The sequence below is a fragment of the Amblyomma mixtum genome, chromosome 7 (genome assembly GCF_055824585.1).
Source record: "Amblyomma mixtum isolate Tamu chromosome 7, ASM5582458v1, whole genome shotgun sequence".
Classification (NCBI taxonomy): Eukaryota; Metazoa; Arthropoda; class Arachnida; order Ixodida; family Ixodidae; genus Amblyomma; species Amblyomma mixtum.
The window spans coordinates 93,004,854-93,076,942 of NC_143018.1; the positions used below are offsets into that span (position 1 = coordinate 93,004,854).

The following is a 72,089-nucleotide window of genomic DNA, read 5'->3' on the forward strand; positions in this document are numbered from 1 at the left end:
TATGAATGAAGCCAAGAGCCTGTCAAACCAAGGAAAGCATAGCAAGGTATTATTTTTATTGCTTAATGTTACTGTTGCATTGAGAGAAGGAAAGCTGTCAAGCAATCATTTTATATTAGAGACAATGTGACAGACAACGCGCTGATGATGGAAGCCAAATTAACAGCCTCCATTTGATGTGTGGTACTCTACAAAGTGGGCTAAAGCAGCAGGTGCCTCCCCTTCTATTTTTATACGTACATATGTACCGATTCCGTCAAGTGTAGCCAAACATTCAAGACATGGGTTTGGCTTTCAGGAGAGGCATCTATAGTTTTTTTTTCTACGGTGTTATGTTCTCTCCTAGCTAAAAAGATTCTATATTTCTTTTGCTCTCCGAGGCTAACCATTACAACAATCAACTTAATAGTAGCAATACTGTCCAGTTCTATGAGGGCTGTTCAATGCCTTTGCATACGTACACACTAAATATAAAGCTTCTTGAGTTCCTGCACCACAGCAACACAAACAGCATTTCGATTGACGGTCAACTCGATGTGTGTGCTCAAAAGGGAAAATATTGGTGCAAACTATGTGAGGTTAAAACAACGGGAGGCTTTTTAATTCCGTACAAATGATGTTGACAGGATCAAATGCTTTAGTTCGAACTGATGGGAGTCCACTTTATGCACTATACAAACAATTTTTTTCATCATCATCTATTTATATCCTTAGAAAAACCACACCTCAGCTGTGCTAATATATGCCACCTTAGCTGCAGAGCAGGTCCGCTGCAGTTGCATTCTGCTGCTGAGCACAAGTTTGAAAGTTTGACATTTTGCCACGACAGCCGCACTTCAATTGAGGCAAAGATGACAATATGGCCATGAAGAAAGATTTCAGTGCACACTGAAGACGTAGGCAGCCTTTGTGTTTTCTTCTCTGCATCTCTGAGTGTTTCATCACTTCAGCTGTTGTGAATATTCTTTGCTATAATGTATATCAAAATTCATATAATTTAAAGAGTTATATATGTTCGCCATAAGTGCTCATTAACGCATTTCGATTGATTAAAAACAATGCTAACTTCATGCACTAATTACACTTCGGCAAAAGAAGACCGAAAACGCATGCCCATTTTCAGGTTTGCAGCACGCTTTATCGACCTCTGGTTCAAGTTATCACCCTCCAATGAAAAATATTGGCACGTCGTTCGCGTCATCAGAGCTAAAGCTTTCTGCGAGCATGCAGCACTTGCTCTTGGTTTGAACGCCGATTTAATGCACTAAAATGAGGTGAAACAGGGACAAGTGGCCTCCCGTAATGCCAGTGGAGCAATTGGTAGCGGCCTACCTGACTTGTTTTGAAGCGTGACACCGTCAAACATTTCAGGGATAAGATAGACTGGTGATAAATTTAATGAAACGAAGGCAAAAAGGTCAGCCAGAAAGAGTGGTATGTGGCCAGCTACTCTGCCACTCTGCAACATTTTGGAGACACAGATTCATTCGAACAAACACCCAGGGGAAACGTGAACAGTTGCACGCCTAGTCGGATGTCACGAAAACGCACCTTAGGCTGCGGAGTCCGCCGCGTACGCGCTTTGAAGTTTGCGCCGCTCGTGACGTTCTCTGTGCACTTGCCTGAAATTTTCTTTACGAGTGGATTTTTCCTCCTTTCTCTCCTATTATGAATAAATGGATGGAAGATAGGAGCATATCCTTTGAAACGGGGTGGTGGCACTTGCCAGTTACAGCCTTTCATCCCGAGATTCGTGTATTTTTTTTGCGAGTCCCTGAGGCTACACTTCACATCGTCATTGCCATCATCCACGGACCGATTCCCGCATGGATTCCCATCATCTCATCGCTCTCTTTCATAGAGTTTCTTACTATTACCTAGAGGGAAAGCTGGCAAGCCGTCTATGGGAGTTTGCATGGCGACCCCTCGAGACCACTTCAGCCACCATGGGCGCTCAAAGCATCATGGGGCGGTGAGCTACTTGTTGCGGAACTGTAACTTTTGGCCAAAAAATAATAAAAAAATAAAGCTGTTTGATAGCTACAAACGTCCTAACATTCAATATCTTGTCTAATGATTGCAACAAACGAGCAGAAAAGCATTTAAAGGCAAAGTTTGCCTAAAATAAGAGATGACTAGCTTTCCTATTGGCCAAGTGATGAACACTAAAAAAACTAATATTTCGTAATTAACAGGCGCACTTTTAAAAGTAAATATGTTTTAAAAAAAAATGTTGTTGTTTAGATACTTTAAGAGGTTTTTTAATGGCATTTCGGAAGAGTAAAACCTTTTATTGGCGTCGTGTGTCGTCGCGTCTTCACTACTATGGCTTTTGCACACTGCGTTCGCGGGAAAGTCGTCTGCGCACACACGAACTACGTTTTCGGAATGAAACGCCTTAGTACTGCCACTCTGTGTTCGTGAAAAACTACGACTGTGCCGCAACAAGTAGCTCACCGCCCCATGATGCTTTGAGCGTCCATGTTGGCTGAAGTGCAGCGCCGCCAGCTTTCCCTCTAGGTAGTAGTAAGAAACTCTATGGCCGAACAGCTCTGTGATTCAGGAACGCGCTGACACCACGCTGAAGAGCGAGGCAGCGGAGAGGCGGCAGGTATGCCTTTAAAAAATAGCATGTCAGGCACGTAGCTAGAAGCAATATAAACAGGAGCGCGTGGCCGCCGCACTGCGCGCTCGCTTCGGCGAGCGCGGCTTCGGCCGCTTATCTGATTTTTTCAGCAGCGTCCGCTCCGGCGGACGCAGTTGTTGCTGCGACGCGCGTCTTTTCTTGCCTTTTTCTCTCTCCTCTGATCTCTTACCTCTCCTCTATCTGCACGTTGGCAGCGGTGGTGGCTTGGCTAGAGCCAGTAGCAGGCCCGTGCAAAATTTCCTTTTCATCCTTCTCTCAGTCACAACAACAACAACACTGCGCGGACTGCTGTCGCCGAGATGCGGTGAGATCGGCGGCAAAGGTGCATGTCCAGTAAAGCATGGTCAGCTGCTCTTTCCGCACATACCCAGCCCTGGTGCCGTCCTTTCTCATCGGTTCGGCGGTACCGCTGGTAGCGCTTTGCGAAGCTTGACATGCAACGTCACGAGCGCGCGGCATGTTTGACCAATCCCCATAAAGGAGAGAAACGCGCACGAACTTCGAAGCGACGGACTGTGCAACTTACGGTACGTTTTCTTGTGTGTGTGATTCTGCCATCGCACGGCAGTGGCGCACCGCTGCACCACTGCGCCAGGAGTGGTACTACGGTCAACTTTAAGAGCTGGCCGTAAATCAAAATGCTGTTTGTGTTGCTCTTGTGCAGGAAGTCAAAAAGCTTTATATGTATTGTATGTGTACTTCATAGAACTCAACAATATTGCTTTCATTGTATGGTTGTTGCAATGGTTAGAGTCTGAGAGAAAAAAAAAATTATAATCTTGTTAGCTAGGAGGGAACACAACACTGTAGTAAAAATTACGAGGAACTTTAGCGGCTAAAGTGGTGAAAGGCGAAAGCTTGAGTGCTGAATTATGCTACGCGATTGTTCACTCCACATTCTGTTCGTGCATTAATTAACTGCCAATTAATGGCGCTTATTCTTTGCCTTTAGGAGTGGAACGCGACAGCGTGGTGTAGCGCTGCCAGGGAGTCCACGGAACGCCACCACCCGTTCGGCGCGATGCGTTGCCCTTTGAACGAAACGCTTTTTGAGGAAAGGAAATGGCGCTGTAATTCTCGTCATCTCGGTGGACACCTGAACCGCGCCGTACAGGGAAGTGGGAGTGAAAGAAGAACGAGGTTACGAAGAGAATGAAAATTGTATTTGAGGAAAGGAAATTACGCAGTAACTGTCTCACATATCTCGGTGGACAGTCGAAAATTGTATTTGAGGAAAGGAAATTGCGCTGTAACTGTCTTACATATTTCGGTGGACACCGGTCAAAATTCCTGCCAAGTGAGTCACGACCATTTCAACCAATCTGAAACGCCCACAAGTTTGCTAACACTTGGTCAAGACAGTATGAGCCATTAAAGGCTTTCGCCTTAAAAAATACTATATATGCCTCCCTTGAAAGCAGAACCCATGTCCTGAACATATGGCTGCAATTGACGGAATCAGTATGTATAAAAATAGAAGGGTAGGCGCCTGCTGTTTTTTTTTCTCAGTTTGTAGGACACATATCACACGGAGGTTGTCATTCATATATATCCTTATGAGCCTCTCATTACCTGTATTCTGCTCAGGTCATTTTCTCTCTAGATGTTAATTTTTTTTTTTTCAGTTGACTAATTTTTTACATGAAATAGCTTAGCTGATAAAAGCAACAGAACTCTTAGAAGTGTGGCTTCCTGGGTGAGCTGGTAAATCACGTTTAATGAATGAAACTAGTGAAAACAGACAGGAAAGAGGAGAAGACGGGGGCACGATGGAGCTGGTTTTGCAACAAGTGCACGAGTTGTACGCTCAACACCCTCCCTTCTACATCTCCTGTGTTATGTACATCATGCTACTTTTCATGTCCATCATGTTACCCCATGTTACTTTTAGGTGATCGAGCACTGGTTGACATCTCATGTATTTTTAGGTTTCTCAAGGAAGCCAGCATTTTAAACAAACTCTAAGCATAGAAAGCTTCACCTTTAACAAAAACTCTAACCTTGTGTTTGGCGCATCATAGCCTCAGTTGCTTTTGCGCCATTAAAATCAATATAACTAACTAACTGGTTTCACCCATTAAAAAAAGATGAGTTTTTTAAATTTTTTTTCTGTATTTTTTAAGAAAAGCATACATGTTTAAATGTTTCGCTCAAGCCAGTTGTCATTTAGAAGAACATTTTAGCTAATTTAGCATCTTAATGCATGCAAAGCTTCCAGATGCTATGTTCAATTCCCATTCGACAGCATCAGTGCTCATTGACAGATCTTCAGTCTTTTAAACTCTCCCACCTAAAGCTAAGGTTGAAAGACTGTCCTGGTGGTTAGTCATAAAAAGAAAGTTAGATTCAGCACTGTTTAGGCAGCCAGTTTAGAGGCTGCTTTTAGAGGTATGTGACTCGAGGCCTTTAGCTCAGTGCAAAATTCCTTACAGAAATGCAGTCCATTGGTGTGGCGCATTGGCGATGATGTCGATTGCTGAGGTATGGATTTAAGGTTTAAATGCGGACTATGGCAACGGCATTGTGTTGTGGTTGAAATGCGAAGACATCCGTGTCGTGTGCGTCGTAAATGGACATGAAGAGCCCAATCCGGAGTCCTGTGCGGCCGTAGAACGTTAAATCTTATGTCCCATCCCATGATACAAACATGATCAGAGCTTTGTGTGGAGTTTGAAGGGGTACTCAGATAAGTTTTTTTTTTTTTCTGAGTAGAAAGCGGTTGCCTGGCTCTTTGTGGATATATGCTGATGCTTGTTTGACTACTAAAGATGCATTTATTGCTTATAATATTGAATTAAGATATGAGGCATATTTTTGTTTGTTGCTCAATTCTGGCTCATAGCATCAAGATCGAAAAGGACACTGTGATCGCTGTCTCGAAGTGAGCTGCATTGTAGACTAGCCTGAGAAATTCGGGATGAAAAATAATTAATCTTATCGCAGTTTGCTCGTGAGAATAGCGAGGGCTGGCAATACCCCATGAAGGTGTATTTTCAGTGAAAGTAGACTCTTGGTCATTATACTGAAATAATCTGCTGTATAGGCTATCATCAGTATTCCCACAGTTTTCTTTACATGCACTTTCGTAGGGGCCTAAAGAATTTCGAATTGCATCTGGTGAGCAGTGAAGATTGGCTGCCTTCTATGACTCTCGAGAAAGCAGTGAATAAGTGGAGTGCACTCATTCACTGCTGCCTACACCTGCCTACAACCTGCCTACTGGATTTTTTGCGAACTTCCCACTGCGACAGGTGGCAGTTCGATTGGCTGCAAGAGGTTGCTCGGGAAACGTAACCTGCACCACTGCGTCAGAGGTGCCGTGAGGTCTCCCAGCGATCTGTGAATTGAAAAGATGACCGCGTATCTGGATATGAACCCACTAATGCTATGACATCATACCCTTACGGCAGAACTCAAGTGTCCGCTCCAGTTTCTTTTTTCATCTACTTGTACACATCACCACTGCATTGCTAAGGATTCAGTGTGCTTCGTGTTCAGAAATTTCGTGTGCTGTAAGGGCATCTCAGAAACCATGTGTGCATCGTACACACTTGATGCTGCCAAGCCAGGCAGTTTTGGCTTTGATCAGCACGAGCTGATTCAATGATGTGTTTCTATTAATGTGCTGGCATTACTGGCCGTGGTGAGCGATTTCAGCAGTGTGTGTGTGGCAGCTCTTCTGCATTGCATAAACAAAAAATCAGAGAAAAAGGTTAGACGAGTCGGATTCGAACCCAGGAATTTTTTGTGAGAAGCGAGTGTGAAACCTCACAGCCATGACAAGTGCCGTGTTACCTTGTGGATAGAGGTGAACATCGTGTGTGTGGCAAGGGGCAGCAGTGGCGGTGGAATTTTCCTTGACGTCATCCTAGGTGGCATGAACGAAGAAAAGGTGGATGACGTATACAAACTCTGCCGTCATTGACGCCATGGAAAGCTACCATGCGCTCGCCTGGGTGTCGCCAACTCACATCGGCCGTGTGCCAAACATGAACCAGGCAAAATAGAAGACAAATAAAATATAAAGGCAACTAAAAGAAGTTGCTTGCAATGGCCAGTAAAAGGTGTTTTCAGTGGTTTAAAAAATGGCTAAGCGGTTCTTAGTGTGGTCACCTGCTTCTTCACGCATTCAAACTTTGCTCTGGCAGAGCGTGACCTATCAATGGGCACTGAAGGTGACTTCATTTGGTTTTTGTTCCATATAAAACTTGATTGTACGGATTCTTCTGCCTGTGCTAATGTTTTTCTGGCACCGAAAGATGCATTGATTGCTGAAAAAAATGCGTTAAAAGTTTATCCCTCCACCCAATTGAAACACGCGAAGTCTGCATTGAAAAGCACTCTTTTACCGCTGTGTTGAAGTACATGGCAGTGTAGTTTAGGGTTTCAAATCAGCGGCCAAAAATTTCTGGCGGTGCCTCATAGTTTATTTCCAAAATGGGCCAGTGATGCTGACATCTCCTTTTCTAGCTTATGAAAGCTTCATTTCCTGTGAAAGTAGCGCTCTCCTCGTTACAGTGCAGTTATTTGATGATGGAGGCTAACTTTAATTTTTTCACAATGCCCCTTTGAGGGAGGTGGTGGAAAGAACAGTGTTGGTATCACTTCATGCCACTAAGCATAGGCTACATCTTAATGCTGACTCCGTTCGAAAAGGGGTTTGATGTTTGCTATTGTGCAAAAAGCATCCCTGTCAAAACATGCATCTAAAAGAGGTTCCATACAGTTATGCTAGACATTAACCAAGCTAATAGTTCTAATAGTCACAGCTAGAATCTCCTTCCTTCAGTCAACAAACTTACATAACCCTTAGAGCATTTAAGGTCAGCTACTCCTCTCTTTGCGCTCATTTTTTTTCCTTTTCAGGCATTGGAGCTCACCTGAAGATGCCAAGGATAAAAAGTTTTAGTGCTTTACACCAACTCCGGTGCATCTTCACCAGCCAGTTATAGGTGGGAAGCCAGAGTGAATAAAGGAGTGTGTCTGGTGATCTTAGCATCCGGTGTGTGGTCAGAGTACCGCAGTTCAGCTGTCATCCTTTTATGCCAAGGGTAATAATACAGCTATGTACTGAACTGCGACAGGTAGCCAGGCTCCGGACTCGTATCTCTGTTGGGCCATATGTACGAGCGTGCTTAGAACTGTAGGTTGCCTTTCCAGGCACACAATACAGGACAGCTAAGCCTTTTCTGGCTTTTGATAATGATGGATATTTCTCTTCTTCAGATTTTACTCTGCAGGAGATTCCTTGGAATGGGCCCGCATTTTTTGTCCTTTTTGATCTTGTTTGTTTTGTAGCCACGTCCATTTTAATAAATGTGCTGGGTCTTGTTGGTTTAGTGGTGGATAAGCATCTAAGGCTCATTGTCATAAATGGCTGCCTTGTGTGGTTCCTTGTAATTATCATCATGATTTCTGCACTCTGCAACTATATATTTCCTCTTAGAGCTTTCCTGGTATTTTCTGACACGTTTAATCTCTACATGTGCCATCCTTGTGTTTGTTACTCATCTCATGTAGCATTCATAAGCGTGACTAATGTGAGCAAGTGGTTTGCGGTAGCTTGTCCACTGCATTTGCGAGTGGAAGAAGACACTTTATTTTCTTTTTTTTCTAATTATGCAGCTCATTGTAAATCTGAAGTGTTATTAAGGTTAGCTATCTCTTCAGTGCTCCGTGTGTTTGGTTACGAGATATTTGTTTTGCAAATTTAGGCAATTTTCAAGTGAATGCAGTCTTTGCTGAGAGCACAGGTTTCTAAGACTTTCAACAAGTGCTAGATTGATCCTCTATTTTCGTATGTTTGAACTAGTGTCGGAACACCTTATAAGTTTATAAAGAACACTTCATTGTGTTTCGATGAAGGCAAAATGCTAAAGGCACTCATGTGCTGTGTGATTCCAGCGCCTCTTTCTCTATTTCTTCTTTCACTCCCACCTTCCTCCCTTTCCTTACGGCGCGGTTCAGGTGTCCACAGAAATATGCCAGACAAATACTGCGCCGTTTACTTTCTCCAAAAACCAATTGACCCATTTACCAGTAAGATGAGATTCCTCAGTACAAATGCATATTGCTACAGCAAAAAAGTGAGGAGATAACCCCGTAGATTTATAAAGTGTGCTGACACTAGTTCAAACTCACGAAAATAGAGGATCAATCCAGTACTCGTTGAAGGCCTCACGAATCTCTGCTTTCTGCAAAGACAACATTCACTCGAAAATTGCCTAAATTTGCAAACCAAATATTGCACAACCAAACACAAAGAGCGCAGAAGGGATGGCAAACTTTGGTAACTCCTCAGATTTACAATGAGCTGCATAACTAGAAACAAAAAAAAGGAAATAAAGTGTCTTTCTCTTCTCTAACTGTGCGAAGAAGTGTGAAAAAAAAATGGTTTGGTCTGGTTTGGTTTATGGGGTTTAAAGTCACAAGAAGGCATGCAATGAAGTCATGGGAAGAGGTGATTTATTTTCTCTTTGTTTTTCAGGTTGAAAGCAGACCTCATATTTCCGGCAGAGTTCAAGTGTCCTCTCCGAAAGTTTTTGAATAATTTCCAGCCAAGCCATTGTTAATCACCTATATCGTATTTGTTGAATAGTTTGACGGAATGCAATGTTTATCTTTGCTGTGTCCGTCCTGACTGCCTTGCTTTTCTTCATGCCTTGGAGTACAACGAACGATTACCTCAATGTCTGTTGTGTTCACTTCTCTCAATAATTACAATGAAGCTGTAGTTTTACTGAAAATCTCTTAATGTCCATAACGGGTGTTATTTCCATAACATCGCACAATTCGTTCTACGTCTAGCTTCTAAGTGACATTGAGTCTGGAGCTTTATTGCGCAAGCCTCCACCAAATACTTGCAGCCTCAGCACTTTGTGGTGACCAGCTCATTTGGTTCTGTGCTGTCTCACTTGCATGCTGTAATTTTGTGCATCTACAATTATCTTCGATTTAAATGACAGTTTGAAGTAGCTGTTTTATTGCTGTGTTTATAGATGAGGTTACAGTCAGCTCTGCAGAGCACAATTCTCATACTCACTCATGTGCAGTGTATTGCTTTGCTGGGGAGAAGCCACTCAGTGTACTCGTACTGCGACTCGCCTCAAATGGCCCACTTTTTTGAGCCAGCTTGAAACAAAGCTGTTTGGAAACTGCTGGGACACTTTCCAGGTAGCCCTTCTGCAGTAAATGTCATTGTTTTCAGAACTCACTTACGTTAATATTTGAACACGAAGACAGTTCCTTTGGATGGCACCACTGATTTGTGCTCGAAGCAATCAGAGCAGGAGTTAAGACTTGTTATTACACCTGGATGATAACAGCAGCAAGATGACGTAACCATTTATGATTACCTCCATCAAAGATTACGTTGAATTTGGGAATCCAGTGATTTCTCGTTCTTCAATACTTTTGTAACTCTTCACAGTATACATAGCAAAGTGAAAGGCTGTTTTCCATATGCGAGCAGTGTGCAGTCTTAATCATGTTTAATGATAGGCAGTATGAAAGCTGCCTCTCTTTGTGATACATATATTTATATTAATTTGCAATGGGAAGGTGGTTGACATGCATTCTTTTTCAGTGGTTTTCTGGCTTTCTTGCGCCATGCATAACATTTGTTATTCTTGCCTGTGTTTCGAGTGCCTTTCCTGAATCAAAGCGAATCTAAATTCTTCAGCGAACACTCTAGGTGTCCCTTCCTTTTTTTTGCAGCTGTATTCGCTAATTGTACCATGCAGCCTAGGCTTCTCACACACTCTTGTGTGTGTGTTGCAAAAGCCTAAACAAACACCATTTCGAAGAAAGATGTTGGGGAGCTCTGCCTGGAGTTGATGCATTTTTTCTTATCATTCTGGTTGTTTTTCAGGTGAAACGCCCCTTCTGACATTTCTGATCACATGCAAGTCAATTCTGCAACAGTTACCAACACATTCTTGCCTGCCTTCTGGCCATGCTTCAACATATTGTATCAAAGACTGTGTGAACATTCACTGTAACATACCCTGCATGTCTGCAGGCTGTTGCCACAAAATTGTGCTTGCTATCTGTTCAACAAGCACATACATACTTTTACTTTTTTGTTCACAGAAGTCCCTCTGCAGGCATATCTTGGTTCTTCTGTCCTTGCAACATTCGAACTGCACCTTAAAGTATTCCTGAGCTGCGCTGAAGTGCATCTTCACACATTGTCATTGAGGTGTTTGTATATGCCAAAGACAGAATGTGTAAAGAGATGACCAGTGAGTTCAGGTTAACAGGTAACTACAGGGGACTCAGAATTGTGGGATGCATTTAGAGCAAGTTTGACTGTGTCATTGCATCGTCTCATGGCCCAGCACCCCACTATTGTTATGCTGCTGTTGGTATACCCGTTTCATCTTTGTAGGGGCACTTGTCCAACAGTGTCATCATGATCAGTCCGGATTTTATTTAGATGATGTGAGTTGTGGTGCTCATGATTGAGTCAAGACTGTGCAGCTGTGTGCCAAGCTGTGGGGAAAGCAGCAGTGCACTTTTGCTTTCTTTTATCCTCCATGGTACCTGTACAAGACTAATTTTTTTAATGATAGTTTGTACTTTTTTTTATGAAATGCCTGAAAAAGTTGCTTAAGCAGTTGTTTCTTGAGGGCTCTGATAATCTAGATTCAGTGTGTTGATTCTGGGTGCTGTACTTATCTGGATGCACGAGATGAGTTTTTGATGCTCAGGCAAGACATGATTGGCCTGACATGGGCAGTGCATAGTTAGCTTAAGTCCAGACTAAATTATAGAACACGTGGTACTCATGGTCCTGGAACTAGTGACTGTGGTGTTATAGTAAATAACATTGTTTCAAACAGTGACAGCATTCAGTGTTTAATGATTCTAACTCAAGTCGGAGGCCATAACGGAGATTCTCTAAACGCATCTACAGGCTTATGTTATGCATGGTCCACTTTGAACCATGATTATATGATGTTTTTACTTGTGGTTGCCGTTTTTCATAATGTACTGAATGCACAAAGAAAAAAGTGATAAGCACTTTTTGTTATATCGCACAAGAATGACTATCCACAATAGTACTTCGAACCATAATAAACACAATTTCTTGTTTTTGAAAGGGTGATCCGAAATTAAAAGTCATTTATTTTGATAAAAGATTTACGAGGACTTTGCTGGTCTGATCAAAGTTCCACTTTTTTAAGCCAGAAAGTATGCCCCCTTAAGTGTAAATCTGCGCAAAAAGTTAACATGCCTTACATGATGATGCTTTGTCCAAATGATGCTGGCAGCGGATAGTTTGGTACTTGATGGAGTTTACACAGCATACCCACCATTGTGCTCGGTGCCTCCCAAGCTTGCACTACGTTCTTCCCAAGTGGCTAAATAAACCAGGTTTCTGGGCTTTAAATCTGTTGGAAAAGGTGGGAGAAGATGTGTTTATTTCAACGAGTATTGCAGTGGTTTTAAATTCTTCACAGTGAAGCAGTGATGTTTTATTTGACGGCTTCCCCATGGCAGTAATTGCTCAGTTCCTGCTCTTTATGTGTGTTTTCTTTATTTACTGCGCTTCGCGTCTTGGCATTGTAGCTAATAGTTGGTATCGTGGTGTCTGATCTCTCTAAAGGCCCCTGTCAATTTCTGTATGGCTTGTTGCACTCTTTAGTATCTTCGTGTATTCTGTGACTTTGCGTTATTTGAGGCATTCATTGGGAACATGAAACTCTGCCACTGAAACACGTGCTGTTATACCATATTATTGCTTATGAAACCTTGTGTAATAGTAATGATATAGAAATACTCTTGTCTCTGATGTGGTTGGCATCTATGCATGTTTTCGATTGCTATGACTGTTCAAAACTATTCCACATCTGCAAGGTCTCACATCTCTGCTTTATAATAATTGTCACTTTAATGTATGCCTCACACCTTTTTATTTATCTTTTTTTTCATGTACGCTGTTGACATGGCTGGAAAGGCTACATCAAAGAGTGCATCAATGACAGCAATAGCTGGAAGTTCAGTTGTGTTTCTGCGGATTCTTGTTTGTTGTGCTTAAAAAGGCAAGGGGAAATGGTGCTAAAAAATTGTATGCCCGCGATGCAACCTGTCAGTGCTTGTGAACTAGGAAGTACTAAAGGTGTGCTTCTCTTTTTGTAGCAAGTCGTGCTTTACACTGTGAAAGTCAAGCGATGGCATGTAATGTTTGTAGTTTCTTCTCTGGTCAGCTCAGCTGTAAAAGCAACAGTGTTTTTTGAGTCACATACTTGTGATTGGCTGCCCTCGTGATATGAAATGTGTGCCTAGTCTCAAAGAGAACAGCTTTTATTTTAGGCCTGCATGGTATTAATCAAGGCTTGGTTTCTTCTATCATGACAAGATCTGATCAGCATGAGTTTGAGCATCCTCACCATTTGTCAACTAACCTAGAGACGTAGGCCAGCTGTAATCAATGCATTGAGGCATACCCTTCATATCTAAAGAAATCCATGCATTGTTTCTTTGTGCAGGTTTGGTCACGGCTAAGAGTAGCTGCACCTCGTCTCTGCAACAAAATTCGCAAGGATGCGAAAAGCGCTTTTCGTGCCCCGAGTGTGGCTATGCTACAGTGCATAAGCATGCTTTCAAGAGACACCAGAGAACCCACACTGGAGAGCGTCCTTACCAATGCAGCCATTGCAGCAAGGCGTTCACGACTTCAGACAACCTTCTGCAGCACATCCGTATCCATATGGGCGAGAAGCCGTACCAGTGTAATCACTGTGGCAAGCGCTTCACACAGAGGGGCACCCTGAAAAAACACCTCCGCATCCACACAGGCGAGAAGCCGTTCCGATGCCACCTATGTCCCCTGGTCTTTCCGTGCGAAGCGAGCCTACGTCACCATGTGCGATCTCACAAGAGGCCAAATGTATAGCATTTTTTTTTTTAGCAAGTCAGTTTTCGCGGAGGCTGTGCCTGAAGTCCTGTTGGTGCACAGTGTATTCATCTCAAGGCATTTGCTATTGAAATATGTTACGGCGTGTTCTGCGAGCATTTATTGGAGAAGTTATTGTGAGCCATTGTGCGTTGTAAGAGTCTGCCAATTTTGTCCTGATGTTTTGACTGAAATGATCCAGAAGGATATTTTGACATTAGTCATGTTGACACTATCTGATACGAGTTGTAATATTTGTAGAAAAGTATGAGCGGTTACAAAATTTTAAGGTAACTGACTCCAAAGTAATTTGCTATTCTGCACCTGAAATGAGAACAACACTATTAGATGTGTTTGCAGCGTATTAATGTTTTGTTTTGGTTTCAAAATATCAAGCAGCATGCTTTTTGCCTCTTGTTTGCATGTAAGAGAAAGAATAGTTAACAAACCATTCCTGAAAAATTGGGCAGACTGTGCACAGTATGTTCTTGGAATGCTTGCTTCATTCAAAATGGTTCCCTTTCTAAAATCAGAAAGGTTCATCTTTGTTTTCTGTAGCATAACAACAATTTTTGCAGGAAATGTGGCTCTGGCACATTTCTTTTGGCTGTTATACAAATTGGATAGGGGATCCTTGTCTTGAAATGACACATTGTATTTATTTGTAGGTGTTTTGGTGGAAATTCACGATGGTCGCTGCCTTGTCATTATTTATTGTACACTGCGCTCTACATCGCATCTCATGGGAGTGAGGGAATGCTTCAATGCTTCCTTTCGTCTGCTGCTTGTACTTTGCTAGTGAAAATGAAGCTGCAGCACTTGCTGACAGATTTTTCTTTATGCGTCTTTGAAGAGTTTTTGCTTCGCCATTTTACATTTTATTTCTTCCTTGGTGATAATTGATGGGCAGTTTTGTGTTATTTGCATCTGTGAGCCTTTGCTTGATGCAAAATCCCACATTTACAGCACCTGAGTGGTTGTGCAGCTTTTTTGCAGAAATTTCAGAATAAGTCTTACAGTCGCAGCTTGTAGTGATGGCGGGTTCTCTTGGTTATTGGCTTTCCTACATTGCACGCAGTAATATTGTGCAACCATAGAGATTAGATACTATAAAGAGTGTTGGAAGTAATGTTTGTGTTAATTTACTGTGGAAAAATATAGTATGGTTGGAAACGTAAGTTTAGCACTGCCACCTTTCTTTGCGATGTGGAGCACACTGCTGTGGATATTGCTGAGGCTGAAAAACAGGGTTCGCACAGTGGAAGAAGAACCCGAAGTGATCTGGAAGAATAGAGTTGGGACGGTGACTGCTCATCTGGGACCAACGCCTTAGAAATGTATATCTGTTAAAGTTGGCTGCTGACCTCTCTAACACACACAGTGCTGAAGTGGCCTTTTCATTCCATGGACGACTCCTACTGCGTCCAACTGGAAGCCATTGGGTCAGTGAATGGCAGGAGTGACCACACAAAGGCCCAAATACTTCCTGCCAGGCTGTGTGGCAAATGCACTGAAATTTTGCAAAACTTGCTTAGCAAAACGCGACGGAAGCATATTCAAGGTGCGGCACTCCTGACTGAGTTGTCACTTTTCAGACTCCATCCTCACTAACTGCTTTCGCTTCCCCTGCAGTTATACCATATTATTGTGTATGAAACCTTTTGTAATAGTAACGATATAGAAATACCCTTGTCGCTGACATGGTTGGCATCGGTGCATGTTTTCAGTTGCTATGACTGCTAAAACTATTCCATATCTGCAAGGTCTCACATTTCTAATTTGTTATAGTTCTCACTTTAATTTATGCCTCACACCTTTTCTGTTTGTTGTTTTTCATGTACGGTGTTGACATGGCTCGAATAGCTGCGCTTCAGAGTGCATGAATGACAGCAGCAGCTGAAATTTCAGTCGTGCTTTGCAATTTCTTTGTTGTGCTAAAAATGGGAAGGGGAAATGGTGCTAAAAAATTGTGTGCCTGTGCTGCAACCTGGTGCTATGCGTCAATCAGTGCCTGTGAACAGGGAAGTACTAAATGTATGCTTCTCTTTTTGCAGCAAGTCGTGCTTTACACTGTGAAAGTCCTGCGAGGGCATGTAATGTTTGTAATTTATGCTCTGCGCTGCTCAGCTACAGAAGCAACAGGGTTTTTCAAGTCATCTGCTATGATTTGCTGTCCTCGTGATATGAAATATGTGGCTAGTCTAAAAGAGAACAGCTTTTAATTTAGGTCTGGATCGCAAGGCTCGGTTCTTCGATCATGACAAAATGTGACCAGCTTGAGTTTGAGCATCCTCAGCATTCATTAACTAACCTAGAGACATAGGCCAGCTGTTATCAATTATTGAGGCATACCCTTTATGTCTAAAAAAATCCATGCATTGTTTCTTTGCGCAGGTTTGGTCACAGCTAAGAGTAGCTGCACCTCATCTCCGGAACAAAATTCGCAAGGACATGGAAAGCGCTTCCTGTGCCCTGAATGTGGCTATGCTACAGTGCATAACCATGTTTTCAAGAGACACCAGAGAAGCCACACTGGAGAGCGTCCTTACCAGTGCAGCCATTGCAGCAAGGCGTTCACTTCTTCAGACCACCTTGTGAGGCACATTCGTATCCATACGGGCGAGAAGCTACACCAGTGTAATCACTGTGGCAAGAGCTTCACAGAGAGGGGCAACCTGACACTGCATGTTCGCATCCACACAGGCGAGAAGCCGTACCACTGCGATCACTGTGGCAAGCGCTTCACACAGAGGGGAAACCTGAGGGAACACCTCCGCGTCCACACAGGCGAGAAGCCATTCCGGTGCCATCTGTGTCCCGAGGTCTTCGCGCAGAAGGCGGGCCTGCGTTACCATCTGCGATCTCACAAGAAGGCTACTCTGTAGTAGATTTTTTTTTTTGCACAAGTAGATTTTCGTACTGGCTGTGTCTGAAGTTCTCTTGGTGCGCAGTTTATTCATCCAAAGGCATTTGCTATTGAATTATGTTACAGGGGGTGTTCTGCGACCATTTATTGTCAGCCATTGCATTGTAAGAATCTGTTAATCTCGTTGTGATGTCTTGATTGAAATCATCCAGAAGGATATTTTAACATTAATCATGTTGACCCTATCTGATGCAAGTTGTAATATTTGTAATATGAGTGGTAGCAAAATTTTAAGGTGACTGGCTGTGAAGTATCCTGCTATTCTGGACCTGATATGAGAGCAACACTACTAGATGTGTTTGCAGAATATTAATGTTTTGTTTCGGTTGTAAATTTCTGAAACAGCATGCTTTTTGCCTCTTTTTTGCTTGTTAGAGAAAGAATAGTTAACAAATTATTTCAGAGAAGTTTGGCAGACTGTGCAAAGTATGTTTTTGGAATGCTTACCTGGTTCAAAATGCTTCCCTTTCTAAAAGAAGACTGGAGGAAGGTTCATATTTATTTTCTGTTGGATCCAGCAAGTTTTCCAGGGAATGTGGCTCTGGCACTTTTTTTTTTGCTGGTATATAAATTCGATAAATGATCTCTCTTCTGAAATGATACATTGTGTTTATTTGTAGACGTCCTGGTAGAAGTTCAGGGCGGTCACTACCTTGTCATTTTTTAATTGCCCCTCACGGGAGTGAGGGCATGCTTCAGTCTTTCCTATCGTCAGCTGCTTGTACTTTTTTAATGAAAATGAAATTGCAGCACATGCTGACAGATTTTTTTATGCTTCTTTTAGGAGTTTTCGCTCTGCCATTTCATCTTGTATTTTTTCCTTCGCTGATGTTTGATTGGCAATTTTGTATTATTCAGGCAAAATCCTACATTTACAGCACCTGAGTGGTTGTCCAGCTTTTTTGCAGAAATTTCAGAATAAATCTTACAGTCGCAGTTTTAGCGATGACGTGTTCTCTTGGTTGTTGGCTTTTCTCACAATGCACACAGTAATGTTGTGCAATCATAAAGATTTCATAGCATCAAGAGTGTTTGAAGTTACATTTGTGTTAATTTATTTTGAAAAATAAAGTATGGTCAGAAACATCATTGTAGCACAGTCCCATTTCTGTCTCATGTGGAGTACACTGTTGTGGATATTGCACAGTGTTGGGACTGGGAGTCCGAGCCAGGAAACGGTTGAGGCGACGGTGAGTAAAAGGACGTTCATGTACACTATGTACGAGGGCTTTTACATGATACAAGGGTCAAGAGCACCACGGGCTAGCACAAAGAAGAAGGGCGGCCCTGGCGGCAAGCGTAGCTCCGGCGTGATGGCTCTTCTGCTGCCCGTCTGCTGCGCGGGTTCAGCGCGGCTCCGTTTTTAAAGCCGCTGGTAACGGTTACGGCAGCCAGCCGTTCAAATCCTCCAATCAGGTCACGGCACTGGCCACCGTTCAAATTAGACCAATGGTTGAGAGCCGGCGAGCGTCGGAGGAGTTCGCACCGACGGAGAGGAGGGGAGGAGGAAGGGTCCGTGTCGGCGCCGCGGTGGCGGGATGAGTCATGCTGCACGTCGCGACATGTCCGAGAGAGTCTGGGCCTGCTTTGAGCGCCGGCGGGCGCATAGCGCTGGTTTAGACAGGCCTGCCAGCGAAATGTGGGCGCCAGCACTACAACAGGCAGAAGAACAGGACTCGCACAGTTGAAGAAGAACCGGAAGTCATCTGGAGTGATGTAGTTGGGACAGTGACTGCTCAGCTGGGAGCAACGACTTGAAAATGTGTGTCTATTAAAGTTGGCCGCTGACCTCTCCAACATGCACAATGCAGAAATGGCCTTTTCATTCAATGGACGGCTCCCACTGCATCCAACTGGAAGCCATTGTGTCAGTGAAGGGCAGGAGTGACCACACAAAGGCCCAAATACTTCCTGCCAGGCTGTGTGGCAAATGCACTGATATTTTGCAAAACGTGCAGAGCAAAACTCGACGGAAACATATTCAAGGCGTGGCACTCCTGACTGAATTGTCACTTTTCAGACTCCAACTTCACTAACCACTTTCGCTTCCTCATCTGCTGCATGAGTGTCATCTTCGTGCTTTTAGGATATCCGCCAGAGTATCAGTTTGTTGGTAAGCAGAATCTGCACAGTGCACACTTAGTCTCTACTGCCTGCCTTGAATGCCTGGTCTTCATGATTTTATGAAAAGGCATCATATGTAAAGACAGAGCAAACGCCATGAGAAATGCATGGAGGCGTGTACCTAATAGTACATGTTAAACAACCTAGAACATTTGTGTCTCTTATGGTCATCTGTCTGCTTTACTTTTTGCCCCTTTCTGCATTGCGAAAAATGTCAAACCAACTCGCCCAACTTTATGTGTCTTGATTTTCGTGAAGCAATTGTGAAATGAAATTATTTGGCACCATGCAGTGTGTTAATGTTTAGCGGTACTGCACATCAAGAGATCCTGAGGTCACGTTGAGACACAGCAACCAACAAGGAGACACAAGAACTTGGGTACATATAAGTAACTGCAATCACTAAGCAGTGGAGTACGAATACAGATCACTGCTTTGCATTTCTCTATTGCTGCAATTTCCTATTTTCTTCCATCAAGTGTGAATATAGTTCAGGAATTTGCTTTAGAAACTTAGTTTCCTTGTCTGTGGGGTCGTTGGGTGGCGATGGTCACGGCTGGCACCATTAGTGTTGAATTTTACGTTGCCTGCCTGAAGTATTTTTCATTTCTTAGTTTCCATGTGTTATGCAACTTGCATGTCCTCCAATGGTCGGTCCGTTTTTATTGTCTTTGCAGTCAAGAGTTTTCATTTTTATTTCTTCAGTTCAACATAAAGACATTACCCTCCCTGGACTGTGTTCAACCCGCTTGTATGCAACCATTTTTTCTATTACAAGTTGGTGTGTCTGGGGTTATTGTAATGGCGCACTTTAATGGTACTGACAAGCATTGCTTGGGACAAAAATTAAGGTTGGTGGCAGGTCATATCGAGGCTAGTTTGACCTCCATTGGAGAACTCCGCAGCCATGTGCACCACGAGAGAAATTCGAGGATCAGGGTAGTGCGGGGACTGTATGGCGGCATGGCAATGCCATTGATTTCATAACGCTAGTTCCGGTTTTATGTAGAGGTACTAGAATGGGTCAGAAATTGGTGATAACTAATAATTTAGGATCTGTACTAATTTGAGGACGTCGAGTGCATGAGTGGTTCATTATGAATACATTCCCGGCATGCATGCATGCATTCCCGGAATCTCTTCCCGGCATGCATGTGAAATAACAAATGAGACTTTATGGTTGGTTGGTTTATGGGGTTTAACGTCCCAAAGCAACTAAGGCTATGAGAGACGCCGTAGTGGAGGGCTCCGGAAATTTCGACCACCTGGGGTTCTTTAACGTGCACTGACATCGCACAGTACATGGGCCTCGAATTTCTCCTCCAAAGAAATTCAACCGCCGCGGCCGGGATCGGACCCGCGTCTTTCGGGACAGCAGCCGAGCACCATAGCCACTGAGCCACCGCGGCGGCTTAAATGAGACTTTATGTACAGTCTTTGTCAAAAGTATACAGTCCAAGGAGTCTGTTTCTGAACTCTGCAGTGTGGCTCCTCTTTCATAGTCAGGGACTCTAATCACAAAAAGGCAGGGGGAACTGAAGTCCTCAACCATCCCAAGCCTAGGACTGTGAAATGTGCTGAAGGGTCCCTCTACACGGTTTGGACCCAAACTCCTTGGGCTGTATATTTTTGACAAAGACTGTACATAAAGTCTCATTTGTTATTTCACATGCATGCTGGGAAGAGAACAAAAAAGTAGCAGATTTCAAAGTCCTTGGTCATGGACAATGTTGGCTTTGGGAGGCTAGTGGTTTCTTCTCCTATGATTAATGTCCACTTTAAATCTGCACAACAACCGCAGTGAAGTGAAAATCAAGTTTGTTCTAAACAAACGGTTCTCGGTCTTATTCACATATTGAACTGCAAGGCATGGATCTCTTTCCGCGTTCCCTGTCGTTGCATTGTTAACAATGAGAAGAATTCCATGGAAAAGCAACCTCTTCCTTTAATTCAACATACTTGCTTTTTTCTAGTTGCATGCTTGTTTGCTGAGTAGAGGGTGGCAAGTGCCCTCATTTTTATTTTTCCTTCCTCACCTTGAATCCATGGCCCTCCCTCACCCTCGCTAATTGCTAATTGTTTTGAAACGCGTTGTTTTTTCTAGTCACCAACTTCTGGTGATATTACTGAGTAATGAACAAATAATGGAAGCCTTCAAGCATTATTGGATGAGAGTATGTGTGCATGATCATGTGTGCGTGTTATGCTTGAGCTAATAAGTGAGACAAAAACATGACAGTTACGTATTCAGGCCCAAAATGTCACACTGCCTTTACACGCACTGCAGGCATATACATGTGCCCTGTACTTGCAACATTTCATTGTTGTTTATATGCACTGATAAAATGAGTCAGTACGTTGGTGTGTCTGTGTGCAAAAATTAATATGCCTCAAGAATATTTTAAAAGCAATGCAACAGCATTTATCACGACAATTAAAATAAGTGCTAAGCAGAGAATAGGCTCAGAGCAAGGAGAGTTTGTAGGCTGCTTACACATCATTCCCTGATGACATTGTGATAGCACTGGGCCTTACACCTGAATTTCACTGCTTCTAATCTCGCGTAGTTTGTGCGGCTTGCTGCATGCCCGTCTGAAGGCGCTTCCACATGCCAGGATGGAAGATGATGAATACTACATTTTCAATCCACAGAGCAACAGATTGGCAGTTTAACACACATGAACGCAGGCAGGTGACGAAGACGGTGACATTGCAAGCAGAGCTCGAGAGCCTGGCAGTTCAAAGAGGCACGATGCTAAGATTTCTACCAAATGATTATTCATCTGAGGGACGTGTATGAATCGACCGACCTTAAACCGAATGCGACGGTCTGATTCGGTCATGAGTCAGAGACCGACGGAGATCTAGCTTGGTGCAGACTACGGCCTCTTTGAGAGTGGGAGGCAGATATCCCTTTTGGTGGCAGGTTCTGGTCTGATTGCGCAGAGTCCAGCTTGTTGCGGTAGCCTGGCATGTTGTTGCTTCCTCTGAAGCGATGGCACATACCCATGGTAGGGGATTGTTGTTGTTGTCCTCAAGAAGATACTGGCACGTATCCACTGCGGGGATATGCCAAGACACAGGCAGTGACTGACAGGCACTCAAAATGACAGGTGGGGATTTGCGTGTCCACCAAGCGCTTGCTTTCCACCACCTCTTTGAATGTATGGCAGTTTTTTTTACAACCTTGGAATTCGGTGTTTCTACCCCTTTAAGCAGTGGCTCTACCGTTTTGATACCAGCTTCCCTTGAGCCCCACCTCACAGCTTTTGGGCCTGCATTTTTTTTTTGTTAGTTGAACTGTTAGATTTGTAGGAATTTCGCAGTAATCTATATTGTCCTAACATATATCGAAAAGGAAATAGCGCCCACTTCTAATTTTAGTGTTCAGCCTTTCATTAGTTTTAGGAATCGTTTCCCGTGCAACTGTCAGGAAGATCATCATTATCATCATCAGCCTGACTACGCCCACTGCAGGGCAAAGGCCTCGCCCATGTCTTTCCAATTAACCCTGTCATTTGCCAGCTGCGGCCACCGCATCCCCGCAAACTTTTTAATCTCATCAGCCCACCTAATTTTCTGGCGACCCCTGCTACGCTTGCCTTCTCTTGGAATCTACTCCGTTACCCTTAATTGACAGCGGTTATCTTGCCTTCGCATTACATGCCCTGCCCAAGCCCAGTTCTTCCTCCTGATTTCGACTAGGATGTCATTAACGCGCGTTTGTTCTCTCACCCACTCCGCCCGCTTCCGTTCTCTTAACGTTACACCTATCATTTTTCTTTCCATAGCTCGCTGCGTTGTCCTTAACTTCAGTTGAACCCTCTTTGTTAGCCTCCACATTTTTGCCCTATACGTGAGTACCGGTAAGATACAGCTGTTGTATACTTTCCCCTTAAGGGATATTGGTAAACAACCATTCATGATCTAAGAGAAGCTGCGATATGCGCTCCACCCCATTCTTATTCTTCTAGTTATTTCTCTCTCATGATCTAGATGAATGGTCACTACATGCCCTAAGTAGACATATTCTCTTACAACTTCCAGCACTTTGCTACGAAGATGGACACAATCAAATACATTGTTTTGGTGCACATTTGGTGGCTGAAGATGTGCTAGACGGATCATACAGCTGTAGAATTCATTCTGTGCGAGGGTTTTCATCATTTTTTTTTAAGGTGAAGCTTGTGTCAACCTGATGTCAAGAGAAACAGCGTGGGTTGTGCTTCAACTGGCCATTTTTTTTGTGTGTGGCACTGCGATTTCAACCATATTTGCATGACAGTATTCTTTCTGTGAGCTGTCGTGGCGATGTGAAGTGCATGCCAGAATCAAAACAAAAAGTAATTTATTTCTAGGCTGATTTTCTTGAATTTAGACTTACTGGAATTGTAACCTTACATGCTGTGTAAGCAATAATGACTGAGCATGAAGATATTTCATTAACTCGTCTTGACAAGTGAGTGAGCTATTGTCAGTGTATAGAGACATGTCCCTTGCACTTTAGACATGCTTTCTTTATTGCGCTTGTGTGATCACAAGTCAGGGCAGGCATCGCTCATCATCTCAACAGAAGATGGTAGGAGTTAGGTGTGAAAAGAAAAACCAGCAAATAGAGAGATGGGTTCAGTGGACGTGACCTGCGACGACACCGGCAAGCCAGCGTCATTTTGACGCCTCGACAGCCAGCAAGCTTGCCTTAGAAGGCGCCCAAGGAAGAAAGTGCCAACAGGGGTGGTGGAGAACCTTCTGAATTATGCCCAACTAGTGAGGAACAATGGCGTTTAAACTTGTCAAATGCGGTCACGTGAACGAGGTGATATGGTGATGACTACCTGGCTCACTTTAAGAGCAATTCAATCCTTGCCTCTAAGAAAGTACAGGAGGTTACCCAGGTTTACTCAGCCACTTTATCCAGCCTCACGCTCACCACTGAAACCACACTAGAGAATGAGAAGACGTTTTTGTATACTAGTCTAACCTTGAATCCTCACCTTATCTGCTGGAGATGTTCCCCGTGTTCAAGAGAGTCTCTTCTGGCAATTAAACATCTTCCTTGGGCTCACTCCGAAATTGTCAAGAGGACTAACCATCTCCACACTTAGAAACTTGCCAAAAAGCTCCTGTGTCTCCAGTGCCTCGAAGGCCGTCCCAAGGGCAATTTACAAAGGCTGCCCAGTGCTTGAAACTCAGAGAGATCCGATGGAGGCGAAACGCAAGAGGTGCCCGTGTGCTGTGCGTTGTCAGTGCACGTTAAAGATCCCCAGGTGGTAGAAATTATTCCAGAGACCTCCACTACGGCACTTCTTTCTCTTCCTTCTTTCACTCCTACCTTCTCCCCTTGCCTTACGGCACGGTTCAGGTGTCCGCTGAGATGTGCGAGACAGATATACTGCGCCATTTCCTTTCTTCAAAAACCAACCAACCAAGATCTCCAAAACCGAACCTGTCCCATGGATTCAGTCTTAATTTCCCATTGCCTCAAGAATACTGCTAGACATACAGAAGTCAGTTTTGTCTTTTCATCACAGAAGCACATCGGAAGTCACTGAAGGAGGGTAAATTCTGATCAGCAACCTTTGGGCCAGTGCGTCACGAGACACTAGAACCGGTTCACCTATTGTCTATCAAATGTGGCACACGATCGAAGCTGCCCTTAGCAGAGGCGGATTCTATATAAGGGGAACCAGTAGGTGCTTCAACGGCCGCTATATGGCACACTTCAGCAAAGGTTTGGTTTGGGGTTTAACGTCCCAAAGCGACTCAGGCTATGAGAGACGCCGTAGTGAAGGGCTCCGGAAATTTCGACCATCTGGGGTTCTTTAACGTGCACTGACATCGCACAGTACATGGGCCTCTAGAATTTCTCCTCCAAAGAAATTCTGCCGCAGCGGCCAGGATCGTACCCGCGTGTTTAGGGTCGGCAGCCGAGCACCGTAACCACTGAGCCACCGCGGCGGCCCACACTTCAGCAAAGTTGAATATTCTGACACCACCGGAAGCAACCTCGCTTCACATTTCTCGTGGGTGCATGGTCCGCATTGCAGCGCGTGGAGCAGAACGGGTGCAGCGATGACTGCATTCACGAAGTGAGCGGGCGGGAGGGTCATAGATTCCTAAAGATCCTAAATTAGTAGCTATCACCCATTTCTGACCCTTCACAGCACCTCTACGTAACCGCGGCATTTGGGATGATGAAATCAATGGCACTGTCACGCCGCCATACAGTCTCCACACTACCCCGATCCTCCACATGTGCCACGGCACAGTTGGCTGGGGCCTTCTCCAATGGAAGACAAAATAGCCTCGATATGACCTGCCACCAAACTTAATTTAAGTATAATAATGCTAAAATGCACCTTTACAATCACTCCAGAAATGCCAACTGGGAACGGAAACAAAGGTTAGATGGAAGAGGGTTGTCAACAGTCCTGTGATCCTGTGAGGGTGATGTGTATACATCAAACTGGGGAAATAAAAATGAAGAGACTCAGCTGCAACGACAAGAAAAACATATTGACTATTGCAGGACATGCAAGTACATAACACATGGAAATTAATTAACGAAAAAAACTTCAGGCATGCAATGTAAATTTCGACACAAATGGTGCCAAGTGTGACCAGAGCCCCCAATTGGACCCACAGACCACAGAAAAGGAAATTAAATAACTAGGAAAGCATATTCCTTACCTATATTCACACTTCTTGATGGAAGAAAACAGAAAATTGCAGCAATAGAGAGAGACACACAAGTGGTCCGTTTTCATACTCCATTGTTTAGTGATTGCAGCTGCTATATGTACTCCAGTTTTTGTGTCTGCTTGTTTGTTGCTGTGTCTCAACATGAACTCGGTGTCTCTTGATGTGCAGCACCTCTGAACATTAACACACTGCATGGTACTAAACAATTTTATTGTGCAACTGCCTCATGAAAATCACAACAAATAATGTTGGGCGACTTGGTCTAGCATTTTTTATAATACGAAAGGGGCAAAAAGTGAAGCAGACAGGAGACTATAAGAGACACAAATGTAGGTTTAACACATACTGTTGGGTTAGTTGTTCTGACATTTTTATGAAAAGGCACAGTAGAAAAAGAAGACCATACGAGATAAACATGTCTGCATGCATTTCTCCTGTGGTCGGCTCCATCATTACTTGAGTTGCCTTTTCATAAAAAGTCCCGAAACTCAGTCATTTAAGGCAGGCAGTAGAAAGTAAGTGTGCACTCAGTGGCCTTTGCTGGCCAACAAACTGCTGCTCTGGCGGATATCCTAGAAGCATGAGCATGACACTCATGCAGTAGACGAGGAAGCGAAAGTGGTTAGTGAGCATGGAGTCTGAAAAGTGACAAGGAGTGCCACGCCTTGAATATGTTTCCGTTGAGTTTTGCTCGCAAGTTTTGCAAAATTTCAGTGCATTTGCCACACAGCCTGGCAGGAAGTATTGGCGCCTTTGTGTGGTCACTCCTGCCATTCACTGACCCAATGGCTTCCAGATGGACACAGTAGGAGTCATCCATTGAATGAAAGTGCCACTTGAGCATTGTGCATGTTGGATAGGTCAGCGGCCAACTTTAATAGAGACACATTTTCAAGTCGTTGCTCCCAGCTGAGCAGTCATTGTCCCAGCTACATCACTCCAGATCACTTTGGGTTGTTCTTCTACTGTGTGAGTCCCATTCTTCTGCCTGTCCAATATCCACAACAGTGTACTCCACATGAGACAGAAAGGGGACTGTGCTAAACTTAAGTTTCTGACCATACTTTATTTTTCAAAATAAATTAACACAAATGTCACTTCAAAACCTCTTGAAGTTATGAAATCTTTATGATTGCACGACATTCCTGTGTGCATTATGAGAAAAGCCAACAACCAAGAGAACACATCGCTGAAAGCTCAGACTGCAGGATATCGTAAAACATCTGCAACAAAAGCTGCACAACTAATTAGGTGCTGTAATTGTAGGATTTTTCCTGAATAATACAAAATTGCTAATTAAACATCAGTGAAGGAAAAAACATAAGCTGAAATGGCAGAGCAAAAACTCCACAAAAAAGCAAAAGAGAAATCTGTTAGCAAGTGCTAGAGCGTCATTTCCGCCAGCAAAGTAGAAGCAGCAAACGATAGGAAACATTGAAGCATGCCCTCACTCCAGTGATGGACAACTAAAAATGGCAAGGTAGTGAGCGCCCTGAATTTCCACAAGGACGCCTACAATTAAGTACAATCTGTGATTTCAAGATAGAGATTGCCTATCCAATTTAAGTAACAGCAAAAAAAATGTCCCAGAGCCACATTTCCTAGAAAAATTGTTGTATGCAACAGAAAACAAACAGGAACCTTTCTCCCATCTCATTTTAGAAGGGGAAGCATTCTGAACCAGGCAAGCTTTTCAAGAACACACTGTGCACAGTCTGCCCAATTTTTCAGAAATGGTTTGTTAACTATTCGTTCTCTTACAAGCAAACAAGAAGCAAAAAGCATGATGCTTGAGATATTTAAAATAAAAACAAAACATTAATACGCTGCAAACACATCCAATAGTACTGCTCCCATTTAAGTGCGGAATAGCAAGTTACTTTACAGTCAGTCAGCTAAAATATTGTTACTGCTCATACTTTACTACAAATACTTTCCTTTCTACAAATACTTTCCTGCTTGGGCCAAAGCTGGCCTGCAGTATTTTGAAATAAAAAAAAATATTACAACACGTATCAGATAGTGTCAACATGATTAATGTCAAAATATCCTTCTGGATCATTTCAATCAAGACATCACGATGCAATTGACAGACTCTTACAATGCACAATGGCTGACAATAACTTCTCCAATAAATGCTCACAGAACACCCTGCAATATATTTCAATAGCAAATGCCTTTGAAAGAATGCACTGTGTAGCAAGAGAACTTCGGACACTGCCTCCGTGAAAACTTGCTTTTTAAAAAAACATACTACTGAGTTTCCCTATTGTGAGTTCGCACATGTCGATGTAGGACGGACTTCTGTGCAAAGAACAAGTGACATACATGGCATTGGAACGGCTTCTCGCCTGTATGAATGTAGAGGTGTTCTCTCAGGGCGCCCCTCTGTGTGAAGCTCTTGCCACACTGATCGCACTGGTATGGCTTCTCGCCTGTGTGGATGCGTACATGCTGTGTCAGGGTGCCCCTCTCTGTGAAGCTTTTGCCACAGTGATTACACTGGTAGGGCTTCTCGCCCGTATGGATACGGACATGCTGCACAAGGCAGTCTGCAGTCGTGAACGCCTTGCTGCAAAGGCTGCACTGGTAAAGACGCTCTCCAGTGTGGGTCCTCTGGTGTCTCTTGAAGTTATTGATACGCCCTGTAGCATAGCCACATTCGGGGCACAAAAAGCGCTTTCCACGTCCTTGCGAATTTTCTTCCAGAGAAGAGGTGTAGCTACTCTTAGGTGTGACCAAACCTGCATGAAGAAACAATGCATGGAATTATTCAGATATAAAGGGTACGCCTCAATGCATTGATAACTGGCCTAAGTCTCTAGGTTAGTTAATGAATAGTGAGGATGCTCAAACTCAAATTGGTCAGATCTTGTCATGATCGAAGCACCAAGTCTTGATTAAGACATGCAGGCCTAAAATAAAAGCTGTTCTCTTTTAAACTAGGCCCTTATTTCATATCACGAGGACAGCAAATCATAGCACGACTCGAAAAACACTGTTGCTTCTGTAGCTGAGCAGAGCAGAAACCACAAACATTACATCCCATTGAATGACTTCATCTGTGTATGTTATGACTTGTTACAAAGAGAAAAGAACACGTTTGTCACTTCCTAGCTCACAGGCATTGACCTGCTCACAGTGCAGGGTTGCAGGGCAGCACTTCCCCTGAAGCACACGACAACAAACAAGAATCCGCAGAACACAATTGAACTTTCAGCTGCTGCTGTCGTTCATGCACTCTGTGACGCAGCTTTTCCAGCCATGTCAACACCACACATAAAAAACAACAAACAGAAAAGGTGTGAGGCATAAATTAAAGTGAGAACTATAACGAAGCAGAAATGTGAGACCTTGTAAATATGGAATAGTTTTAACAGCCATAGCAATTCAAAACATGCAAAGATACCAACCACGTCAGTGACAGGGGTATTTCTATATCGCTACTCTTGCATAAGGTTTCATACACAATAATGTATAACTGCAGTGGCACAGTTTCATGTTTCCAATGAATGCCTAAAATAACTCAGTCATGGCATACACGAAGATACTAAAGAGTGCAACAAGCCATACAAAGATTGACAAGGGCCTTTAGAGAGATCAGACACCACGACACCAACTATAAACTATAAACAAAACACCAAGCATAGTAAACAAAGAAAACACACATAAATATAGCAGGAACTGAACTACCACTACCATGGACAAGACATTAAATAAAACATCACTGTTTCACTGTCAACAATCTAAAACCAATGCAATGCTTCTTGAAATAAACACGTCTTCTCTGACTTTTGCAACAGAGTTAAAACCCAGAAACCTGGTTTATTTAGCCACTTCGGAGGAATATGTGAGCATCCATGTTGTGCAAGCTTGATATGCGCTTGGGAGGCACCGAGCAGACTGATGTGTATGCTGTGTAAACTCCACCAGGTACCAAACCATCCGCTGCCAGCAACTTTTGGACAAAACATCATCTCGGGCATATTACCTTTTAGAGTACATTTACACCTTAGAGAGCATACTTCCTGGCTGAAAAAAAATTGGAACTTTGAGGAGACCAGTTAAGTCCTTGTAAAAATTTCATCAAAATAAATGACGTAATCTGGCATCGCCATTTCAAAAGCAAGAAGTTTTGTTTATCGTGGTTCTAAATACAATTGTGAATAATCATTGCTGCGTAATATAACAAAATGCGCTTGGGACTTTTTCTTTGTGCATTCCGTACATTACAAAAAACAGCAAGCACATGTAGAAACATCATACAATTACAACTTCAAACAGGGTCACGCAGAACACAAGCCTGTAGATGCCTTTTGTAGAATCTCTGTTGTGGGCTCCAATCTGCATTAGAATCATGAAATAATGAATGCTGTCGCTGCTTGAAACAATGTTAATTATTATATAACACCACAGTCACTAGTTCCAGGGCCATGACTACCAAGTGTTATCTAATCTAGTCTGCACTTAAGCTAACCATGCAGTGACCCCACCAGGCCAATCATCAAAAATTCATCTTGTACATCCAGATAAGTACAGCACGCGGAATCAGCACATTGAATCTAGATTATCACAGCACTCAAGAAACAGCTGCTTAAGCAACTTTTTCAGGCATTTTATAAAAAAAGTACAGACTATAGTTTTAAAAATTAACCTCTTGTACAGGTAATATGCAGGTTAAAAGAAAGCAAAACTACACTGGTGCTTTCCCCACAGCTTGGCACACAGCAACACAGTCTTGACTCAATCATGAGCACCACAACTCACATCACCTAAATAAAATCCAGAGCGATCATGATGACACTGTTGGACAAGTGCCCCTACAAGGGTGAAACAGGTATACCAAGAGCAGCATATATATCAATAGTGGAGTGCTGGACCATGACATGATGCAATGATGCAGTCAAACTTGCTCTAATGCATTCCACAATTCTGAGTCCCCTGATGTCACCCGTTAACCTGAACTCACTGGTCATCTCGTTACACATTCTGTCTTTGGCATATACAGACACCTCCATGACAATGTGTGAAGTTGCATTTCAGCGAAGCTCAGGAATGCTTTAAGGTGCAGTTTGAATGTTGCAAGGACAGAAGAACCAAGATATGCCTGTAGACGGACTTCTGTGAACAAGAAAGTAAAAGTATGCACGTGCTTCTTGAACAGAAAGTAAGCACAAGTTTGTGGCAACTGCCCGCAAACTTGCAGGACATGTTACATTGAATGCTCGCACAGCCTTTGATACAATATGTTGCAGCATGGCCAGAAGGCAGGCAACAATGTGTTGGTTACTGTCGCACAACTGTCTTGCACATCATCAGAAATGTCAGAAGGGGCTTTTCACCTGAAAAACAAACAGAATGATAACAAAAAATGCATCAACTCCAGGCAGAGCTCCTCAACATCTTTTGTCGAAATAGTTTTTCTTTAGGCTTTTGCAACACACACAAGAGAGTGTGAGAAGCATAAGCTACTTAGTGCAATTACAGAATACAGCTGCAAAAAAGGGAGGAACACTAGAGTGTTCGCTGGAGAATTAAGATTCGCTTTGTTTCTCACTTACACTTGTCATTAAGGAGAGGCACTCAAAACATAGGCAAGAATGACAAATGTTAAGCAAGGTGCAGGAAGACAGGAAAAGCAGTGGAAAAGAATGGATAGCAACCACCCACTGCAAATATAATCACAATAAATAATAAATATATGCATCACAAAGACAGGCAGCTTTCATAGCCCCTATCTTTATACATGATTAAGACTGCATACTGCTTGAATATGGAAAACAGCCATTTTTTTCAGTTCTGTATACTATGAAGAGTAACAAAACTATCGAAGAATGAGAAATCACTGGATTCCCAAATCCAAAATCTCTTCCTGCACCTTGCTTAACATTTGTCATTCTTGCCTATGTTTTGAGTGCCTCTCCTTAATGACAAGTGTAAGTGAGAAACAAAGCGAATCTTAATTCTCCAGCGAACACTCTAGTGTTGGTCATCAAAAATGCCTACATCATCTTGCTGTTATTATCACCTAGGGGCAATTAACAAGTCTTAACTCCTGCTCTCATTGCTTTGAGCACAAATCAGTGGTTCCATCCAAAGAAACTGCCTTTGTGTTCAGATATTAACGTAACCTAGTTTTGAACACCATGACAATTACTGCAGAAGTGCTATCTGGAAAGTGTCTCAGGAGTTTCCAAACAGCTTTGTTTCAAGCAGGTTCAATAAAGTGGGCCATTCGAGGCGAGTCGCAGTACGAGCACACTAAGTGGCATCTCCCCAGCAAAGGTTTGGTTTGGTTTTATGGGGTTTAATGTCCCAAAGCGACTAAGGCTATGAGAGACGCCGTAGTGGAGGGCTCCGGAAATTTCGACCACCTGGGGTTCTTTAACATGCACTGACATCGCACAGCACACGGGCCTCTAGAATTTCACCTCCAAAGAAATTCTAGCCGCCGCGGCCGGGATCGAACCCGCGTCTTTTGGGTCAGCAGCCGAGCACCATAATCACTGAGCCACCATGGCGGCTCCCCAGCAAAGGAATACACTGCACATGAGTATGAGAATTGTGCTGTGAAGACCTCACTGTAACCTCATCTATAAACACCACAATAAAACAGCTACTCCAAACTGTATTTTAAATTAGAAATAACTGCAGATGCACAAAATTACAGCATGCAAGTGAGACAGCACAGAACCAAATGAGCTGGCCACCACAAAGTGCTGAGGCTGCAAGTATTTGGTGGAAGCTTGCACAATAAGCTGCAAACTCAATGTCACTGAGAAGCTAGTCAGAGGACAAATTGTGCGATGAAATGAAAATAACTCCTGTTATGGCCATAAATAGTGTTTCAGAAAAACTACTGCTTCACTGTAATTGTAATTAGAGGAGCGAACACAACAACAGACATAAAGTACTCTTTCGCTGTACTGCAAGGCATCACGGAAAGCAAGGCAGTCAGGACAGACACAGCAAAGATAAACATTCCATTCCATGAAACTATTCAACAAATACGATATAGGTGAAGTTACTGAACAACTGCTCGAGAGGAGACGAACTCTGTAGCAAATATGAGAACATCGGCTTTCAAACCTGAAAAAGAGATAAAGAGAAAATAAATTGCCTCTTCACTACACCCTTCTTGTGCATTTTTTTTTTCATACTTTATGGCATACATATAGAACAGACTGCACTAAGATCAGACTGCTCGGTGCAAATGCATAATGCCACAGCAAAAAAGCAAGGAAATAATGCCACAGTCTTACAAAGTGTTCTGACACTAGTTGAAACATATGAAAATAGAGGAACAATTGAGCACTTGTTGAAAGCCTCAGAAACCTGTGCTCTCTGCAAAGACTACATTCACTTAAAAATAGCCTAAATTTGCAAAACAAATATTTTGTAACCAAACACAAGGAGCAAACAAGAGGTGGCAAACCTTGGTAACTCTTCAGATCTACAATGAGCTGCATAATTAGAAAAAGAAAGAAAATAAAGTGTCTCCTCCCACTCGCAAATGCAGTGGACAAGCTACTGCAAACCACTTGCTCTCATTAGTCGCGCTTATGCATGCTACACGAGATGAGTAACAAACACAAGCGTGGCACATGAAGAGATCAGAAAATACCAGGAAAGCTCGATGGTGAAATATACAGTTGCAGAGCGCAAAAATCATGATGACAACTACTATGAACCACGAAAGCAGCCATTTATGACAATGAGCCTTAGATGCTTATGTGCCACTAAGCCAACACGACACAACACATTTATTGAAATGAATGTGGCTAAAAAACAAACAAGAAAAAAAAACACCACAAATGCAGGCCCATTCCAAAGGAATATCCTGCACTAAAATCTGAGGAAGAGAAATATTCATCATTATCAAAAGCCAGAAAAAGCTTAACTGTCCTGTATTCTGTGCCTGGAAAGGCAACCTACTGTTCTAAGCATGCTCGTACATACAGCCCAACAGAGATACGAGTCCGGAGCCCAGCTACCTGTCGCACAGTTGAATACATAGCTGTATTATTGAACTTGGCATAAAAGGATGACAGCCGGACTGTGGCACTCTGACCACACACCAGATGCTAAGATCACCAGACACACTCCTTTATCGACTCTGGCTTGCAACCTATAACTGGCTGGTGAAGATGCACCGGAGTTGTTCTAAAGCACTGCAACTTTTTATCCTTGGCATCTTCATGTGAGCTCCGATGCCTGAAAAAGAAAAAAAATGAGCGCAGTGACAGGAGCAGCTGACCGTAATTGCTCCAAGGTTTTCACATGGGCGTGATGTAGGCTTGTTAACTGAATAAAGGAGATTCTAGCTATGACTATTAGAACTATTAGCTCGGTTAATGTCTAGCATAAGTGTATGGAACCACTTTCAAACGCATGTTTTGACAACAACGCCTTTTGCACAATAGCAAACATTACGCCCATTTTCGAACTGAGTCAGCATTAAGGTGTAGCCCATGCTTAGTGGCATGAAGTTTGGTTTATGGGGTTTAACGTCCAAAAGCGACCAAGGCTACGAGAGACGCCGTAGTGAAGGGCTCCGGAAATTTCGACCACCTGGGGTTCTTTAACGTGCACTGACAGCGCACAGTACACGGGCCTCTAGAATTTCTCCTCCAAAGAAATTCAACCGCCGCGGCCGGGATCGAACCCTGAGCCACCGCGGTGGCTCAGGGGGCACTAAGCCACCGCGGTGGCTTAGTGCCATGAAGTGTTATCAACACTGTCCTTTCTACCACCTCCCTCAAAGGGGCATTGTGAACAAATTAAAGTTAGCCTCCATCAACAAATAACCGCACTGTAACGAGGAAAGCACTACTTTCACTCGATATGGAGCTTTTTTAAGCTAGAAAAGGAGGTGTCAGCATCACTGGCTCATTATGGAAGTAAACTATGATGCACCACCAGAAATTATAGGGCGCTGATTTGAAATCCTGGCTACACTGCCTTGTGCTTGAAAACTGCAGTAAAAGAGTGCTTTTCAACGCAGACGTCACTAGATTTAATTGGGCGGAGGGGTAAATTTTTAACGCATTTTTTTGAGAAATCAATGCATCTTTTGGTGCCAGAAAAACATCAACACATGCAGAAGAAGCCGTAGAATCAAGTTTTACAAGGAACAAAAATAGAATGGAGTCGCCTTCAGTGCCCATTGACATGTCATGCTCTGCCAGAGCAAAGTTTGAATGCGCAAAGAACCAGTTGACCACATTAACGACCACTTGGCTATTTTTCAAACCACTGATAACACTTTTTGTTGGTCATTGCAAGCACCTTCTTTTATTTTATAATTTTGAGTTCTTTATTTTGCTTTGCCTGGTTCATGTTTGGCACGAAGCCGATGTGAGTTGGCGAAACCCACAGGTTGTTTTAGGCGAGCGCATGGTAGCTTTCCATGGCGTCAATGATGGCAGAGTTTGTATGCATCATCCACCTTTTCTTCGTTCATGCCACCTAGGATGACGTAATAGAAAATTCCACCGCCACTGCTGCTCCTTCCCACACACACGATGTTCACCTCTATCCACCAGGTAACGCAGCACTTGTCATGGCTACGAGGTTTCACACTCGCTTCTCACGAAAAATTCCTTGGCTCGAATCCGACTCGTCCAAGCTTTTTCTGTGATTTTTCTGTTTATGCGATGCAGAAGAGCCACACACACATTGCTGAAATCGCTCACCACGGCCAGTAATGCTAGCACGTTAATCGAAACACATCATTAAGGGCATGACACGTCAGCTCGTGCTGATCAAAGCCATAACTGCCTGCCTTAGCAACATCAAGTGTGTATGATGCACACATGACCTTACAGCCCATGAAATTTCGGACCAAGCATACACTGAAGCATACACTGAAAAAAAAAAAATAGACGTCTAGCGACAAAATGAACATAGTAGAATACAGGTAATGAGAGGCTCATAATGTTATATATGAATGAAGCCAAGAGTCTGTCAAACCAAGGAAACCATAGCAAGGTATTACTTTTATTGCTTAATGTTACTGTTGCATTGAGAGAAGGAAAGCTGTCAAGCAATCATTTTATATTAGAGACAATGTGACACACAACGTGCTGATGGTGGAAGCCAAATTCACAGCCTCCATGTGATGTGTAGTACGCTACCAAGTGAGCTAAAATAGTCTATTTTTAAACATACCAGTTCCATCAAATGCAGCCAAACATTCAAGACATGGGTTTGGCTTTCAAGAGAGGCATATATAGTCTTTTTTTTCTACGGTGTTTTGTTCTCTCCTAGCTAAAAAGATTCCATATTTCTTTTGCTCACTAAGGCTAACCACTACAACAACAGCTCAGTAATAGCAATATTGTACAGTTCTATGAGGGCTGTTCAATGCTTTTGTGTACGTACACACAAAACAAAGCTATTTGACTTCCTGCACCACAGCAACACAAACAGCATTTCAATTTAGTCAAACCTTGATGTGTGTGCTCAAAAGGGGAGAATTAGTGAAAATTATGTGGGGTTAAAACAACAGGAGGCATTTTAATTTAATACAAATTATGTTGACAGGATCAAATGCTTTAGGCCGAACTGACGAGAGTGCACTTTATGCACTATACGAACAATTTTTTTCATCGTCATCTATTCATATCCTTAGAAAAACCACACCTCAGCTGTGCAAATATATGCCTCCTTAGCTGCACAGCAGCTCTGCTGTAGTTGCATTCTGCTGCTGAGCTGAAGAAGTTTCACTTCTGGCCGCTACAGCCACACTTCAAATGAGGCAAAGATGACAATTATGGCCATGAAGAAAGATTTCAGTGCACACTAAAGACGATGTTGAGAGTGAATAAATTCTATGCACTGCCATAATTATTCCATTCGAATAATTTTTTTCATCGTCATCTATTCATATCCTCAGAAAAACCACACCTCAGCTATGCAAATATATGCCTCCTTAGCTGCACAGCAGCTCTGCTGTAGTTGCATTCTGCTGCTGAGCTGAAGAAGTTTCACTTCTGGCCGCTATAGCCACACTTCAAATGAGGCAAAGATGACAATATGGCCATGAAGAAAGATTTCAGTGCACACTAAAGACGATGTTGAGAGTGAACAAATTCTATGCACTGCCATAATTATTCCATTCGAATAATTTTTTTCATCGTCATCTATTCATATCCTCAGAAAGACCACACCTCAGCTATGCAAATATATGCCCCCATAGCTGCACAGCAGGTCCGCTGTAGTTGCATTCTGCTGCTGAGCTGAAGAAGTTTCACTTCTGGCCGCTATAGCCACACTTCAAATGAGGCAAAGATGACAATATGGCCATGAAGAAAGATTTCAGTGCACACTAAAGACGATGTTGAGAGTGAACAAATTCTATGCACTGCCATAATTATTCCATTCGAATAATTTTTTTCATCGTCATCTATTCATATCCTCAGAAAGACCACACCTCAGCTATGCAAATATATGCCTCCATAGCTGCACAGCAGGTCCGCTGTAGTTGCATTCTGCTGCTGAGCTGAAGAAGTTTCACTTCTGGCCGCTATAGCCACACTTCAAATGAGGCAAAGATGACAATATGGCCATGAAGAAAGATTTCAGTGCACACTAAAGACGATGTTGAGAGTGAACAAATTCTATGCACTGCCATAATTATTCCATTCGAATAATTTTTTTCATCGTCATCTATTCATATCCTCAGAAAAACCACACCTCAGCTGTGCAAATATATGCCTCCTTAGCTGCACAGCAGCTCTGCTGTAGTTGCATTCTGCTGCTGAGCTGAAGAAGTTTCACTTCTGGCCGCTATAGCCACACTTCAAATGAGGCAAAGATGACAATATGGCCATGAAGAAAGATTTCAGTGCACACTAAAGACGATGTTGAGAGTGCACAAATTCCATGCACTTCCATAATTATTCCATTCGAATAATTTTTTTCATCGTCATCTATTCATATCCTCAGAAAGACCACACCTCAGCTATGCAAATATATGCCTCCATAGCTGCACAGCAGGTCCGCTGTAGTTGCATTCTGCTGCTGAGCTGAAGAAGTTTCACTTCTGGCCGCTATAGCCACACTTCAAATGAGGCAAAGATGACAATATGGCCATGAAGAAAGATTTCAGTGCACACTAAAGACAATGTTGAGAGTGAACAAATTCTATGCACTGCCATAATTATTCCATTCTAATAATTTTTTTCATCTTCATGTATTCATATCCTTAGAAAAACCACACCTCAGCTGTGCAAATATATGCCTCCTTAGCTGCACAGCAGCTCTGCTGTAGTTGCATTCTGCTGCTGAGCTGAAGAAGTTTCACTTCTGGCCGCTATAGCCACACTTCAAATGAGGCAAAGATGACAATATGGTCATGAAGAAAGATTTCAGTGCACACTAAAGACGATGTTGAGAGTGAACAAATTCCATGCACTTCCATAATTATTCCATTCAAATAATTTTTTTCATCGTCATCTATTCATATCATTAGAAAAACTACACCTCAGCTATGCAAATATATGCCTCCTTAGCTGCACAGCAGCTCTGCTGTAGTTTCATTCTGCTGCTGAGCTGAAGAACTTTCACTTTTGGCCGCTACAGTCACACTTCAAATGAGGCAAAGATGACAATATGGCCATGAAGAAAGATTTCAGTGCACACTAAAGACGATGTTGAGAGTGAACAAATTCCACGCACTAGGCAGCCTTTGTGTTTTCTTCTCTGCATCTCCGACTGTTTCATCACTTGAGCTGTTGTGAATATTCTTTGCTATAATGCATATTAAAATTCATATAATTTAAAGTTATATATGGTCGTAAAATGTCCTCATTTGGCGCATTTCTACTGATTAAAAACAATGATGCACTAATTACAATTCGGCAAAAGGAGACCGAAACGCATGCCCATTTTCGGTTTTGCAGCGCACTTTATCGACCTGTGGTTCATTTTATCATCCTCCAATGAAAAATATTGGCACGTCGTTCGCGTCATGAGTGTTCAAGCTTTCTGCTAACATGTAGCAGCACTTAACTCTTGGTTTGGGGGCGGATTTAATGCACTAAAATGAGGAAAAACAGGGAGAAGTGGCCTCTCATAATGCAAGTGAAACAATTGGTAGCGGCCTACCTGACTCGTTTCACCGTCAAACACTTCAGGGACAAGATAGACTGATGATAAATTTAATGAAATGAAGGCAAAAAGTTCGGCCAGAAAGATTGATATGTGGCCTGCTACTCTGCCATTCTGCAACATTTTGGAGGCACAGATTCATTCGTACAAACACCCAGGGGAAGCGAGAACAGTTGCACGTCTAGTCGAATGTCACGAAAACGTACTTACCTTAGGCCACGGAGTCCGCCGCGTACGCGCTTAGAAGTTTGCGCCGCTCGTGACGTTTCCTGTACACTTGCTTGAAATTTTCTGAATGCCGTACCTGAGCACCTGAGTGCACTTTCCTCCTTTCTCCTCTAAAATAGATGCATGGATAGATGATAGGAACATCTCCTTTGAAACGGGGTGGTGGTACTTGCAATTTGCAGCCTTTCATCCCGAGATTCGAGTTGTAGACGGGAATCCCTGAGGCTACACCTTAGCCATTATCCACCATGGAGGAAAAAAAACTAAGGAGGGAGCATGACGTCACGCGGCCAGCGTTCGCAAGCCGAGTGTTTTGAAGTCGTTTTCTCCCTCAGTTTTTCGCTCTCCGAGCCGGTCCTTTATGTTTTGATTTCGGTATGTTTTAGTGCGCGCGTATACGCGACCCGCGGCGCGGGCGTCTACAGCAAGGAAGTTGATCTACAGATAGTCTGCCGCGCTAATCGGCGCATGTGCGCGCGCAGCGGGGCTAGACTTTACCGCACGCTATCACGTGGTGCGATCACGGGGGGACACACTCTCTTTTTTTTGCTATATCTTTACTTGTTAAGCTTCAAGGTTGTCGCCGGACGCTCCCTCCTCAGTTTTTTTTCCTCCATGTTATCCACGGACTGCTTCCCGTCATCTCATTCGAGTTGGTTGTATTAACTCTATGTCTCGTCGCTCTCTTTCACTCCCTTCTTTGTCCCTTCCAGCGAGGTTCGAGCTTGTTGGGGTGTCCACCGACAGATAAGAGACAGTTATGCGTCATTTTCTTTCCTCATTTTCACGCTCCGTGTTGCTGTTCGGTCGGTCGCAGCTGCCGCCGAACAGCTCTGTAATTCAGGAATGCGCTGACACCACGCTGAAGAGCGAGGCAGCGAAGCGCCAGCAGATACGCCATTAAAAAATAACAGGTCAGGCACGTAACTAGAAGCAATATTAACAGCAGCGCGTGGCCGCCGCACTGCGCGGACTGCTGTCGCCGAGATGCGGTGAGATCGGCGGCAAAGGTGCATGCCCAGTAAAGCATGGTCAGCTGCTCTTTCCGCACATACCCACCCAGCAAACCAAAAACCTCTCAGAGAAGTCTAGCTAGACGTCTCTGAGAGGTTTTTGGTTTGCTGGGCAGCCCTGGTACCGTCCTTTCTCATCGGTTATCGGCGGTACCGCTGGTAGCGCTTTGCGAAGCTTGACATGCAACGTCACGAGCGCGCGGCATGTTTGACCAATCCCCATAAAGGAGAGAAACGCGCACGAACTTCGAAGCACGCACGCGACGGACTGTGCAACTTACGGTACGTTTTCTTGTGTGTGTGATTCTGCCATCGCACGGCAGTGGCGCACCGTTGTACCACTGTGCCAGGAGTGGTACTGCGGTCAACTTCAAGAGTTGCCGGTAAATCAAAATGCTGTTTGTGTTGCTCTTGTGCAGGAAGTCAGAAAGCTTTATATGTACTGTAGGTGTACACAAAAGCATTAAACATGCTTCATAGAACTTAATATTGCTTTCATTGTATGGTTTTTGCAATGGTTAGAGTCTGACAGCAAAATAAATTTATAATCTTGTTAGCTAGGAGGGAACACATCATCGTAGAAAAAAAGACTATATATGCCTCCCTTGAAAGCCGAACCCTTGTCCTGAACATTTGGCTGCATTTGACGGAATCAATATGTATAAAAATACAAGAGGAGGCGCCTGCTGTTTTCTTTGCTCAGTTAGTAGAGTATGACACATCACATGAAGGTTGTCATTCATATATATCCTTATGAGCTTCTCATTACTTGTATTCTGCTCTGTGTGCTCTGTAGATGTGAAAATTTTTTTTTCAGTTGACTAAGTTTTCACAAATAATTTTTATGCGCAGAGGTTCTTGTCAGCTGATAAAAGCAACAAAACTCTTAGAAGCGTGGCTTCCTGGGTGAGCTGGTAAATTACGTTTAATGAATGAAACTAGTGAAAACAGACAGGAAAGAGGAGAGGATGGAGGCATGATGGAGCCGGTTTTGCAATAAGTGCATGAGTTGTACGCTCAACACTCTCCCTTTTACATCTCCTGTGTTATGTCCATTTTCACTGGTTTCACCCTTAAAAAAATATATATATTTTTTTTAATTTCTTTTGTGTATTTTTTAAGAAAAGCATACTTGTATAAATGTTTTGCTCAAGCCAGTTGTCATTCAGAAGAACATTTTGGCTAATTTAGCCCCCTAATGCATAGAAAGCTTCCAGATGGTATGTTCGCTTCCCATTTGACAGAACCAGTGCTCATTGATAGATCTTCAGTCTTTTAAACTTTCCCACCTAAAGCTAAGGTTGAAGGCTGTCCTGGTGGTTGGTCATACAAAGAAAGTTAGATTCAGCGCTGTTTAGGCTGCCAGTTTAGAGGCTGCTTTGAGAGGTATGTGACTCGAAGCATTTAGCTGAGTGCAAAATTCCTTACAGAAGTGCAGTCCATTGGTGTGGCACATTGGCGATTGCCGAGGTATGGATTTAAGGTTTAAATGCGGACTATGGCAACGGCACTGTGTTGTGGTTGAAATGCAAAGACATCCATGTCGTGTGCGTCATAAATGGACACGAAGAGCCCAATTCGGAGCCCTCCACTGCTGCATTTCTTATAGCCCATGTGCAGCCCTAGAACATTAAATCTTATGTATCAGATAATTTTTGTTTGTTTTTTTTCCGAGTAGAAACTGGTTGTTTGTGGATATATGCTGATGCTTGTTTGACTACCAAAGATGCATTTATTGCTTACAAAGTCGAATTAAGATATGAGGCATATTTTTGTCTGTTGCTCAATTCTGGCTCGTAGCATCAAGATCGAAAAGGACACTGTGATCGCTGTCTCGAAGTGAGCTGCATTGTAGGCTAGCCTGAGAAATTCGGGGTGGAAAATAATTGATCTTATCGCAGCTTGCTCGTGAGAATAGCCAGGGTTGGAAGTACCCCGTGAAGGGTGTTTTTTCAGTGAAAGTAGACTCTTGGTCGTTATAGTGCAATAATCTGCTGTATAGACTGTCTTCAGTTTTTCTACAGTTTTCTTTACGTGCACTTTAGTAGCGGCCTAACAAATCTCGAATTGCATCTGGTGAACAGTGAAGACTGCGTGCCTTCTATGACTCTCGAGAAAGCAGTGAAAGAGTGGAGTGCACTCCGTGTGCATTCTACGAAAGGTACATAGCAGTTGGCAATGCCGTTTCGGCATTTCTTTTTCTGCACTTTATTAATATGACTTTGCAACTACTGACCCCTCAACACCACGGGGTTGAGCAGCAGTATTAATGCAATAGGTTTAGGGTCCCCGTCTGTGATGTGCCACCAGCGCCCTTCAGCACTAGCGGCGGCCTGACGCTCGCTCACGCGAGAGAAGGAAGGAGAAGAAAAAGAAGAGAGACGCGGGGCGTGGTGCAAGCGGCGCGAGGAGAGGAGCTCGGGCAACGGAGCAGGCGAGGCCACGGCGGAACGGCTTCTTGAACCCGGGTGACCAGGCCTGGGGAAGCCATCCTCGCCCAGTTCCGCGCAACCAGGAGCCTGCTGTCTCCTGTCTCCCGCCTGCCTCTTGCTGCCTTGGAGAGTGGGCGCCGTGCCGGGCACAGGCAGGTGCTGCCTGTCCGGAGATCCTGCCGGCCTTGCTGTCGGATCGTGCCTGCCGTCCCGTGGCTGGGACCCCCTGCTGAGAAAGGGTGCCTTCCTGGCCGTGCCCGGGTGTCCAGACCTGGGCGGCCGTCTCCCCTCTCTGGCGCGTTGTCAGCGCCACTGGTGCTGGTGTTCCGCGCCACTGGTGCTGGTGTTCCGCGCCCGACTTCCAGCCGCAGGGAAACAGCCCTGCGGAGGTACTTGGCCCCGGCGCCTTTCTGGCGACAGGCAGTGGAATCTCACATCGGAGCCACTCCTTGACCCCCGGCCGCACAGCTCCTACCCATCAGTGACTGCTCTCCTGTTCTGAGTAAAACCATTTTTGTTACATTTACAGACGTGCTCGGTCTGGGATGATTTTCTGGATCCTCCGGGGCCCCACCTCGGAGGACGCTCGAACCTGCTGGGGGCCTCTTCCCCTCACACCGTCGCGCAGAAAATCCGGGTCAGTTTTGTTGGCTGCGAGGGGAAAATCCGTTAAAAAATTCCCAGAGAAGCTAACTAGGTGAGGCACCTCGGTCACATGACATTGTGACATCATCACAACCTGCCTACTGGATTGTTTTCAAACTGCCCACTGCAACATGCGGCAGTTAAATTAACGATTGGCTGCAAGAGGTTGCTCGGGAAGCGCAACCTGCACCACTGCGGCAGAGGTGTTATGAGGACTCCCGGCGATCTGCGACTTGAAAGAAGATGACCACGTATCTGGATATGAACCCAGTAATGCTATGACATCATACCCTTAAGACAAAGCTCAAGTGTCCGCTCCAGTTTTTTTATTTACTTGTACACATCACCACTGCATTATAATAAGGGAGTAATTACTCATTGGCATCCACCCAAGCGCAGCCATACGGCTACAAAGGAAAGCTATACAGCTTTCTCTGAGAAAGCTGTATAGTTTTCCTTTGTAGCCGTATGGCTGCGCTTGGGTGGATGCCAATGAGTAATTACTCCCTTATTACAAATCTACTCCACCTTGGGGGATTCCCCTAAACATTTGACCACCACTGCATTACTAAGGATTCAGTGTATGCTTTGTGTTCAGAAATTTCATGGGCTGTAAGGTCATCTCAGAAACCATGTGTGCATCATACATGCTTGGTGCTGCCAAGGCAGGCAGTTGTGGCATTGATGAGCACGAGCTGACGTGTCATGCCTTTAATGATGTTCCATAACAGCAGCGTAACAGACAGAACAGAGAAGCAGAGACACAACACAGAGCGCTGACGCACAACTCTGTCACAACTTCAGCGCTCTGTGTTGTGTCTCTGCTTCTCTGTCCCGTCTCATCCGCTGTTGTTGTGGATCACCGTCAACACCAACTCGCCCAACAACTGGTATTGTCGAACTTTAATGATGTGTTGCTTTCAAAGTGCGAGCTTTTCTGGCCGTGGTGAGCGACTTCAGCACTGTGTGTGTGGCTCTTCTGCTTCACATAAACAATCAGAGAAAAAGGTTGGACGAATTTGATTTGAACCCAGGAATTTTTCACGAGAAGCGAGTGTGAAACCTCATAGCCATGACATGTGCCGTGTTACTTGGTGGATAGAGGTGAACATTGTGTGTGTGTGGCAATGAGCAGTAGTGGCGATGAAGTTTTCCATGACGTCATTCTAGGTGGCATGAGCGAAGAAAAGGTGGATGACATATACAAACTCCGCCGCTATTGACGCCATGGGAAGCTGCAATGTGGTTGCCTAACACAACCTCTGGGTGTCTCCAACTCACATCGGCCTCGTGCCAAACATGAACCAGGCGAAGTAAAATAAAGAACTGAAAATTATAAAATAAAAGAAGGTGCATGCAATGGCCAATGAAAGGTGTTTTCTGTGGTTTGAAAAATAGCCAAGTGGTTGTTAGTGTGGTCAGCTGCTTTGCGCATTTAAACTTTGCTCTGGCTGGGCATGACCTGTCAATGCGCACCAAGGGAGACTTCATTCTATTTTTGTTCCCTGTAAAACTTGATTCTGTGGCTTTGTCTGCCTGTGTTGATGTTTTTCTGGCACCGAAAGATGCATTGAGTGCTGAAAAAAATGCTCTAAAAATTTACCGCTCCACCCAATTAAAACTAGTGAAGTCTGTGTTGAAAAGCACTCTTTTACCGCTGTTTTGAAGTACACGGCAGTGTAGCTAACGGTTTGAAATCAGCGCCCAAAGATTTCTAGCGGTGCGTCGTAGTTTACTTCCGAAATGAGCCAGTGATGCTGACATCTCCTTTCCTAGCTTATAAAAGCTTCATTTCCTGTGAAAGTAGAGCTTTCGTCGTTACAGTGTGGTTATAGAGTGGGCATGAGAGAGCGGCAACAATGCAGATGCTGCTTCATCCGTTCTTTTTTGCTACTCAGTCACTGGTCCTCGCCTATCCCTGGTTTGCTGTCTTCCCTCAAGTGCCCTTGGAACTTTGGACGCCTGTATTCGCCGACGAAGACCGTGACCTTCCTCCGGCAGCTTGCGGTTTGCCGGTTCTGGTTTCGCTGCCTCCCATCGTTGGAACGCCACCGGTGCTCTGTCACTACAAGACAACAACATTGCCAGTGCCAGCAGTGCCGTCACCTATAAATTGCCTGTTCTTCAGTGGAGCGCGGCAACGATGCGGGTGCTGCTTCATCCGTTCTTTTTTGCTACCCAGGTTAGTCAGTCTTATTCCCTTTACTCTAAACGCACAAGCAACCGGTGCTTGCTGCTCATCCCATGCCCACATGGTCTGTCATTATTGGCTTCTGATTGCGTAGATGTTATGATGCTGCTATTCATGTCGGGTGACGTTGAGGTCAACCCCAGCCCTGGGGAAAATGTTGACGGCACCAGCATCGAAATTTTGGCGGCAATAAAATCGCTCGCAAGTACAATGGAATCACGTCATGCAGAAGTAATGTCAACCCCTTAAAGGTGCACTGAAGAGGAATCTGAACTTGTATTTTTGCCTCGGGCACTCGATCTACACGTTCCTAGCATTCTTAGAAACAGTGACTTATTGCCCTGTGTGGCCGATTTCCCCAATTAAATAGAATTAACGTCCGGCTCCCGCCTTTTATTTTGAATTCTCCCTCGTACGGTGGGCGGAGTCTACCAACGCGTGGAGCGCCTTTCACCCAGTCCCGTGGATGCTTTGCTTTCGCTGTATTTTGTTTTTTAGGTTTCCATGAATAAATAGTTTCATTCGCAGATAATATAGCCGCAAAATATGCCCGAAGAAATAAAAATACGCGCGGACTATTTGCTACTACGGACTACTACGTATTACTCCGCCGATGGCAGAGCGGCAAGCCGCCAAGGGACTGGGTGAAAGGCGCTCCACGCGTTGGTCGACTCCGCCCACCGTACGGGGAGAATTAAAAATAAAGGCGGCAGCCGGGCCTTAATTCATTTTAATTGGGGAAATCGGCCACACAGGGCAATAAGTCACTGTTTCTAAGAATGCTAGGAACGTGTGGATTGAGTTCCCGTGGCAAAAAGACATGTTCAGAATCCTCTTCAGTGCGCCTTTAATGAGGTGAAAGCTAGCCAAAAGATCCTCGAGGAACAAGTGTCTGATATCACCGTGAGACTGGCTGCGGTTGCGACCAGAGTAGACACTCTTGAAGGGATCCATGATGCTGCTGAACTTAGTTGCATAATCACAGATGCTGTTAAAGGTGAGACTTCTATGATCCAAACTCGCCTCAATGAGTATGAGGATAGATCACGCCGAGACAACTTAATTTTCTATGGACTTGAAGATGAAGCGAATGAGACTTGGGCCCAAACCGAGCAAAAAGTACGAACCCTTTTAATAGATTCCCTCTCGCTGCAACTAAGTGACGAGGCCACCTCTCGCGCGCATAGATTGAGGCCTTTCGTTCAAGCTAAAACCCGGCCGATAATTGTTCAATTCCTTTCTTCCAAGAGCAAAGACCGCATCTTGTCGCAAAAGGATAAGTTAAAAAAGACCCGTGTTAGTGTGCAACAAGATTTCTGTAAGGCGACCAGACAATCGCGGAAAAAGCTGGTTGAATTCAGTAAAAGCACTGGAGCGTTCTATAATTTGCGCTACAACAAGCTACGTGTGAACAAGAAATGCTACGTTGATTGTCCACAAACTGATCGTGTGTGCGAAATTGAGCCTGCCCTGACATTTGCACCTGTCACTGAAGCAGGAGGCTCTTCAAACTCGTCCGCTCTCGGGGATTAGGGATCAGCGGCCGTTGACACCGAATGATGTCAGATGCCTTTTCACAAATATTCGAAGCCTCATGAATAAACGCGATGCCCTATCCTCCCTGATAGACACGTGCGGTGCCGATATGATTATTATCATTGAAATATGGTTGTCTGGCAAAATTGATAACTGAACTGTTTGATTGTGAACGACATTACCCTGTTTATAGACAAGATCGCTCTGGGCGTTCGGGTGGCGGGATTTTGATCGCTGTTGCGGATGACTTGCTTTCTTATGATGTTCTTATACCCTCGGAGCTTGAATTTCTTTGCACATGTATTAAGATAAACCGTATGGAAACCGTATTTTGTGCCTGTTATCGACCCCCCCAATCAGCGAGCAGTTTTTGTGGTAACCTCCATGAGTGTCTTAACGAAATTGTACTTAGGTTTCCAAAAGCACCAATTTTTCTCTTAGGAAATTTTATTTCCCTGTTATATCCACCCGTTGTTTATTCTTCTTCAAAATCGCTAACCTTCCTTGACTTATGTTCAACATTTAACCCCTGTCCTTGACTTAAGTTCAACATTTAACCTCTGTTAACTTGTGAAAGAGCCAACTCACATTACAGCATCTACTGCCAACATTCTGGACCTTGTTCTAACAACCTGCCCGTCTGCCTGGACTAAGTGACCATTTAGTTATCAACTTCACTCTAGCATCACGTCCACCCCGCCCAGTCAAACATTATAAGGTAATTCGGGATTACAAAAATGGAAATTATTTTGCAATTAACACCGAACTACAAAAATTTGCTGACATTTTTTTCCCCAGATTTTGGGAACGTTCACTGCACGATAACTGGTCTCTTTTCAAAGACAAACCGGAAGCCCTCACTGATAAGTACATCCCACTTCGTAGAATAACGTGCACTAAACGTTCACCATGGTTCAGTGTTTCCTTGAGGCGACTGCTAAACAAAAAAAATAAAGCATCTTTTGACACTGCATAGCATCTAACTCTACTGAGCGATGAAATGCTTATCGTACTGTGGTATCACAATACAAAACGGCTCTTTTCAGTGCGAAACGCAACTTTTTTCAAAATACCTTGCCTAGTCTACTGATTACTAACCCACGCAAGTTCTGGACTATCTTTAACGTGAAACCAAAAAAAGATATGATACTCAAAGATAACCGAGGTGCCCTGGTCCCACTAAACGAATTTCGCACATTATTAACTCGTACTTTTTCTCTATGTTTCGTAACAACTACGCCAGTTACTCTTCCAGACATGCCTACCTTTGACTCCCAATTGGTGGATGCCATCACCATTGACTGGGAGGGAATTCACGAACTTATTGATAGTGCTAAAATGTCATCCTCTGCAGGTGCTGATAGTATCAGCAACAAGATGTTGAAAAGCACTATTACTTATTCTTCACTTACCATATTTTCCGGTGTATAAGACACGGCTTTTTTTCGAAAATCTTGCTGGTGCGTCCTATACAAGGGTGCGTCTTATATGTGAATTTTTCGGCTTTTTTTTGCGAGTTCAGAAATTACTCAGGTTCATGTTCAAACTTTTTTCAGCGAAAAAATATCCCTACCCATAACGCGTTTCTAACAATTCTATAATACGGGGACCGCCATGTGCAACTTTTTTAGGTGAACTTTATCATGAAACGGCGGGGATGATGACTTCCGGGATCATAAACACGTGGCCGTTTTGGAGGCCCCAAGCAAAAGTAATGTGAAATGCCAAAAGATGGCGACAATCGCGCTTTTCGCCATTGTCAAGACAAGCCGGCATTTTTTTTTTTAGTCTCCCTTTGCAACTTTGTTTGCTCTGTGTACGTAGTATGTGCATTGTGCAAAGAGAATGTTTCAGCTGCATTGCCTCCAGAAACGGGCAAACTTTTTGATAGCGTATCCGAAAATGAAGATTTCGAAGGTTTTTAGTAGAAATAAAATGTTATGGACATAAGGAGAGTTTTTTCGTTTTTTTTTTTTGCTAAAACGTGGGCGGGTATGGCATAAGTGTTGCCTTATCGATCACTTAGCGTTGCTTAAGAACTCACAGGTACGGTGCATTTCACGATGGTCACACAAGCATGTTTAATTAAGCCTCACTCGCCTAACTGGGTAAATTGGGGTGCGTCTTATACATGGGTGCGTCTTATATACCAACTTTTTCAATGACAGCCTGCACATATGGCAGGTGCGTCTTATACAAGGGTGCGTCTTATACACCGGAAAATATGGTATGTTGTCCGAAATTTTTACTCAGTCATTGCTGGCCGGCATGCTCCCTGACGATTGGAAGGTGCGCAAGGTGGTTCCGGTACACAAGTCTGGTGATGTTCACAGCCCTATAAACTACAGACCAATATCATTAACTTCTATTCCATGCAAATTATTTGAACGTGTAATCTGTTCTGCCCTCGTGAGCCACCTTGAGTCCAATTCTTTTTTTACACCCCGTCAACATGGTTTTCGAAGAAATCAGTCATGTGAAACACAGTTAATCGCATTTACTAATGACCTTTTTGCAGCTTTGGATTGTTCTTCGATTCTTGATTGCATATTCATTGACTTTGCTAAAGCCTTCGATACCGTGTCTCATCCTCTTCTACTTCTCAAACTCGGCAAACTAAACATAGATTGTGATGTATTAAAATGGATTGATTGTTTTTTGGCCGCTCGTAGTCAGTATGTAACAGTTAATGACCATGATTCTAATCTTTCTTCAGTAACATCGGGTGTTCCTCAAGGATCTGTTCTAAAACCTCTCCTTTTCCTAATCTATATTAATGATCTTCCTGATCTCATAACATCATCTATCAGGCTGTTCACTGACGACTGTGTATTATACAGAGAAATTTCCAACCCATCCGATACCTTGGTTCTTCAGTCTGACATTAATAACATTTCTGCTTGGTGCGACACTTGGCTAATGAAGCTTAATGTATCTAAATGTAAAGCAATGAAAGTAACACGAATAGCTTACAAAGCTAACCCGCATCCATATATTCTTAATGACTCCCCCTTAGCTTTTGTTTCTGCATATAAGTAGCTTGGTGTATACATTACCAATGACCTCTCATGGAAAATGCATATCGAACACATAACTAACAATGCTAATCGCATGCTTGGTTTCCTTCGCCGTAACTTTTCACTTGCTCCGGTTAGTTTAAAACTACTTCTGTGCAAAACGGTCGTCCGATCTAAAATAGAATATGCGTCTTCCGTATGGGACCCTAACATTAAGTCACTGATTAATACTTTAGAATCAATTCAGAATCGTTCAGCCCGTTTTATTTTCTCTAACTGCTCGTGTTCGTCTAGCGTCACATTCATGAAGAGAACTCTAGGCCTTCCAGATCTTTCACTGCGGCGTCATCTTTCCAGACTTCTCACTTTCCAAAAAAATATATTACACAAATCCATGGCTAAAACAAAGTCTTTTCACTGTTCCAAGTTATGTATCATCTCGTATTCATCACCGACTCAAAGTGAGTGTTCCAAGTTGCAGAACTAACCAGCATTTTTATCCTTTCCTGCCCAAGACCAGCTCAGACTGGAACCACCTGCCCGCCTGCACCGTCTCCATCTCTGAACCGGAAGCTTTTAAATCTGCTCTTCTTCATCACCTATGTTAACAACTCTCCTTATTGTATTTTATTTTGTATAAGTATACTTACCACTCCTATCTGTAATGCCTCAACGGCCCTGATAGTAACGAAATAAATAAATAAATTTGTTGATGGAGGCTAACTTTAATTTGTTCACAATGTCCCTTTGAGTGAGGTGGTAGAAAGAACAGTGTTGGTAACACTTCATGCCACTAAGCATGGGCTACATCTTAATGCTGACTCCGTTCGAAAAGGGGCGTGATGTTTGCCAATGTGCAAAAAGCATTGTTGTCACAACATGCATCTGAAAGCGGTTCCATACACTTATGCTAGACATTAAACAAGCTAATAGTTCTAATAGTCATAGCTAGAATCTTCTTCGTTGAGTTAACAAACCTACATCATGTCCATGTGAAACCCTTGGAACGATTACGGTCAGCTGCTCCTGTCGTTGCTCCCATTTTTTTTTCTTTTTCAGGCTTTGGAGCTCACATGAAGATGCCAAGGATAAAAATTTGCAGTGCTTTAGAACAACTCCGGTGCATCTTCACCAGCCATTTATAGGTTGGAAGCCAGAGTCGATAAAGGAGTGTGTCTGGTGATCTTAGCATCCGGTGATCTTAGCATCCGGTGATCTTAGCATCTGGTGATCTTAGCATCCGGTGTGTGGTCAGAGTAACGCAGTTCAGCTGTCATCCTTTTATGCCAAGGGTAATAATACAGCTATGTATTGAACTGCGACAGGTAGCTGGGCTCCGGACTCGTATTTCTGTTGGGCCATATGTACGAGCATGCTTAGAACAGTATGTTGCCTTTCCAGGCACAGCATACAGGACAGTTAAGCTTTTTCTAGCTTTTGATAATGATAATGATAATTGATAATGATAAAATCTTCTTCACATTTTACAGTGCAGGAGATTCCTTGGAGTGGGCCTGCATTTGTGGTGTTTTCTTTTTCTTGTTTGTTTTGTCGCCACATTCATTTCAATAAATGTGTTGTGTCGTGTTGGCTTAGTGGCACATAAGCATCTAAGGCTTATTATCGTAAATGGCTGCCTTGGTGGTTCCTTCGAATTGCCATCATGATTTTTGTACTCTGCAGAGAGAGAGAGACTCTTTAATGAAGAGCAGAGAATTTAGCCGGCGTTTAAAAATTGCTGGCATGCTACTCTGCGTAGGGAGGGGAATTTGGGAGATAAAGACAGAAGGAGAGCAGAGTGGAAGAGGTAAAAAAAAATGGAAGATAAAATGCGGCCATGAAATGGGTACTAAGGATGCAATGGCGAGTATTGATGTAACCTATGGAATGATGGAGTGCATAGTCCGTCAAATGGGCTGACGAAGTTCACTGCATGAAGAATGCATGAAGGTAACGTGCAAGTGAATTTAGAGCTTATCGAGATGTCCAATGTCTTTTAAATATGTGAATAGAAAGTTCATTGCAAGTCTCTGTTGCCTGAAGCAGGCTAAGGGACCTAGAACTTTGTCTATTGTTAGGGGCACTGGGCAGAGCTTCTGCATGCAATGTTCATAGTACGCACGCGCGTTAGCATACGCAGGGCACCCAAGCAGGATATGTTCCACAGTTTCTACCGCGGCACAATTGTCACAATGCGGACTGTTCGTTTGTCCAGAACGGTATCGCAAGTCGTTTGTATATGCAGCATTCAGACGAAGTCGACGATAAAGTGTTTCCAGATGTCGAGGAATTCTGGGTGATCTAAGATGTGGGTCGACTGAGTGAAGAAATTGGTACTGATGTGTTGGCAAACTCCAAAGCCGATAAGTTTCTTCGGAAGCAAAACTTTTAGCCATCTGGGACGCATCAGATTTCATGAAAAAAGTTCTAATGTATCTCCGATGTTGATGGCCCTTACGGGCCGCTTCATCTGCTTTTTCATTAGCCTGAATGCCACAGTGAGCAGGTACCCACTGAAATGTTATGCAGTGGCCTGCGGCAATAGCTAAATGATGTAGATATCCGATGTCCAGGGAAACTGGCTGGTGATTCGTTTTCTTCAGCAGGTTGGCCTGGATCTGCAGAGATGCTTTTGAATCGGTGAAGGTAACCCAACGGCCGGCGGTTCGGCGCAGGATGTAAGAAACAGCTTCCTTAATGCCGTGAAGCTCAGCTGTCATAGAGGATGTCCTCCGCTGCAGCCGGTAAGAAAGGGCATGGCCTGTTGAGGGCACATAAAGGCCACATGAAGAGGTTTCTTTAGTAGTTCAACCATCGGTGAAGATATGGGTGTGCTGCCTATATTCCTCCGTTAAGTAGGCGAGAGTAGTTTGCAGAAGCGCTGCCTGTGGTATCATGTTTGTGTTTGTTACTCATGAAGTTTAACAGTTTAACTTAAGTTTAACTTCAATGCCTGTTGTTGTGGTTTGCCGTAGCTTGTCCACTGCTTTTGCAAGTGAGAGAAGACACTTTATTTCCTTCTTTTTTTTTTTCTAATTATGCAGATCAGCGTAAATCTGAAGAGTTACCAAGGTTTGCCGTACCTTCTGTGCTCCTTGTGTTTGGTTATGCAATACTTGGTTTGCAAATTTAGGCAATTTTCGAGTGAATGTACTCTTTGCAAAGAGCACAGGTTTCAGAGACTTTTAACAAGTGCTCGATTGATCCTCTATTTTCATATGTTTCAAATAGTGGCAGAACACTGTGTGAGACTATGGAGTTATTTCCTCACTTTTTTGCTGTTTTGTCATTATGCATTTGCACCGAGCAACCTCATCTTAATGCAGTCTGTTCTATATTTTTGCCATAAAGTATTAATAACGAAATGCACAAGAAGGGATGCAGTCAGGTCATGGGAAGAGGTGATTTATTTTCTCTTTGCCTTTTTTCAGGTTGAAAGCAGATCTCATATTTCCGACAAAGTTCAAGTCCCCTCTCCAGCAGTTATTCAATAGCTTCAGCTATATCGTATTTGTTGAATAGTTTAAAGGAATGCAATGTTTATCTTTGCTGTGTCCGTCCTGACTGCCTTGCTTTCCTTGATGCCGTCAGTACAGCGAACAATTACTTCAATGTCTGTTATTGTGTTCGCTTCTCTCACTAATTACAATGAAGCTGTAGTTTTACTGAAACCCTCTTAGTCCATAACGGGTGTTATCTTCATAACATCGCACAATTCGTTCTACGTCTAGCTTCTTAGTGACATTGAGTCTGGAGCTTTGTTGCGCAAGCCTCCACCAAATACTTGCAGCCTGAGCACTTTGTGGTGACCAGCTCATTTGGTTCTGTGCTGTCTCACTTGCATGCTGTAATTTTGTGCATCTGCAGTTATTTCTAATTGAAATCACGGTTTGGAGTAGCTGTTTTATTGCTGTAGATGAGGCTGCAGTCAGCACATTTCTCGTACTCACTCATGTGCAGTGTATTGCTTTGCTGGGGAGAAGCCGCCCAGTGTACTCGTACTGTGACTCGCCTCGAATGGCCCACTTTTTTGGGCCAGCTTGAAACAAAGCTGTTTCGAAACTGCTGGGACACTTTCCAGGTAGCACTTCTGCAGTAAATGTCACTGTTTTCAAAACTCAGTTACGTTAATATCTGAACAAGAAGACAGTTTCTTTTGATGGAACCACTGATTTGTGCTCAAAGCAATGAGAGCAGGAGTTGAGACTTGTTATTACACCTAGGTGATAATAACAACAAGATGACGTAACCACTTTTGATTACCTGCGTCATAGATGACGTTGGATTTGGGAAGCCAGTCATTTCTCATTCTTTGATAGTTTTGTTACTTTTCATAGTATACAGAGCAGAGTAAAGTGAAAGGCTGTTTGCTATATGCGAGCAGTGTGCAGACTTAATCATGTTTAATGATGGGCACTATGGAAGCTGCCTCTCTGTGATACATATATTTATATTAATTTGTAGTGGGAAGGTGGTTGCTATGCATTCTTTTTCAGTGGTTTTCTGGCTTTCTTGTGCCATGCTTAACATTTGTTATTCTAGCCTATGCTTCGAGTGCCTCTCCGGAATAACGCGTGTGAGTGAGAGACAAAGCAAATCTAAATTCTTCAGCGAACACTCTAGGTGTCCCTTCCTTTTTTGGCATCTGCATTCTGTAATTGCACTAAGCAGCTTATGCTTCTCACACTTTCTTGTGCGTGTTGATAAAGCCTAAAGTAAAACCATTTCGAGAAAGGATGTTCGGGGGCTCTGCCTGCAGGTGATCTATTTTCTCTTATTGTTCTGTTTGATTTTCAGGTGAAAAGTCCCCCTTCTGACATTTCTGATGATATAGAAGTCAGTTCTGCAACAGCTACCAAGACATTGTTCCCTGCCTTCTGGCCATGTTGCAACATGTTGTTTCTTTGTATGCCTTGTTACACTGTTTAGTATCTTCGTGTATGCCGTGACTGTGCATTATTTTAGGCATTCATTGGGAACATGAAACTCTGCCACTGAAACCCCTGCAGTTATACCATTATCGTTTATGAAACCTTATTTAACAATAATGACACAGAAATACTCTTGTCGCTTACGTGGTTGGCATCGATGCATGTTTTCAATTGCTACGACTGTTAAAACTATTCCATATCTTTGTTATAGCTGTGACTTTAATTTATGCCCCACTCCTTGTTCTGCCTTTTTTTTTCTTTTTTAAGTACGGTGTTGACGTGGTAGGAAAGGCTGCGTCACAGAGTGCATGAACAACAGCAGCAGCTGAAAGTTCAGTTGTGTTCCGCGGATTCTTGTTTGTTGTCGTGTGCTTCAGGGGAAGTGCTGCCCTGCAACCCTGCACTGTGAGCAGGTCAATGCCTGTGAGCTAGCAAGTGATAAACGTGTGCTTCTCTCTTTGTAACAAGTCATGACATACACAGATAAAGTCATGCAATGGGCTGTAATGTTTGTAGTTTATGCTCTACTCAGCTAAGCTACAAAAGCAACAGTGTTTTTTGAGTCGTGCTCGTGATTAGCTGTCCTCATGATATAAAATATTGGTCTAGTCTAAAAGAGAACAGCTTTTATTTTAGGCTTGCATGGTCTTAAGCAAGGCTCGGTTCTTCGGTTTGGTTTGGTTTGGTTTATGGGGTTTAACGTCCCAAAGCGACTAAGGCTATGAGAGACGCCGTAGTGGAGGGCTCCGGAAATTTCGACCACCTGGGGTTCTTTAACGTGCACTGACATCGCACAGTACACGGGCCTCTAAAATTTCTCCTCCAAAGAAATTCTAGCCGCCGCGGCCGGGATCGAACCCGCGTCTTTTGGGTCAGCAGCCGAGCACCATAGCCGCTGAGCCACCGCGGCGGCTTTCGGTTCTTCGATCGTGACAAGATCTGATCAGCTTGAGTTTGAGCATGCTCACCATTCATTAACTAACCTAGAGACATAGGCCAGCTGTTATCAATGCATTGAGGCGTACCCTTTATATCTAAAGAAATCCATGCATTGTTTCTTTGCGCAGATTTGGTCACGGCTAAGAGTGGCTGCACCTCGTCTCCGCATCAAAATTCGCAGGGATGCGGAAAGTGCCTTCTGTGCCCCGAGTGTGGCTATGCTACAGGGCGCATGAGTGATTTGAAGAGACACCAGAGAACCCACACTGGAGAGCGTCCTTTTCGGTGCAGCCTTTGCAGCAAGGCATTCACGACTGCAGACAGCCTTGTGAAGCACATCCGTGTCCATACGGGCGAGAAGCCATACCAGTGTATGCACTGTGGCAAGAGCTTCACGCAGAAGACCAGCCTGGAGGACCATGTTCGCGTCCACACAGGCGAGAAGCCGTTCCAGTGCTGTCTATGTCCCATGGCCTTTGCACACAAGTCGGCCCTACGTCGACATGTGCAATCTCACAGTAGGGGAACTCAGTAGCATTTTTTTTTAACCAGTAAGTTTTCGCAGAGGCTGTGTCTGAAGTTCTCCTGGTGCGCAGTGTATTCATCTAAAGGCATTTGCTATTGAAATATGTTGCAGGGTGTTCTGCGAGCATTTGTTGGAGAAGTTATTGTCAGCCATTGTGCACTGAGAGAGTATGTCAATTTTGTCATGACGTTTTGATTGAAATGATCTGAAGGATATTTTCACATTACTCATGTTGGCACTATCTGCAATGAGTTGCAATATTTGTAGGAAGGTATGAGCAGTAACAATATTTTAAGGTGACTGACTGTAAAGTAACTTTCTATTTCGCACCTAAATGAAAGCAACACTATTAGGTGTGTTTGCAGCGTATTAATGTTTTGTTTTGGTTTCAAATTTCTGAAGCAGCATGCTTTTTGCCTCTTGTTTGCATGTTAGAGAAAGAATTTTATGATCTGAAAAATTGGCCAGACTGTGCACAGTATGTTCTTGGAATGCTTGCCTGGTTCAAAATGGTTCCCTTTCTAAAATGAGATGGGAGAAAGATTCATCTTTGTTTTCTGTTGCATAACGACAATTTTTGCAGGAAATGTGGCTCTGGCATGTTTTTTTTTTTTGCTGTTATATTGTCACGGCTTGACGTACAGGCCGGCGGCGAGAACAGGTGAAAGCAGGGCACAGAAAAACAGGCAGGTCCAGCAGCAGCAACGTCGTCGTTGGCGTGCGGCGATCGCTCCTCGTCTTTTTCTTCTACTCACGACAATATAAATCGGATAGGTGATCCCTCTCTCGAAATGACACAGTGTATTTATTTGTAGGCATTCTGATGGAAATTCATGGTGGTCATCGCCTTGTCATTTTCTATTGTCCACTGCACTCTCTACATTCCATCTCATGGGAATGAGGGAAGGCTTCAATGTTTCCTATCGTCTGCTGCTTGTACTTTGCTGGTGAAAATGAAGCTGCAGCACTTGCTGACAGAGTTTTCTTTATGCGTCTTTGCGGAGTTTTTGCTGCGCCATTTCACGTTGTATTTCTCCCTTGGTGATAATTGATGGGGAGTTTTGTGTTGTTTGCATCTGTCAGCCTTTGCTTCATGCAAAATCCCACATTTACAGCACCTGAGTGGTTGTGCAGCTTTTTTGCGGAAATTTCAGAATAAATCTTACAATCGCAGCTTTTAGCGATGGCGTGTTCTCTTGGTTGTTGGCTTTTCTCACAATGCACGAAGTAATATTGTGCAACCATAGAGATTTGATAGCATAAAGAGGGTTCGGATAATGTTTGTGTTAATTTACTTTGAAAAATAAAGTATGGTCAGAGACCTCATTGTAGCACAGTCACCTTTCTTTCTGATGTGGAGTACACTGTTGTGGATACTGCACAGGCAGAACAACGGGTGTTGCACAGTAGAATAACAACCCGAAGTGATCTGGAGGGATGCAGATGAGACAGTGACTGCTCAGCTGGGAGCAACGTCTTGAAAGTGTGTGTCTGTTAAAGTTGGCCGCTGACCTCTTCAACATGCACAATGCTGAAGTGGCCTGTTCATTCAATGGACGACTCCTACTGCTTCCAACTGGAAGCCGTTAGGTCAGTGAATGGCAGGAGTGACCACTCAAAGGCCCAAATACTTCCTGCCAGGCTGTGTGGCAAATGCATTGACATTTTGCAAAACATGCACAGCAAAACTCGGCAGAAACATATTCAAGGCGTGGCACTCCTGACTGAATTGTCACTTTTCAGACTCCAACTTCACTAACCACTTTCGCTTCCTCATCTGCTGCATGAGTGTCATCTTCGTGCTTTTAGGATATCCGCCAGAGTATCAGTTTGTTGGAAAGCAGAATCTGCACAGTGCACACTTAGTCTCTACTGCCTGCCTTGAATGCCTGGTCTTCATGATTTTTTTATGAAAAGGCATCATATGTAAAGACAGAGCAAACGCCATGAGAAATGCATGGAGGCGTGTACCTAATAGTACATGTTAAACAACCTAGAACATTTGTGTCTCTTATGGTCATCTGTCTGCTTTACTTTTTGCCCCTTTCTGTATTGCGAAAAATGTCAAAACAACTCGCCCAACTTTATGTGTCTTGATTTTCGGGAGGCAATTGTGCAATGAAATTATTTGGCACCATGCAGTGTGCTAATGTTTAGCTGTACAGCACATCAAGAGATGCTGAGGTCATGTTCAGACACAGCAACAAACACTCGGACACAAAAACTTGGGTACATATAGCGACTGCAGTCACTAAACAGTGGAGTACGAATACAGATCACTTCTTTGCATTTCTCTGTTGCTGCAATTTGCTATTTCCTTCCATCAAGAAGTGTGAACATAGTTCTGGAATTTGCTTTCCTAGAAACTTAGTTTCCTTCTCTGTGGGGTCACTGGGTGGCTATGGTCACGCTTGGCACCATTTGTGTTGAATTTTATGTTCCTGCCTGAAGTACTTTTCATTTCTTAGTTTCCATCTGTTATGCAACTGGCATGTCCTCCAACGGTCAGTCCGTTTTTATTGTCCTTGCAGTTGAGAGTTTTCATTTTCGTTTCTTTAGTTCAACATATAGCCATCACCCTCCCTGGACTGTGTTCAACGCGCTTGTATGCAACCATTTTTTCCTTTACAAGTCGGTGTGTCTGAGGTTATTGTGATGGCACACTTTAATGGTAGTGACAGGCATTGCTTGGAGCACAAATTAAGGTTGGTGCCACGTCGTATCGAGGCTAGTTTGACCTCCATTGGAGAATTCCACAGCCATGTGTGCCACGAGAGACTTCGGGGATCATTGTAGTGCGGGGACTGTATGGCGGCATGGCAATGCCATTGATTTCCTAACGCTAGTTCCGCTTTTATGTAGAGGTACTGGAATGGGTCAGAAATTGGTGATAACTAATAATTTAGGATCTGTACTAACTTGAGGAGGTCGAGTGCATGAGTGGTTCATTATGAATACATTCTTCTTGGTAAGAATCTATAGTTTCTATTGAAGGCAGTGTTTACAGTCTTTGTCAAAAGTATACAGCCCAAGGAGTCTGCTTCTGAGCTCTGCAGTATGGCTCCTCTTTCATACTCTGGGACCCTAATCTCACAAAGGCAGGAGGAACATAAGTCCTCAACCATCCCAAGCTTAGGACTACCATATGCGCTTAAGAGTCCCGCTACACGTCTTGAAATCAAACCCCTTGGGCTGTATATTTTTGACAAAGACTGTACATAAAGACTCATTTGTTATTTCACATGCATGCCGGGAAGAGAATAATGTAGCAGGTTTCAAAGACCTTAGTGATGGACAATGTTGGCTTTGGGAGGCTAGTGGTTTCTTCTCCTATGATTAATGTCCACTTTAAATCTGCACAACAACCGCAGTGAAGTGAAAATCAAGTTTGTTTTAAACAAACGGTTCCCAGTCTTAGTCATATATTGAACTGCAAGGTATGGATCTCTTCCATGGCCCTCCTTAACCCTCACTAATTGCTATTTACTTTAAAAAGCATTGTTTTTTTTTTAGTCGCCAATTTCTGGTGATATTACTGAGTAATAAACAAATAAGGAAAGCCTTCAAGCATTATTGGACAAGAGGCTAGATGCTTATACTAATATGTGTGCATGATCATGTGTGCGTGTATTGCTTAAGCTAATACGTGAGACAAAACCGTGACAGTTACGGGTTGAGGCCCAAAATGTCACACTGCCTTTACTTCTATAAAACTTGGGTTAGGCCTAGTTGGTACATGATGTTGTGAAGGTGTAGGTTGCGCAAACACGGGACGAACCACGAAGAAAAGACACAGAGACACACACAAGCGCACTAACAACTGTTTACTTCTTCTTGGGAACGCATGCTTATACACCTAGCTGCGCATGCTCAAATGCAATCTTTAACAACAAAAGTCATGCCAAGGGCTGTTAACGCAGACACACACTTCTGACACACACTGCTGACACACGTGCCCTGTACTTACATTTCGTTGTTATCTATATGCACTGCTAAGATGAGTCAGTGCATTGGTGTGTCTGTGTGCAAAAATTAATAAGCGTCAAGAATATTTTAAAAACAATGCAGCAGCATTTATCATGACAATTAAGTTAAGTGCTAAGCAGAGAATAGGCTCAGAGCAAGGAGAGTTCGTAGGCCGCTAAATCATTTTCCCTGTTGACATTGCGATAGCGTTGGGCCTTATACCTGAATTTCACTGCTTCTAATCTCGCATAGTTTGCGCGGCTTGCTGCATGCCCGTCTGAAGGCGCTTCCACGTGCCAGGATGGAAGATGATGAATACTACATTTTCAATCCACAGGGCAACAGATTGGTCGTTTAACACACATGAACGCAGGTAGGTGAAGACGACGACATTGTAAGCAGAGCTCAAGAGACTAGCAGTTCAAAGAGGCAGGATGTTAAGATTTCTGCCAAATGATATTCATCTGAGGGACGTGTATGAATCGACCGACCTTAAACCGAATGCGACGGTCTGATTCGGTCATGAGTCAGAGGCTGACGGAGATCCAGCTTGGTGCAGACTACGGCCTCTTTGAGAGCGGGAGGCAGGTATCCCGCTTGGTGGTGGGTTCTGGTCTGATTACGCAGAGTCCAGCTTTTTGCGGTAGCCTGGTATGTTGTTTCCTTTGAAGCGATGGCACATACCCATGGTAGGGGATTGTTGTTGTTGTCCTCAAGAAGATAATGGCACATACCCACTGCAGGGATATGCCAAGACACAGGCAGTGACTGACGTGCTCAAAATGACAGGTTGGGGATTGGCGTGTCCACCGAGCGCTTGCTTTCCACCGCCTCTTTGAACGTATGGCAGTCTGTTGTACAACCTTGGAATTTGGTATTTCTACATCTAAGCAGTGGCTCTACTGTTTTGATACCAGCTTCCCTTGAGCCCCACCCCACAGCTTTTGGGCCTGCATTTTTTTTTGTTAGTTGAACAATAGTTCAACTTCGTAGGAATTCGTAGGAATTTCGCAATAATCTGTATGGTCCTAACACATATCGAAAAGGAAACAGCATGCACTTCTAATTTTAATGTTCAGCCTGTCATTAGTTTGAGGAACAGTTTCACGTGCAACTGTCAGGAAGATCATCATCATCATCACCAGCCTGACTACGCCCACTGCAGGGCAAAGACCTCCCCCCTGTCTCTCCAAATAACCCTGTCCTTTGCCAGTTGCGGCCACCGTATTCCCGCAAACTTCTTAATCTCATCCGCCCACCTAACTTCCTGGCGCCCCCTGCTACGCTTGCCTTCTCTTGGAAGCCACTCCGTTACCCTTAATTAACAGCGGTTATCTTGCCTTCACATTACATGCCCTGCCCAAGCCCATTTTTTCCTTTTGATTTTGACTAGGATGTCATTAACCTGCGTTTGCTCCCTCACCCACTCCGCCCGCTTCCGATCTCTTAACGTTGCACCTATCATTTTTTTTTTCTTTCCATAGCTCGCTGCGCTGTCCTTAACTTCAGCTGAACCCTCTTTGTTAGCCTCCACATTTCTGCCCTATAGGTGATTACCGGTAAGATACAGCTGTTGTATACTTTTCCCTTAAGGGATATTGGTAAACAACCATTCATGATCTAAGAGGACATGCCATATGCGCTCCACATCATTCTTATTCTTCCTTATTTCTCTCTCGTGATCTAGATGAATGGTCACTACGTGCCTTAAGTAGACATATTCTCTTGCAACTTCCAGCACTTTGCTACCAAGCTGGACACAATCAAATACATTGTTTTGGTGCACATTCGGTGGCTGAAGATGTGCAAGACGGATCATACAGCTGTACAATTGATTCTGTGCAAGGCTTTTCATCATTTTTTTTTTTCAAGATGAAGCTTGTGTCGAGATGATGTCAAGAGAGACAGGGTGGGGTATGCTTCCACCAGCCATTTTGTTCTGTGTGGCACTGTGCTTTTAAGCATGTTTGCATGACAGTATTCTTTTCGTGAGCTGTATGAAGTGCATGCCAACATCGAAACAAAAAGTAATTTATTTCTAGGCTGATTTTTCTGAATTTAGACTTACTGGAATTGTAACCTTACATGCTGTGTAAGCAATAATGACTGATCATGACGATATTTCATTAACTCGCCTTGACAAGTGAGCGAGCTTTTGTCAGTGTATAGAGACACGTCCCTTGCACTTTAGACAACATCATCATCATCATCATTTATTTACCCTTAAGGGCCCCAGGGGGCATTACATAAGGGGGGGGTGGGGGCAAACAGTAATCAAGTCACAAAGAACACAAGTCACGGCAGGCATCGCTCATCATCTTAATAGAAGATGGTAGGAGTTAGGTGTGAAAAGAAAAACCAGCAAATAGAGAGACGGGTTCAGTGGACGTGACCTGCGACGACACCGGCTTGCCTTGGAAGGCACCCAAGGAAGAAAGTGCCAACAGGGGAGGTGGAGAACCTCCGGAGGGATGCCCAACTAGTGAGGAACAATGGCGTTTTGAACTTGTAAAATGCGGTCACGTGAACGAGGTGATATGCTGATGACTACCTCGTTCACTTTAAGATCAATTCAATCCTTGCCTCTGACAAAGTACAGGAGATTACCCAGGTTTACTCAGCCACTTTATCCAGCCTCACACTCAACACTGAAACCACACTAGACAATGAGAAAACGTTTTTGTATATCACTCTAACCTTGAACCCTCGCCTTATCTGCTGGAGATGTTCCCCTTGTTCAAGAGAGTCTCTTCTGGCAATTAAACATCTTCCTTGGGCTCACTCCAAAATTGTCAAGAGGACTAACCATCTCCACCTTTACAAACTTGCTAAAAAGATCCTGCGTCTCCAGAGCCTCGAAGGCCGTCCTAAAGGTAATTTACAAAGGCTGCCCAGGGCATGAAACCCAAAAAGAGATCTCCAAAACTGAACATGTCCCTTGTATTCAAAGTCTATCCCATCGTCTCAAAAATAGTGCTACACGTATAGATGTCAATTTTTTCTTTTGGTTGGTTGGTTTATGGGGGTTTAATGTCCCAAAGCGACTCAGGCTATGAGAGACGCCGTAGTGAAGGGCTCCGGAAATTTCGACATCATAGAACCACATGCATGTCACTGCAGGAGGGCAAAATTCTGATCAGCAACCTTTGGGCCAGTGCATCACGAGACACTAGAACCGGTTCACCTACTGTCGATCAAATGTGGTATACGATTGAAGCTGCCCTTAGCTGAGGCAGATTCTATACAAGGGAAACCCGTAGCTGCTTCAGCGGCCTCTATAGGGCACACTTCAGCAAGGTTGAAAACTCCGACACCACCGGAAGCAACCTCGCTTCACATTTCTCGTGGGTGCATGACCCGCGTTGCAGCGCGTGGAGCAGGAGGGGTGCAGCGATGACTGCATTCACGAAGTGAGCGGCGAGAGGGTCCTAAATTCCTAAAGATCTTAAATTAGTAGTTATCACCCATTTCTGACCCTTCACACCACCTCTACGTAACCGCAGCATTTGGGATGATGAAATCAATGGCACTGTCACGCCACCATACAGTCTCCACACTACCCCGATCCTCCACATGTGCCACGGCACAGTTGGCTGGGGCCTTCTCCAATGGAAGACAAAATAGCCTCGATATGACCTGCCACCAAACTTAATTTAAGTATACTAATGCTAAAATGCGCCTTTACAATCACTCCAGAAATGCCAACTGGGAACGGAAACAAAGGTTAGATGGAAGAGGGTTGTCAACAGTCCTGGGAGGGTGATGTGTATACATCAAACTGGGGAAATAAAAATGAAGAGACTCAGCTGCAACGACAAGAAAAACATATTGACTATTGCAGGACATGCAAGTACATAACACACGGAAATTAATTAACGAAAAAAACTTCAGGCATGCAACGTAAATTTCGACACATATGGTGCCAAGTGTGACCAGAGCCCCCAATTGGGCCCACAGACCACAGAAAAGGAAATGAAATAACTAGGAAAGCATATTCCTCACCTATATTCACACTTCTTGATGGAAGAAAACAGAAAATTGGAGCAATAAAGAAATACAAAGAAGTGGTCCGTTTTCATACTCCATTGTTTAGTGATTGCAGCTGCTTTATGTACTAAAGTTTTTGCGTCTCCTAGTTTGCTGCTGTGTCTCAACATCACCTTAGTGTCTCTTGATCTGCACTACCTCTGAACATTAACACACTGCATGGTGCTAAACAATTTCATTGTGCAACTGCCTCAAGAAAATCACAACAGATAATGTTGGGCGAGTTGGTTTAACATTCTTTATAATACGAAAATGGGCAAAAAGTGAAGCAGACAGGTGACCATAAGAGACACAAATGTAGGTTGCTTAACATGTACTGTTGGGTTCTGACATATTTTTACGAAAAGGCACAGCAAACAAAGAAGACCATAAGAGAGACACATGAGTGCATGTATTTCTCTTGTGGTCCGCTCTGTCATTACTTATGATGCTTTTTCATAAAAAATCATGAAGACCAGTCATTTAAGACAGGCAGTAGACAAAGAGTGCACTGAGTGGCTTCTGCTTACCAACAGACTGATAGTCTTGCGGATACCTCAGAAACGCGAAGATGACACTCATGCAGTAGATGAGGAAGCGAAAGTGGTTAGTGAGGTTGGAGTCTGAAAAGTGACAACTCAGTCAGGAGTGCCACGCCTTGAATATGTTTCCGTCGAGTTTTGCTGTGCAAGTTTTGCAAAAATTTCAGTGCATTTGTCACACAGCCCGGCAGGAAGTATTTGGTCCTTTGTGTGGTCACTCTTGCCATTCGCTGAACCAATGGCTTCTAGCTGGACGCAGTAGGAGTCGTCCATTGAATGAAAAGGCCACTTCAGCACTGTGCATGTTGGAGAGGTCTGTGGCCAAATTTAATAGACACACATTTTCAAGTCGTTGCTCCCAGCTGAGCAGTCACTGTCCCATCCGCATCCCTCCAGATCACTTCGGGTTGTTGTTCTACTGTGCGAGTCCTGTTCTTCTGCCTGTCCAATATCCACAACAGTGTACTCCACACAAGACAGAAAGGGGACTGTGCTACACTTAAGTTTCTGACCATACTTTATTTTTCAAAATAAATTAACACAAATGTCACTTCAAAACCTCTTGAAGTTATGAAATCTTTATGATTGCACAACATTACTGTGTGCATTGTAGAAAAGCCAAGAACCAAGAGAACACATCATCGCTAGAAGCTCCGACTGCAGGATATTGTAAGACTTCTGCAACAAAATTTGCACAACTAATTAGGTGCTGGAATTGTAGGATTCTTCCTGAATAATACAAAATTGCTAATTAAACATCAGTGAAGGAAAAAACATAAGCTGAAATAGCAGAGCAAAAACTCCGCAAAGAAGCAAAAGAAAAATCTGTTAGCAAGTGCTGGAGCTTCACTTCCGCCAGAAATGTAGAAGCAGCAAACGATAGGAAACATTCAAGCATACCCTCACTCCAGTGAGGGACAACTAAAAATGAAAAGGTAGTGACCGCCCTGAACTTCCACCAGGACGCCTACAAATAAATACAATGTCATTTCAAGACAGGGATCGCCTATCCAATTTAAGTAACAGCAAAAAAAATGTCCAGGAGCCACATTTTCTGGAAAAATTGTAGTATGCAACAGAAAACAGAGGAACCTTTCCCCCATCTCATTTTAGAAAGGGAAGCATTTTGAACTAGGCAAGCATTCTAAGAAATACTGTGCACAGTCTGCTCAATTCTTTAGAAATGGTTTGCTAACTATTCATTCTCTTACAAGCAAACAAGAAGCAAAAAGCTTGATGCTTGAGATATTTAAAATAAAAACAACATTAATACGCTGCAAACACATCCAATAGTACTGCTCTCATTTAAGGTGCGGAATAGCAAGTTACTTTACAGTCAGGCAGCTTAAAATATTGTTACCGCTCATACTTTACTACAAATACTTTCCTTTCTACAAATACTTTTCTGCTGGGGCCAAAGCTGGCCTGCAGTGTTTTGAAATAAAAAAAAATATTTTACAACACGTATCAGATAGTGTCAACATAATGTCAAAATATCCTTCTGGATCATTTCAATCAAAACATCAGGACGAAATTGGCAGACTCTTACAACGCACAATGGCTCACAATAACTTCTCCAATAAATGCTCGCAGAACACCCTGTAACGTATTTCAATAGCAGATGCCTTTAGATGAATAAACTGTGCACCAAGAGAACTTCAGACACAGCCTCCGCGAAAACTTACTTGCTAAAAAAAAAATACTACACATTTGTCCTCTTGTGAGATCGCACATGGTGACGTAGGCTCCCTTCGCACGTAAAGACTTCGGGACATAGATGGCACTGGAACAGCTTCTCGCCTGTGTGGACGCGGAGGTGTTTTTTCAGGGTGCCCTTTTGTGTGAAGCATTTGCCACAGTGATCACAGTGGTACGGCTTCTCGCCTGTGTGGATGCGAACATGCTGTGTCAGGGTGCCCCTCTCTGCGAAGCTCCTGCCACAGTGATCACACTGGTGTGGCTTCTCGCCTGTATGGATACGGACGTGCTGCACAAGGCAGTCTGCAGTCGTGAACGCCTTGCTGCAATGGCTGCATTGGTAAGGACGCTCTCCAGTGTGGGTCCTCTGATGTCTCTTGAAGTTATTGATATGCCCTGTAGCATAGCCACATTCGGGGCACAGGAAGCGCTTTCCACGTCCTTGCGAATTTTGTTCCGGAGAAGAGGTGCAGCTACTCTTAGGTGTGATCAAACCTGCATGAAGAAACAATGCATGGAGTTATTCAGATATAAAGGGTACGCCTCAATGCATTGATAACTGGCCTAAGTCTCTAGGTTAGTTAATGAATGGTGGGGATGCTCAAACTGAAGCTGATCAGATCTTGTCATGATCGAAGAACTGAGCCTTGCTTAAGACCATGCAAGCCTAAAATAAAGCTGTTCTCTTTAAGATTAGACCAATATTTCATATCATGAGGTCAGCTAATCACGAGCACGACTCAAAAAACACTGTTGATTTTGTAGCTTAGCTGAGCGGAGCATAAACTACAAACGTCCCTTTGCATGACTTTATCTGTGTATGTCATGACTTGTTACAAAGAGAGAAGCACACGTTTATCACTTGCTAGCTCAAAGGCATTGACCTGCTCACAGTGCAAGGTTGCAGGGCAGCACTTCCCCTGAAGCACACGACAACAAACAAGAATCCGCAGAACACAATGAACTTTCAGCTGCTGCTGTCGTTCATGCACTCTGTGACGCAGCTTTTCCAGCCATGTCAACACCACACATAAAAACAACAAACAGAAAAGGCGTGAGGCATAAATTAAAGTGAGAACTATAACAAAGCAGAAATGTGAGACCTTGTACATATGGAATAGTTTTAACAGTCAGCAATTCAAAACATGCAAAGATGCCAACCACATCAGTGACAGGGGTATTTCTATATTGTTACTCTTACATAAGGTTTCATACACAATAATGTATAACTGCAGTGGCACAGACTCATGTTTCCAATTAACGCCTAAAATAACTCAAAGTCATGGCATACACGAAGATACTAAACAGTGCAACAAGCCATACAAAGATTGACAAAGGCCTTTAGAGAGATCAGACACCACGACACCAACTATAAACTATAATACAAGACACCAAGCATAGTAAATAAAGAAAACACACATAAAATAGCAGGAACTGAACTATCACTACCATCGGCAAGCCATTAAATAAAACATCACTGGTTCACTGTCAACAATCTCAAACCAATGCAATGCTTGTTGAAATAAACACAGCTTCGACTTTTGCAACAGAGTTAAAACCCAGAAACGTGGTTTATTTTATTTAGCCACTTGGGAAGAATATGTGAGCATCCATGTGCTACAAGCTTGATGTGCACTTTGGAGGCACCGAGCAGACTGCTGTGTATGCTGTGTAAACTCCACCAGGTACTAAACGATCCACTGCCAGCAACTTTTGGAGCAAACATCATCTCGGGCATGATACCTTTTAGAGTAGATTTACATTAGAGAGAGCATACTTCCTGGCTGGAAAAATTGGCACTTTGAGGAGACCAGTTAAGTCCTCGAAAAAATTTAACCAAAATAAATTACGTAATCTGGCATCGCAATTTCAAAAGCAAGAAGTTGTGTTTATCATGGTTCTAAATACAATTGTGAATAATCATTGTTGCGTAATATAACAAAATGCGCTTGGGACTTTTTCCTTTGCGCATTCCGTACATTACGAAAAACAGCACGCACATGTAGAAACATCATACAATGACAACTTCAAACAGGGTCATGCAGAACACAAGCCTGTAGATGCATTTTGTAGAACCTCTGTTGTGGCATCCAATCTGCATTAGAATCATGAAATAATGAATGGTGTCGCTGTTTGAAACAATGTTAATTATTATATAACACTGCAGTCACTAGTTCCAGGGCGCTATCTAATCTAGTCTGCACTTATGCTAACTATCCACTGGCCCCGCCAGGTCAACCATGTCTTGCCTGAGCATCAAAAATTCATCTCGTGCATCCAAATAAGTACAGCACTCGAAACCAGCTCAGTGAAACTAGATTACCAGAGCACTCAAGAAACAGCTGCATAAAAAACTTTTTCAGGCATTTCATAAAAAAAAAGTACAAACTATCATTAAAAAAATTAACGTCTTGTACAGGTACTATGGAGGTTAAAAGAAAGCGAAACTACACTGGTGCTTTCCCCACAGCTTGGCACACAGCCACACAGTCTTGACTCAATCATGAGCACCACAACTCACATCACCTAAATAAAATCCAGAGCGATCATGATGACACTGTTGGACATGTTCCCCTACAAGGATGAAACGGGTATACCAAGAGCAGCACATCAATAGTGGAGTGCTGGACCATGGCATGATGCAATGACGCAGTCAAACGTACTCTAATGCATTCCACAATTCTGAGTCCTCTGACGTTAGCTGTTAACCTGACCTCACTTGTCATTTCGTTACACAGTACCCTTGACATATACAAACACCTCCATGACAATGTGTGAAGATGCACTTCAGTGAGGCTCAGGAATACTTTAAGGTGCAGTTTGAATGTTGCAAGGACAGAAGAACCAAGATATGCCTGCAGAGGGACCTCAGTGAACAAAAAAGTACAAGTATGTATGCGCTTGTTCAAGAGAAAGCAAGCACAAGTTTGTGGCAACTGCCTGCAGACATGCAGGGTATGTTACATTGAATGCTCACACAGCCTTTGATACAATATGTTGCAGCATGGCCAGAAGGCAGGCAACAATGTGTTGGTAACTGTCGCACAACTGTCTTGCACATCATCAGAAATGTCAGAAGGGGCTTTTCACCTGAAAAACAAAGAGAATGATACGAAAAAATGCATCAACTCTAGGCAGAGCTCCTCAACATCTTTTTTCGAAATGGTGTTTGTTTAGGCTTTTGCAACACACACACGAGTGTGTGAGAAGCCTAGGCTGCATGGTACAATTAGCGAATACAGCTGCAAAAAAAAAGGAAGGGACACCTAGAGTGTTCGCTGAAGAATTAAGATTCGCTTTGTTTCTCACTGACACTTGTCATTAAGGAGAGGCACTCAAAACATAGGCAAGAATGACAAATGTTAAGCAAGGTGCAGGAAGACAGGAAAAGCTGGGAAAAAGACTGGATAGCAACCACCCACTGCAAATAATATAATCACAATAAATAATAAATATGTGTATCACAAAGAGAGGCAGCTTTCACAGCCTCTATCTTTATATACAGGGTGTTTCACGTAACTTGAACCAAGGATTTAAAAAAAGCGACAAACCGCAGCCCGCTGAAACCAACAACACATTGTTCGCCATCATGTGGCGCACCTCAGCATATTTTTTTAATTGCACTTAATTAGTTAATTAACTAAGATGAATTATGCAAAATTTCAAATATTCATTTTATTGCCAAGACCGTTACGTTAGGTTGTAGAGGAGGTTTATAAACAACCGATCCCGTTTATTGCAGCATCGTATCTCCTACGGGGTCCTTTTTTCCGGCATTTAAAGAAAGCCCGCGAATTATGAAAAAGTACCACGTGACTACACTCATGCGCTACCAAACTGCAGCGCTCTCAGCGGCGTTTCGAGCAAACGGAGCGTGCCCGCTGACCGTGACGAAGTGAACGGCCGCCGTTCTTAGCAGCGGCTTGATAGTGCGTCAGCACTTTCCACAGCGGCGCGGCAGCCATTCACTTTCCGAGCCGCTGCAGAAAGTGCTGACGCACTATCAAGCCGCTGCTAAGAACGGCGGCCGTTCACTTCGCCACGGTCAGCGGGCACGCTACATTTGCTCGAAACGCCGCTGAGAGCGCTGCAATTTGGTAGCGCACGAGCATAGTCACGTGGTACTTTTTCATAATTCGCGGGCTTTCTTTAAATGCCGGAAAAAAGGACCCCGTAGGAGATACGATGCTGCAATAAACGGGATCGGTTGTTTATAAACCTCCTCTACAACCTAACGTAACGGTCTTGGCACTAAAATGAATATTTGAAATTTTGCATAATTCATCACAGTTAATTAACTAATTAAGCGCGATTAAAAAAATATGCTGAGGAGCGCCACATGATGGCGAACAATGTGTCGTTGGTTTCAGCGGGCTGCGGTTTGTCGCTTTTTTTAAATCCTTGGTTCAAGTTACGTGAAACACCCTGTATGATTAAGACTGGATACTGCTCGCATATGGAAAACAGCCTTCCATTTTTTTTCAGTTCTGTATACTATGAAGAGTAACAAAACTATCGAAGAATGAGAAATGACTGGCTTCCCATATCCAACGTCATCTGCGACGCAGGTCATCAAAAGTGGTTACATCATCTTGTTGTTATTATCACTTGGGGGCAATTAACAAGCCTTAACTCCTGCTCTCATTGCTTTGAGCACAAATCAGTGGTTCCATCAAAAGAAACTGTCTTCGTGTTCAAATATTAATGTGCCCCGCCGCGGTGGCTCAGTGGTTACGGCGCTCGGCTGCTAGCCCGAAAGACGCGGGTTCGATCCTGGCCGCGGCGGCTGAATTTCGATGGAGGCGAAATTCTAGAGGCCCGTGTAGTGTGCGATGTCAGTGCACGTTAAAGAACCCCAGGTGGTCGAAATTTCCGGAGCCCTTCACTACGGTGTCTCTCATAGCCTCAGTCGCTTTGGGACATTAAACCCCAATAAACCAAACCAAACCAAATATTAATGTAACCTAGTTCTGAAAACAATGACATTTACTGCAGAAGTGCTACCTGGAAAGTGTCCCAGCAGTTTCCAAACAGCTTTGTTTCAACCTGGCTCAAAAAAGTGGGCCATTCGAGGCGAGTCACAGTACGAGTACACTGAGTGGCCCAGCAAAGCAATACACAGCACTTGAGTAAGTATGAGAATTGTGCTGTGAAGAGATGACTGCAACCTCATCTATAAACAAAGCAATAAAACAGCTACTCCAAGCTGTCTTTTAAATTACAAATAATTGTAGATGCACAAAATTACAGCATGCAAGTGAGACAGCACAGAACCAAATGAGCTGGTCCTCACAAAGTGCTGAGGCTACAAGTATTTGGTGGAAGCTTGCGCAATAAATGTCACTAAGAAACTAGACGTAGAACGAATTGTGCGATGTTATGGAAATAACACCCGTTATGGACATTAAGAGAGATTCAGTTAAACTACAGCTTCATTGTAATTGGTGAGAGAAGCGAACACAACAGACATTGAAGTAATCGTTCGCTGTACTGCAAGGCATCAAGGAAAGCAAGGCAGTCAGGACGGACACAGCAATGATAAACATTGCATTCCGTTAAACTATTCAACAAATACGATGTGGGTGAGTAACAAAAGCTTGGCTAGAAATTATTCAAAATCTGCCGGAGCGGAGACTTGAACTCTGTCGGAAATATGAGATGGGCTTTCAACCTGAAAAATAGACAAAGAGAAAGTAAATCACCTCTTCCCATGACTTCACTGCACGCCTTCTTGTGCATTTTTTTTTCATACTTTATGGCACAAATATAGAACAGACTGCAGTACGATGAGATTGCTCAGTGTAAACGCATAATGCTACAGCAGAAAAGTGAGGAAATAACTCCACAGTCTTACAAAGTGTTCTGACACTAATTGAAACATACGAAAATAGAGGATCAATCTAGCACTTGTTGAAAGTCTTAGAAACCTGTGCTCTTAGCAAAGAATGCATTCACTTGAACATTGCCTAAATTTGCAAAAAATTTCA

General features: G+C 43.5%; 1 protein-coding gene across 3 annotated transcripts; it reads left to right on the forward strand.

The window, feature by feature from the left end:
• Positions 1-2,547: 2,547 nt before the first annotated feature.
• LOC149336859 (uncharacterized) lies at positions 2,548-57,206 on the forward strand. Of its 3 annotated transcripts, none has more exons than XR_016284341.1 (4): positions 42,417-42,587; positions 44,629-44,912; positions 52,078-52,218; positions 54,272-55,452. XR_016284341.1 is itself a non-coding variant. In XM_089553168.1 (4 exons), exons 3-4 carry the CDS (start codon positions 52,200-52,202, stop codon positions 55,877-55,879), a joined length of 426 nt encoding a protein of 141 aa, XP_089409294.1. In that variant the 5' UTR covers positions 42,417-42,587; positions 44,629-44,912; positions 52,078-52,199; the 3' UTR covers positions 55,880-57,206. The 3 variants fall into 3 exon arrangements, 2 of the variants coding, with proteins under 2 accessions (XP_089409292.1, XP_089409294.1); XM_089553168.1 differs by lacking the exon at positions 54,272-55,452 and adding an exon at positions 55,473-57,206; XM_089553166.1 differs by lacking the exons at positions 42,417-42,587; positions 52,078-52,218 and adding an exon at positions 2,548-3,174 and having other exon boundaries at positions 52,906-55,452.
• Positions 57,207-72,089: the final 14,883 nt, after the last annotated feature.

Coding starts and splice junctions, on each gene's coding strand:
- LOC149336859 (XM_089553166.1), top strand. CDS start 3,082: ATGCAACGTCACGAGCGCGCGGCATGTTTGACCAATCCCCATAAAGGA. Junction 3,175..44,628: donor GACGGACTGTGCAACTTACG/GTACGTTTTCTT, acceptor TTTGCTACTCAG/TCACTGGTCCTCGCCTATCC. Junction 44,913..52,905: donor CGTTCTTTTTTGCTACCCAG/GTTAGTCAGTCT, acceptor GCCTTTTTTCAG/GTTGAAAGCAGATCTCATAT.